Below are 72089 nucleotides of genomic sequence, written 5' to 3'. Positions count from 1 at the left end.
TTCTAGAGTGCTCCACCGTGCTCTAATTGGATAGGACTCTTCGTCTCCTTTTGGGCCTCTGGAGGCTCCGTTGAAGTTCTCCGAAAGCCGACTCAACAAATATAACCCCAGTACTAATGGTTACACGAAAATATTATTAATAAAGCAACAACAACATTCGAAGCAGAATAACACAGGTTTAATTATTCCAAAGATTTACTTCAGCTACTCAAAATATAATAACAATAGTTTTGATCAATGCAAACAACATCAGTATCCATAATTCATATACGGAAATTTTTGATATAGATGGGCTCTGATAGTGATCTTAATTAGTTAGAAGAAATTGCAGCGAGACTATAATTTATAGACAAACCAATCAGGTATAAGATAACAAGTCCCGGATTTTAGCGCGAAACCCACTCATCCATCTAGCTCAATAGCGTCATGGCATTTTAGCTGATGTCACTTCGTGATGAAAAACGATAAATTCAATTCCTAACCCTGATAATCAAATGTGAACCATAATCCTTATTCTTCAAACTGCTTTATAACACTTATTTAACCCTAGTAAGTAGGTAGACGCTCACAAGGTCACTTTGGCATCGCTCAAAGGTTCTTAAATTGTGATATCACGGAAATTGCTGTAGGTATTACAGGAGGAACTGAAAGCATTTAGCTGAATAATAAATATTTTATTCAATACTGTTAATTGCACCGCGTTTTGGATACATTTGTTTGACTCAAGTTTCGAACACGTTTGATTATAACTTCAACCTCGAAAAATTTCAGTTTCACACTGTTTTAATTTGATATTTGGGAAATTTTGCTCCGAAAATCTAAAAATCGAAGACTCTTTGTATAACTGTTATAATTATTATTACAACAATATATTTGGGTTGATTACTTGTAACCAATGAATAAACTTTTGTCACTGAACTGTAATTTGGTTCTCTTGTTAGTTGGGTCGTTAGTTCTTAGTGGATCACTCAACTGTGCTTCAATAACGGACTAAAGTGAATTTTTGACGTAACGGCAAGAGAGTCAAAAAGCATTTCATATTGCTGTTCATTTGTAGGTTAGCTACATGAGTGTTCTAAGTTAACTAACTAAGAAAAGAATGGATGGTGATTTCCGATAATAAACTAAATGCCGTAGTTTATATACTAGCAAATGCGAGTTCTTGATTATTTGAGTATATCTTTTGTAACATCCATAAGTTTAGTAACACTACTGAACCGTAATCAAATTAGTCTGTCATTCTGAAGGTATTTCAACCTCAAAAATGTGGCTGCTGAATGATGAACCGTTAGTTCATTGTTATTAAGATCGCAAATGATTGTCCATGGACAGTATGGAATAGGCACACTCGGCAGCTTTGCCATATTCTGTGTATATTAATTTTATGTAAATGTGCTCTTCCAACTATAATAAGTACCTGATAATACTTAACTTACTAGTATGTCAAACAGCCACACCCTTTGTCCAGCTGGTTATTATGAACCAGGCTATTCAATCATCGACGTCAGATGACTCGACTTAAATCCCATCGACATTTCAGTCGTCTCTAGTTCATTAAAGCTATTAGTTGTACGGCATAAGCGATCCCCTTATATCATATGTATTCTACATTTTGTAGAAGCAAGAAATAGGTACTTAGTATGCATGATTACTGAGTTACTTTCGCATTTGCTTTGAAAATTTCTCATTTCCGACTTATTGGCTTAACTGCGGCATGAAAACCCATATGAATGTTTACTATTATAGTATAAGGTTGTGGAGATTGTTGAGTTTCAAGTAATATCATGAAACGATCAATGTTAGACCACCATTGGGAACCTGGAAGGACCGGACGGTCGTTTCGTCCCAGTATTGGACACTGAGGTGCTCACCCTCGACCCCATATACGGAAACAGAACCCATGTCGGGGGTGAGGCAATTACCCACCAAAGACAATGGTAGAGAGTCATGCAATATTGTGGATTTTGAGACGTAGCGTCTATTTCAAAAACGATATTAAGGGCCGTAATATTTTTATTAGAAGTAACTTAGCTATTAACTTGACATTAAACCCAGTGACTCCTGTTACAGATAATAGCGTGCTTACATTTGCACCACTCTCATAATTGCTCGTCTCTTTATCAGATAAGTACACGTCATTAGGATTAAGAAATAGCAGCATAAATAACCTAAAATCTTTAAATACTTTAAACAAGCAACTAAATGATATGTATTCCGAAACAAAATGGCTTAAAAGTTCTCCTTCAACAAGAGAAATATAAACCACAGTGGCTTTTAGGCTATAACTGTCTAGAAACGCGGTTTCTTTTGATAAAGGGCATGTTTATAAAGACGGGTTCATCGATCTTATAACTAAAAAGTTACTATGCAAATAATCTCTGGAAACGAAATGGTTGTTAATGTGGCGGGTGGTGTCCAAAATCTGAAAGAGATACAGCATGTGCTACGCTCTACCCCCGCCAACTGAATACTTGAGCGAGAACACAAAAGTGAGAGAATTTATTGCGCTTAAGAATAAAATGCACAGATACTCGTTCATATATATACTACCCTTAGGAAATTGACCCATCTCTTAGCAAATAAGTGTGTTTTACTTTTAAGTCACTTGTTATCGATTAACCCTATCATTTGGCTACTTCTGATCGGCTTACCATATCAGTTACCTGCAATATATTTGATAAAGTCACACTTTCATCAGCTAGGAATTCATAAATGAAAGCAGCTAACCTTCTAAGTAACTCGTGACAATGAGTCTGTTCCACAAAAATACTAAAAGTAATCATGTCCTATTCTGTTTATATTACATTCGCATTAAGCTACCAAACAGCTAAAAAACGCATAAACTAGATTGTTGCATTTACTAAGTTTGAAAATCCACTTGTAGCTCTAGGTAAAATTAACAACCAGATACTATTAAAAACTGTAGTACGGACAAATATAATGTAGCGGAGACTATTACCGTTATCCTTAGCTTTTCACCAGAGCAACGGAATGAAAATGCCTTAACAGCACTTTGTTGGACAGTACTGACATTTATTTGTTTCTTCTCCCTGTCATGTAGTTTAACCTTTATTCAGATCTTTTTAACCACACTTTGTGTTCTTCAATCTTCCTTGTTTGAACTTGTATTATGTGACTTTAACTATAGAATTACATTTTGTTACTGTTGGGGACGATAGATCCCCAAAACTCATGTTTTGTAATTTTATCTTATCGACTAACTTATCGATTAAATGTTTAAATATTTGAATGGCAGTCAATTGATGAACTCATCGATTAAATATTTGAATGGTTGTCGATTGATGAACTTATTAATTAATGTTTAAAAACATTTTACCATGACAATATCGATTATAAATATTTGTATAAATACTCTTGACACGTGTGCCTGAATGACCTGACCTGGCCTGGTATCTGCTGGTTGCCTGTAGAATATACTTCTACGTCTTACCAAGACTTCTTGATCGAGTTAGCTGAGTCGGAGACAACAGACCAGAATAGCCCATTGAGTCTCTGAATCCTGAGCCTTCGTTCCGTTCCGAATAAGCTGAATCAGTAGTATCATTCAAGCGTAACGAACCTAACAGTTACCTAATTTTTCTGTTGCATGCTTCCGGACTAATGACAATGAGGTTTTGTTTGACTAAGCCCAAGGTTATGGCGTGGTTTGCGCTCATACTTCATTTCACTTTTAGAAACGCTCGGAGCCATTAGGCTCAATGACTTATTCACACCATATATGTAGCGCTACAAGTTACAACGCCTACAGAAACCCTACATTAGGTCGAATGAATTCTTTACAGTTGTACACATGACTATAGTTTCTAATCAACAAAACCCAAGGATGAAAAGCCATTAACAATTTTTCAGCGTTTAACAGTACTTAAAAATATGAAACCTGGCATCTAAGTATGCAGGTTCTCTTTAGATCTTATATAGCGGCTCGTCTGCGGACAATTATAAAACCATATCATATCTTGCAGTCGTACAACAGTGATATACCGTTGTGTGACACAGGTTCAGAAGTTGTGCACATAACGTGTCAGTTTCTTTGTGGTATGGGTTTGAGTTTATGTGTGTTTCTTATGAAATAAATAATTTTAATTTCTTCAACAAGTTTTTTGACCCTAAGATGTGGTTAGCCGAAAGTTGAAACCCAATGTGTTTGTCGTTGATAAGCGTACTTCTGATAGCTTGTTATGTTCAGCAGCGTCTAGTCGTTTTTATTTATCATAAGAGGCTATGTGGTACAATATAATGGTGATAAACAGGTACAATGAAATTTGGATTCATCGTAAAATTCGTCGTTTTTTCATCTTAGTTAGCCGTCCTGGAAGAGAAAAGGTTAAGTAAGTGCATTTCGAATTGCACTCGTAAATGTGTTTTAGGGTTGTCGGTTATTACTCGTGCTGAGGATCAGTGTCTTTTTATAGGCTGAGCACGTTTGAGGAGTTCGGTTCCTTGGAAACTGTTTGAGGGTGTTGAATGAGACAAAGCCTCTGAGACTACATTGTTCTCCCTGGAAATGTGTTGCATATCTGAAGTAAACTGCAAAATGTGGTCCAGTTGTCGAGACGTTAGAGAGGAGTACTTGTTTGGAGACGAGCTTAGAGAGAAGGTGTGAGGTTTGAGGTCGGTGATCAGAGTGAATTCTCGACCTCCAAAAGATTTTCGAAAGTACCGTACGGCACAATACATGGTTAGGAATTCTCTGCTGAAAGTGGTATACCCCGATTCAGTGTATAGCAACCGTCTCGAAAAGTATGGCAAAGGCTGACAGCTGTTATTAACACATTATTGCATAGAGGTAAATAAACCCTTAAAATTAATATTTATCCAACGTTCAGTGCTGACCTCATTAGTTTCATTGGACGCGTCTAGCCGAAGGTATTAAGTTGCGCATCTGCACCAGTTCACGAGTGGGTATACCATGATATGAATGTCCTACTACTATTATCAAGCTTAGATCAAACGCTTCTCGATAAATTGATAGTCTTTCAAATATAACTTCAAACCTCTTCACTCTTGACCTCCGATTTGGCTGGGTTGGCATACTTCAATGATAAAAGTCTTACTGATAAAGTTGTCGTCAAACTCTAAACACCTTTGATCTCTTTACATTGATTGCTTAGTTCAATATACTTGCCGGGTGTCTGTTGAACCTATGGATCAATTATGTGATTATTTGTCTTACGTTTAATCCGAAAATAAAGTTCCACAAGCAGATAATATACTAACCTCCGTTTTTTCGGTCAAGCAGTAGATAATGGTGATATAGTACATCTATACCAATGGTATAAATAGAGGCGCTTGCAATTAGATAAATTCAGTGAATAAATTTCCGTTGATCCACGTAAACATAAACATATGTTTTACCTTATTTGATGATTGGTTTTCCATTTGCCGCCTCCAAGCTGAAGATTGGACCAGGTAAACGGCCATCAATATTTGCTGGAATCCCTCCAACTTTGATATCATTGTCGAATAGATAGCGAACTCTGCCATTCCATTAGTGATGTATATTAGGCGGCTATGTCCGCTTGCTGCATTCGTTATTAACGCGTGTCGGCGAGGATGTTCCTGGAATGACTTTGTGACGGACGGTTCTGAGCCCAGGAAAATTCAAAGTTCTCTGCAGCCCCTCTGAAGCTATTGCTGGTCAAAAGGCCGGATAAAGGAGGGTTGGGCACGGGGTTAGTGCCCTCATCCCATAAAAAACTAACTCGCTAAAGACGCTTACCAGAAATAATACTTCAAACCATCTAAACTCTACCCTGGTAGTTAGGTCTTCCATTTAAAAAGTTACAACGCCTCATGGTGAAAGCTGAGTTCCTATGGAAGTCTGAATACAGAGCAACCATTAATTTAAGTAAATAGAATGCTCGTACAATGTGGGAGACTGGGAGAGTCATCCAAATTGCCGCAGGAAAAAACGAGACCAACAGGCCGGATTCCGTAAGGATCTATCGTGTACAGACCAAATCGCAACTCTATGGATCATTGTGGAACAATCAATTGAATGGAATTCATCACTCTACATCAACTTCATTGACTACGAAAAAGCATTTGATAGCGTGGACAGAACAACACTATGAAAGCTTTTTCGATACTACGGCGTGTCTCAGAAGTTAGTCGATATCATACGGAATTCCTATCATGGATTAAACTGCAAAATTGTGCATGGTGGACAGTTGACAAAGTCGTTTGAAGTGAAGACCGGTGTCATGCAAGGTTGCCTACTCTCACCCTTTCTCCTTCTCCTGGTGATCAACTGGATCATGAAGACGTCAACATCTGAAGGGAAACACGAGACATAGTGGACATCTAGGATGCAGTTGGACGATCTAGGCTTCGCAGATGATCTGGCCTTCCTATCGCAAACGCAACAACAAATGCAGGAGAAGACTACCAATGTGGCAGCAGCCTCAGCAGCAGTACGTCTCAATATACACGAAGGGCAAAGCAAGATTCTCCGATACAACACAGCATGCACCAATCCAGTCACAATTGACGGAGAAGATTTGGAAGATGTAAAAACCTTTACATATTTGGGCAGTATCATTGATGAACATGGTGCGTGTGATGCAAATGTGAGGGCACGGATCGGTAAAGCAAGAGCAGCATATTTACAACTGAAGAACATCTGGAACTCAAAGCAACTGTCAACCAACACCAAGGTCAGAATTTTCAATACAAATGTCAAGACAGTTCTACTGTATGGGTCGGAAACCTGAAGAACTACGAAAGCCATCATTCCGAAGATACAAGTGTTTATTAACAGATGTCTACGCAAAATACTTCGAATCCGTTGGCCAGACATTATCAGCAACAACCTACTGTGGGAGAGAAGAAATCGGATCTCAGCGGAGGAAGAAACCAGGAAGAAGCGCCGGAAGTGGATAGGATACACACTGAAGAAAGCACTTAGCTGTGTCACAAAACAAGCCGTCACATGGAATCATCAAGGCCAAAAGAGGAGGGGAAGACTAAAGAACACATTATGCCGAGAAATAGAGATAGACATGAGAAAAATGAACAAGAATTGGATGGAATTAGAAAGGAAGTTCCAGGACGGAGTGGGTTGGAGAATGCTGGTCGGCGGCCTATGCTCCATTAGGAGTAGCAGGCGTAAGTAAGTAAGTGTGTGGGAAGTGCATTCGAGAAGAGTGAGGATTAATAAATGTTGTCAAGGAAAACGACAATCGAAAAGGTAATATCTCTATAATTTCTTAAATGGTGAAAAATCTAATCGCTGAAGTAAAGTTCCTAAGCAAACATGTGAGGTTGGTTAACAAACGATAATAATGGTTTTTTCACCAAAACAATGGTTATTTATTCTCGAATAGTACTGTGTTACACGAACCATGCATGTATTTATTTAACATTATGGAAATGATTCTTCAATCCAAAAACGTACTTGCGCAGTATTTCATCAAGACGGAGGATTTGAAATAAAATGAATTCATCTGTGATAGAAAGTGGCGAACGCTTTACCCAAGCTATTCCACAATTTGCATTGTGTCAGTAGATGTTAAAGTTACTTTACTAGGTGAAACTTCCAAACTATGGCAGTTTGAAATGAGGAATAACTGTTTGTTGGTTTAAATACACGCTTGCGCCCAGTCAAAAACAACAAAATAGCTGACAAATTACAGTTATAAATTACACTAGACACTTAAATACACATTGTTACCTAAACAAATACTACCACCAAGTTATTCAACCAAAACGTTTCCAATCAGTAGTCAATACTAAATTACATTAAACAGATAAACTGATAAAGGATATGAGAGAATGACCATGTGTAACAATTAAATGTTCCTATCTACGCATGAATATGATCCTATTCTTTCTGAATAGATCAAGTACACATTGTTCTGAAGTTAATATTTAATTTTGTGATAACACGAAGTGTGACCAACTATGTATTTGTGTTTTATTGATTATGAATTGAAACACTCTCCTAGAAAAAGAAACACACAATGTAATCACAAAATTAGATATTATTTTTCAAACAATTTGTAAGCAATCAATCCAAAAAGGATAGGATGGCATTCCTGTTTAGTTAAAAACATTTATTTATCTCACTTGGTTTGAGTACTTATTCAACAATTATTGACTGAATTACTTAATGACAATATTTGTTTTGTTTCGTCATCTATCAATTACCTTGTTTTGCTTTTGATTGGGAGATAGCTCTTATTTAGACCTACCTGAACAGTAATTCCTTATTCCGGACTGATTTAATTTGAAAGTCATAGATTATACTTCTTATTCTTTCACATTTATTGTTGAGAACTCTGTGTAACTGTCATGATAACCTTGAGCTACAGCGGATTTGTTCAGTGATCTGAATTAAGGCCTGCTAAGACCACTAGTCAGGCTTGTTCCGTAAATCAAACAGAAATTGAATAATTTAAATGCATATCACGTTGAAAGTCTCAGACATATTTGGCCATAGCATTGAAAATTGATATCCATGGGTTCATTGAGTAACGGTTTTATGAGAGACGTCAATGTGGAAAGTCTTCATCCTGCAGAGAACCGGAGTAATTTGTGTGGGTCTTTTATGAAAATACAAATACAGGGTATTTTCAGAAAGACATCTTTATATATTGTTGATGCATGTAATGAAACGTATAGGTCTCAGGATTGCACTTTGGATATCTCTAATAGTTGTTAGTTTTGGTTTAGCTGTAACAGAGTCTTCACTAATTTTTGATGTCACTTCGTTGAAAACGGTGTTTAGGATGAAAGCTGTCATACCCCAAATAACTGTGACATCTTTAGACGTGAGCCCAACGTGAGCTGTTACATCAAACAGCAAAGAATTATTGTTTCTTGTTGTAACATTATAAATAAACATTTTGACATTTAGTGATATTGTTTATATGTTCTTGGGTTTTTCTGCCCAAATACTTTATCCATATAATGTTAGAACAGATATCCAAACTCTTAAAGATTTCGACGCTTGCTCTGCTCACTTTACAAATCATACATTTTGAGCCTGACAATATCAACTTCTCGTTTTGCTACGCAAAAGCTGACTTTAACAAGCACGGAGTCATGAAATGAAGTGCGCAATTTTCCACTGTGGTGAAGACACTACCACACGATTTTAACAGGCACGTCACATCTGGCATATTTACTAGCGATCTTTCAGAACCCACGATACTTTAAAAACGGCAATCACTAAACATGGAGTCTTGAACAGTTGACAGTCCTTTCACAAAACTGGTCTATAGCATAGCTCAGCAACAGAAATCTTGCCACACCAGCGGGAGTCCATTGGTCAACGGACCACCGAAGAGGGTCTATTGAGACAGCTCTTCTTATTTAAGCTTCCTAACAGGTTCAAGCCTTTCTTGTCTTACTAAAAATCAACGCAGTGGATGAAATGGCTGCACCTGCAGATAAGGTTCTGGAGACTATCAGAAATCTGCGCAATGAAGTTGTCTCGTCAAAGAGGAGCTTCAGATGATACGAAGTGACATTGAATGTCGTTGTAATAACCTCGCTCATAATCTTCATATTCACCATAACCGCCAACGCCCAAAACCCCATGAAGAAGCCCGCCACAAAAATGATCTGTCACTATATCGGGAAAAACGGTCACTCTGATTGCGATTTGTTCCGAGACACCAAGGGAGGGCCGTCTCGAAACTGTAGAGAACTTTGAATTTTCCTGGGCTCAGAACCGTCCGTCACAAAGTCATTCCAGGAACATCCTCGCCGACACGCGTTAATAACGAATGCAGCAAGCGGACATAGCCGCCTAATATACATCACTAATGGAATGGCAGAGTTCGCTATCTATTCGACAATGATATCAAAGTTGGAGGGATTCCAGCAAATATTGATGGCCGTTTACCTGGTCCAATCTTCAGCTTGGAGGCGGCAAATGGAAAACCAATCATCAAATAAGGTAAAACATATGTTTATGTTTACGTGGATCAACGGAAATTTATTCACTGAATTTATCTAATTGCAAGCGCCTCTATTTATACCATTGGTATAGATGTACTATATCACCATTATCTACTGCTTGACCGAAAAAACGGAGGTTAGTATATTATCTGCTTGTGGAACTTTATTTTCGGATTAAACGTAAGACAAATAATCACATAATTGATCCATAGGTTCAACAGACACCCGGCAAGTATATTGAATTAAGCAATCAATGTAAAGAGATCAAAGGTGTTTAGAGTTTGACGACAACTTTATCAGTAAGACTTTTATCATTGAAGTATGCCAACCCAGCCAAATCGGAGGTCAAGAGTGAAGAGGTTTGAAGTTATATTTGAAAGACTATCAATTTATCGAGAAGCGTTTGATCTAAGCTTGATAATAGTAGTAGGACATTCATATCATGGTATACCCACTCGTGAACTGGTGCAGATGCGCAACTTAATACCTTCGGCTAGACGCGTCCAATGAAACTAATGAGGTCAGCACTGAACGTTGGATAAATATTAATTTTAAGGGTTTATTTACCTCTATGCAATAATGTGTTAATAACAGCTGTCAGCCTTTGCCATACTTTTCGAGACGGTTGCTATACACTGAATCGGGGTATACCACTTTCAGCAGAGAATTCCTAACCATGTATTGTGCCGTACGGTACTTTCGAAAATCTTTTGGAGGTCGAGAATTCACTCTGATCACCGACCTCAAACCTCACACCTTCTCTCTAAGCTCGTCTCCAAACAAGTACTCCTCTCTAACGTCTCGACAACTGGACCACATTTTGCAGTTTACTTCAGATATGCAACACATTTCCAGGGAGAACAATGTAGTCTCAGAGGCTTTGTCTCATTCAACACCCTCAAACAGTTTCCAAGGAACCGAACTCCTCAAACGTGCTCAGCCTATAAAAAGACACTGATCCTCAGCACGAGTAATAACCGACAACCCTAAAACACATTTACGAGTGCAATTCGAAATGCACTTACTTAACCTTTTCTCTTCCAGGACGGCTAACTAAGATGAAAAAACGACGAATTTTACGATGAATCCAAATTTCATTGTACCTGTTTATCACCATTATATTGTACCACATAGCCTCTTATGATAAATAAAAACGACTAGACGCTGCTGAACATAACAAGCTATCAGAAGTACGCTTATCAACGACAAACACATTGGGTTTCAACTTTCGGCTAACCACATCTTAGGGTCAAAAAACTTGTTGAAGAAATTAAAATTATTTATTTCATAAGAAACACACATAAACTCAAACCCATACCACAAAGAAACTGACACGTTATGTGCACAACTTCTGAACCTGTGTCACACAACGGTATATCACTGTTGTACGACTGCAAGATATGATATGGTTTTATAATTGTCCGCAGACGAGCCGCTATATAAGATCTAAAGAGAACCTGCATACTTAGATGCCAGGTTTCATATTTTTAAGTACTGTTAAACGCTGAAAAATTGTTAATGGCTTTTCATCCTTGGGTTTTGTTGATTAGAAACTATAGTCATGTGTACAACTGTAAAGAATTCATTCGACCTAATGTAGGGTTTCTGTAGGCGTTGTAACTTGTAGCGCTACATATATGGTGTGAATAAGTCATTGAGCCTAATGGCTCCGAGCGTTTCTAAAAGTGAAATGAAGTATGAGCGCAAACCACGCCATGACCTTGGGCTTAGTCAAACAAAACCTCATTGTCATTAGTCCGGAAGCATGCAACAGAAAAATTAGGTAACTGTTAGGTTCGTTACGCTTGAATGATACTACTGATTCAGCTTATTCGGAACGGAACGAAGGCTCAGGATTCAGAGACTCAATGGGCTATTCTGGTCTGTTGTCTCCGACTCAGCTAACTCGATCAAGAAGTCTTGGTAAGACGTAGAAGTATATTCTACAGGCAACCAGCAGATACCAGGCCAGGTCAGGTCATTCAGGCACACGTGTCAAGAGTATTTATACAAATATTTATAATCGATATTGTCATGGTAAAATGTTTTTAAACATTAATTAATAAGTTCATCAATCGACAACCATTCAAATATTTAATCGATGAGTTCATCAATTGACTGCCATTCAAATATTTAAACATTTAATCGATAAGTTAGTCGATAAGATAAAATTACAAAACATGAGTTTTGGGGATCTATCGTCCCCAACAGTAACAAAATGTAATTCTATAGTTAAAGTCACATAATACAAGTTCAAACAAGGAAGATTGAAGAACACAAAGTGTGGTTAAAAAGATCTGAATAAAGGTTAAACTACATGACAGGGAGAAGAAACAAATAAATGTCAGTACTGTCCAACAAAGTGCTGTTAAGGCATTTTCATTCCGTTGCTCTGGTGAAAAGCTAAGGATAACGGTAATAGTCTCCGCTACATTATATTTGTCCGTACTACAGTTTTTAATAGTATCTGGTTGTTAATTTTACCTAGAGCTACAAGTGGATTTTCAAACTTAGTAAATGCAACAATCTAGTTTATGCGTTTTTTAGCTGTTTGGTAGCTTAATGCGAATGTAATATAAACAGAATAGGACATGATTACTTTTAGTATTTTTGTGGAACAGACTCATTGTCACGAGTTACTTAGAAGGTTAGCTGCTTTCATTTATGAATTCCTAGCTGATGAAAGTGTGACTTTATCAAATATATTGCAGGTAACTGATATGGTAAGCCGATCAGAAGTAGCCAAATGATAGGGTTAATCGATAACAAGTGACTTAAAAGTAAAACACACTTATTTGCTAAGAGATGGGTCAATTTCCTAAGGGTAGTATATATATGAACGAGTATCTGTGCATTTTATTCTTAAGCGCAATAAATTCTCTCACTTTTGTGTTCTCGCTCAAGTATTCAGTTGGCGGGGGTAGAGCGTAGCACATGCTGTATCTCTTTCAGATTTTGGACACCACCCGCCACATTAACAACCATTTCGTTTCCAGAGATTATTTGCATAGTAACTTTTTAGTTATAAGATCGATGAACCCGTCTTTATAAACATGCCCTTTATCAAAAGAAACCGCGTTTCTAGACAGTTATAGCCTAAAAGCCACTGTGGTTTATATTTCTCTTGTTGAAGGAGAACTTTTAAGCCATTTTGTTTCGGAATACATATCATTTAGTTGCTTGTTTAAAGTATTTAAAGATTTTAGGTTATTTATGCTGCTATTTCTTAATCCTAATGACGTGTACTTATCTGATAAAGAGACGAGCAATTATGAGAGTGGTGCAAATGTAAGCACGCTATTATCTGTAACAGGAGTCACTGGGTTTAATGTCAAGTTAATAGCTAAGTTACTTCTAATAAAAATATTACGGCCCTTAATATCGTTTTTGAAATAGACGCTACGTCTCAAAATCCACAATATTGCATGACTCTCTACCATTGTCTTTGGTGGGTAATTGCCTCACCCCCGACATGGGTTCTGTTTCCGTATATGGGGTCGAGGGTGAGCACCTCAGTGTCCAATACTGGGACGAAACGACCGTCCGGTCCTTCCAGGTTCCCAATGGTGGTCTAACATTGATCGTTTCATGATATTACTTGAAACTCAACAATCTCCACAACCTTATACTATAATAGTAAACATTCATATGGGTTTTCATGCCGCAGTTAAGCCAATAAGTCGGAAATGAGAAATTTTCAAAGCAAATGCGAAAGTAACTCAGTAATCATGCATACTAAGTACCTATTTCTTGCTTCTACAAAATGTAGAATACATATGATATAAGGGGATCGCTTATGCCGTACAACTAATAGCTTTAATGAACTAGAGACGACTGAAATGTCGATGGGATTTAAGTCGAGTCATCTGACGTCGATGATTGAATAGCCTGGTTCATAATAACCAGCTGGACAAAGGGTGTGGCTGTTTGACATACTAGTAAGTTAAGTATTATCAGGTACTTATTATAGTTGGAAGAGCACATTTACATAAAATTAATATACACAGAATATGGCAAAGCTGCCGAGTGTGCCTATTCCATACTGTCCATGGACAATCATTTGCGATCTTAATAACAATGAACTAACGGTTCATCATTCAGCAGCCACATTTTTGAGGTTGAAATACCTTCAGAATGACAGACTAATTTGATTACGGTTCAGTAGTGTTACTAAACTTATGGATGTTACAAAAGATATACTCAAATAATCAAGAACTCGCATTTGCTAGTATATAAACTACGGCATTTAGTTTATTATCGGAAATCACCATCCATTCTTTTCTTAGTTAGTTAACTTAGAACACTCATGTAGCTAACCTACAAATGAACAGCAATATGAAATGCTTTTTGACTCTCTTGCCGTTACGTCAAAAATTCACTTTAGTCCGTTATTGAAGCACAGTTGAGTGATCCACTAAGAACTAACGACCCAACTAACAAGAGAACCAAATTACAGTTCAGTGACAAAAGTTTATTCATTGGTTACAAGTAATCAACCCAAATATATTGTTGTAATAATAATTATAACAGTTATACAAAGAGTCTTCGATTTTTAGATTTTCGGAGCAAAATTTCCCAAATATCAAATTAAAACAGTGTGAAACTGAAATTTTTCGAGGTTGAAGTTATAATCAAACGTGTTCGAAACTTGAGTCAAACAAATGTATCCAAAACGCGGTGCAATTAACAGTATTGAATAAAATATTTATTATTCAGCTAAATGCTTTCAGTTCCTCCTGTAATACCTACAGCAATTTCCGTGATATCACAATTTAAGAACCTTTGAGCGATGCCAAAGTGACCTTGTGAGCGTCTACCTACTTACTAGGGTTAAATAAGTGTTATAAAGCAGTTTGAAGAATAAGGATTATGGTTCACATTTGATTATCAGGGTTAGGAATTGAATTTATCGTTTTTCATCACGAAGTGACATCAGCTAAAATGCCATGACGCTATTGAGCTAGATGGATGAGTGGGTTTCGCGCTAAAATCCGGGACTTGTTATCTTATACCTGATTGGTTTGTCTATAAATTATAGTCTCGCTGCAATTTCTTCTAACTAATTAAGATCACTATCAGAGCCCATCTATATCAAAAATTTCCGTATATGAATTATGGATACTGATGTTGTTTGCATTGATCAAAACTATTGTTATTATATTTTGAGTAGCTGAAGTAAATCTTTGGAATAATTAAACCTGTGTTATTCTGCTTCGAATGTTGTTGTTGCTTTATTAATAATATTTTCGTGTAACCATTAGTACTGGGGTTATATTTGTTGAGTCGGCTTTCGGAGAACTTCAACGGAGCCTCCAGAGGCCCAAAAGGAGACGAAGAGTCCTATCCAATTAGAGCACGGTGGAGCACTCTAGAATTCCAACGTGGCGTGCTACTATCGGTCAGTAGCATAATATGTTATTAACGGATTGGCCGAAATATGATGTTGATTTAACAAACGCTAACACCTATAAATACCCATGTTTTCTGTACAAAAACGAACCTTGTAGTAAAGTATTTCTCCCATACTTTGCGTCTTCTCTCTGATGTTCAGGTCGCTGTGTAGTTCTAGCTTGCGGGTTTCCAGAATAGCTTAGGAAATGAATATAGTATTCAATTCGCAAGACTTATCAATATTTCTACAGATTGGTTGAGGAACGTATTTCCTAATGAAAATAGCTTTTGGACTAACTAATCATCAGCATGAAACAATATAATATCGTCTAAACTTTACCTTCCAAGGCAATTCATAATCCTAGATTTTGATTGCGCAAAAGAATATACGTGTGTTCAAATACCAACACGTGTAGAAATAAAGACATACATATATAATCTATCAAAACTTCATTATTTTTCAATAGAAAATTCAATTTTTATTTTCGTGAGTCTTGTTTTGTCAAGTAACCGTTAAAAGTATGTCAAAGGTTTACGATAATGATGAGTAGATTAATTTAGTGAAATTAAATTACGAATAAGATTTTCAAAAAGAAAACTGATCATAAATTCCACATACTTTAGAAATGACCCTTATAGCTGTACAAAAAGAAAATTTATTCTAGTGACTATTCTTATTTGCAAATACTTTTTAATTGAATGATCGAAATAACTGTTACGTTTCAAAACAACAGACAAAACGGTCAGTTCTGGATAAAATAAAATAAAACTTCCCTATGATTTGGATAGTCAAACTATATCGTTTTATCTGTTGTTTGCAATCATAAGCAACAAAAAAAATTTGATGAGATAAAGTACATCTCATTGTCAACGACAAAAGTTCCTCAATATATCGGCCTTTCTTTAAAAAGAAAATTAAAAATAATACAAAACGAGCATAACTATGAAAATTATACTCTTTCTTCACAAATGTGTTTCTCTTTGTTATTCGTATAAACAATGACTTAATTGCAAGTCATAAGATTCATACAACTATGTAAAAGAGTTTAGGTATTATTAGCTCGACAAAATTTCTCAAAGTGAATATCTAGAATTAACACAGTGACAAACTTACTTACTTACACCTGTTACTCCTCGTGAAGGAGCATAGGTCGCTCACCAGCATTCTCCATCCAACCCTGTCCTGGGCAATCCTTTCCAGCTCCTTCCAGTTGTAATTCATCCTTTTCATATCTGCTTCTATTATCCGACGTAATGTGTTCTTTGGCCTTCCTCTTTTCCGCTTCCCTTCAGGATTCCAAGTTAGAGCTTGCCTCGTGATGCAGTTTGACGATTTGCGTAATGTATGTCCTATCCATTTCCATCGTCTTTTCCTAATTTCCTCTTCAGCTGGAAGTTGGTTTGTTCTCTCCCACACAAGGCTATTGCTGATGGTATCCGGCCAATGGATGTTGAGTATCTTGCGTAGACAGCTATTTATAAATACTTGTACTTTCTTGATTGTGGTTGTTGTAGTTCTCCAAGTTTCAGCTCCATACAGTAGAATTGCCTTGACGTTCGTATTGAAGATTCTCACTTTGATATTGGTTGAAAGTTGTTTTGAGTTCCATATGTTCTTCAATTGTAGGAATGCGGCCCTTGCTTTGCCAATCCTCGCCTTTACGTCTGCATCTGAACCTCCATGTCTATCGACGATGCTTCCCAGATATGTGAAGGATTCTACATCTTCCAGAGTTTCGCCATCAAGGGTGATTGGATTGCTGTTCTCCGCTTTGAATTTGAGGACCTTGGTTTTCCCTTTGTGTATGCTGAGGCCTACTGATGCAGAGACTGCTGCTACATTGGCTGTCTTTATCTGAATCTGTTCACGTGTACGTGATAGGAGGGCTAGGTCATCTGCGAAGTCCAGATCGTCTAATTGGTTCTGAGCTGTCCATTGTATTCCGTGTTTTCCTTCAGATGTCGAGGTCTTCATAATCCAGTCGACCACCAGAAGAAAGAGGAAGGGAGAGAGTAAACAGCCTTGTCTGACTCCGGTCCTTACTTGGAATGCATCTGTCAGCTGTCCTCCATGCACTACTTTGCACTGTAGTCCGTCATATGAGTTCCGGATAATATTGACAATCTTCTCAGGAACTCCGTAGTGTCGAAGAAGTTTCCATAATGTCCTCCTATCTACACTGTCGAATGCCTTTTCATAATCAATGAAGTTGATGTATAGTGACGAGTTCCACTCAACTGATTGTTCGACGATGATCCGTAGTGTTGCAATTTGGTCTGTGCACGACCGATCCTTTCGGAATCCAGCTTGTTGGTCTCGAAGTTGGGCATCTACTGCATCCACACAGTGACAAAACTTAATTAATTTTTTTATGTTTGTAGGTTTAGGTTTTTAGAGGATACATTCTGTTCGGAGAAATGTAAAAAGGTTTTGAAAGAAACATGGGAGTATTTAAATAGAATTATATTTATAAAACTCTCAGAGATTGAAATTTTAAATAAATTCAACATTTTGCCTAGGTTTCTTATTTAATCTACTTCAAGAAAATAAACTAAAGTCAATATTATCAATCACAAATAGAATTTACAAATCAACTATGAATGAAAGCATTGTTTAGTGATATTAAGATGTTGAATATGGAATTTTTAGAATGTGATTACAAGTCATGAGGTGTGAAGCGAATCGAAATAAACATAAGAAAAGAAATGATTATGTGTATATGCAGATCTGAGATGAAAAAACCATTGACCATATGTGGATCTAGACTGTGGTCAGTCACATATCAAACTTGTCAATGGGGTCCAGTATTAGCAATGAGACTGATTGAGGTCTTAGGTAGGATTTGGGAGCTGGATGTAATCCCATCTAACTGGTCTCAATCACTGATTGTTGACCACTTCACTTACCTTGGTAATCTGATCAACTCTTGTGCTCTGGTGTGTTATGAAATCACAGCACGGACACAGAAGGCTGGACTAGCCTTTGCCAAATTGCGCCATTTATGGCGTAGGCGAGATATCCGTCTACCAAACAGAGGACAAGCTTACTGCGCAGCAGTACATTCCGTCCTAATTTACCGCTGTGAAACATGGCCGGTAAGAGTAGAGGATATTCGTAGGTTACTACTGTTTGATCATAGGTATCTTCGAAACATTGCTCGTATATCCTGGGACCATCGAGTAAGTAACTCAGTTGTTAGGAAACGGGTACTAGGTAGGGATGGCAAATCCATTGATGAAGTGGTGAAACCTTATCAGTTGAAATGTCTGGGACACGTGTTACGTATGCCCAACGACCGACTGCCTCGACGTGCGGTGTTCAGTGGTATAGGAGTAGGTTAGAAGAAAGCTAGGGGCGGCCAAACTAAAACATGGCACAAATCCATGAAGTCACTGACAAGTGGACTGAGTCATGTTGGTAGGTGTAGACTACCTGATTGGGGACCGCGAGATGATAGCAACCGATGGTTAGAGACCCTGAATGACATGGCTCAAAATCGTTTGCAATGGTGCAGGTGCATCCACTCTTTGTGTTCTCCCAAATTTTGATCTCCTGATTCCTCTTTGTCTCTTTCTTTTCTCTTCCCAGATTTATTTCACTGTATTATACTCTTTGAATAACATCTCCAAACCCTAATTTTCCTGATTACTGCTTATACTCTTACTACCTCCACCACTATAGGATTTGAATCGACAACTGCATTTCTGTGCTAATGTGGCATTGCAACTCGAGCTGACGTACGAACGTACGACGGTCTACGTTGTGACTGAATGTCTGATATGAAATGAGAATTAGTAGATAAATTAACTGGTGCATTTTTGCTTTGTTTTATTAGGCAGGTTGATTGATCGAGTCAGGTCCAAATATAAGAACTGAATAAAACAGATAGATGTACATTGTTTTTATCCGCAAATTATTTGGCAAAAAGGATAAATGGACTTCACTTATATTTGTTTGAAACCACGAACCTACTTAAGTTGGACAACCACTGAAAACATGAGACTAATTAATCCACCATTTTGCACAATCATCTCCGTCTTCGGTGGGTATCTTTCGCTCATCGGTTACGCTTAAACTCAACTATGATGACTTCCTAACTCAGATTGGTTTGTGATCTCAAGAAACCTCAATAGTCTCCGCAGCCCTATGAATAATTTACTTATTAATCAATAGTTCCCATAGTTCAGCTAGTTGAAGTCCATGTCGTCTATTTAGAGTGTTCAGATATCCCCGCATTTATGTAGAGGTTCAGCTGTCGTTCTTTCGTTTGAGAGAAATAATTTACAAGGTAAATCAAATATGGCAACGACTCATATGAGTTTAGGTTGACCTCATACTTACTTAAAGGCTGTTCAGATAACGCGTGAAACAATATGTTAACTCCGCCTGTAGAGCTTCTAGGGCTACTATCCGTCCCAAGCCAGGGTAACCAAGGAGGTTAGGGCATGGTGCCAGTAACCCCATCCTGTAGAAAACAACCTTACTAAAACTCGCTAACCAGAACATACAATTTAAGCCGTTTAAACTCGGTTCTTCGAGTTGAAGGATGTTCATTCGGAAGAATTATGACGCCTCATAGTGAAAACCGAGATTCTCCTGAAGTCATGAGGTCGATCTCCCTTCAGACAACCAGAGCAACAACTAGTGTGGGTACATGGAATGTCCGGACAATGTGAGAGAACGGGAGGACCAATCTAATAGCTGTGAAAATGAGGAGATACAACTTGGCAGTTCTCAGAATCAGTGAAAACCATTGGACCGAAGCTGGACAGATAAGATTAGATTCGGTTAAGATGCTGCTGTATTTGGGACACGAGGACAGAAATGCCCCACACACTCAGGGAGTTGCTCTGATATTGTCCAAATGAAGATACTTATAGGATGGGAATCTCATGAACCCAGAATCATCAAAACAACCTTCTAAACAAAGAAGTAAGGGATCACAGTGAGTGTTACCCAATGTTATGCATCCACCAATAACAGCAATGACGATGACAAACATCAGTTTTACGACAGTCTACAATCGATCATAGCGAAACAATCAGGAAAGAAGCTGATCATACTGATGATAGACATAAACACCAGGGTCGTAATGGACAACACCGGGTATTAATATATCATGGGACGATACGGGCTGACTGGGAGAAAGGAACGAGAATGGCGAAAGATTTGCGACTACAACTATCATTTAAAAAACATATAGATATATATAAAACAGTTATCTACGCAAGATTCGCAATGTCCGTTGACAGGATACCATCAGCAACAGTCTACTGGAGGATAGAACAATCCAGCTTTCAGTTGAAGAAGATACTAGGAAAAGACACTGGAAGTGGATAGGACACACGTTACGGACATCACCAAACTGCGACACGAAGCCACCGCTAGCTTCCTGAAGGGAAATAGACAAGATTGAATTCCAATCTGAATATTTAGATGCAAACAAGGAAGTGAAGAAGAGCATTTGAGCCAAGTAGCATAAATTGATGGAGTAATCAACAACGATTGTGGAAAAGCTGCAAGCGAGGAAAATATGAAACAAATATGTGGTTATATGAAGAGACTTTCGAGAAAATATAGTAAACCTTAGAGACTGGTCAAGTACAAATAAAGTAAAGCAATTACCGAAATGCCAGAACGTAGTAACAGATGGGTGATGCACTTCGAGCATCTCTCAAATAGACCAGCTCCATTAAATACAACAGACGTCGTAGTAGCGCACACAGACCTTCCTATAGCTTCCACTCCACCAACGATCAAGAAAATCAGGATGGCCATCAGACAAATCAATAGTGAGAAAGCAGCAGCACCTGACAGTATAGCAGCTGGAGCACTGAAGTCAGACACGGAAGTAACCGCAACTATGGTTCGTGTTCCATTCAAGATGACTAGGTGGAATTCACATCGCAAAAATTGTCAAAGAGTATCACATAGTAAGCACTTACTTGCAATTGTTAAGGGAAACGGAAAAATGGGGAAGTTAAGGATACACCGCGTCGTGAGTTGGAAGGAGACGTGAAGTGAATTGAAAGCAACTGGGAACAGCTGGCAAGATTGTTCAGGATGGAGTTGGGTGGGGAATGCTAGTGTGCGGCCTATGCTCCTCCATGAGGTGTAACAGGCATAAGTATATGAGTCATTAATCTTCGATGTTGGCAATTAGTTTAAAGTAAAGCAGTAACACTCACAATAAATAGCCCAACTGCGAATGATGGAACCTTTTTGATATAAGTACCACCAAATCCAAACTGACCAGCTTGCACAGAGTAAGACCAACTCTTAGGATGACTCCTTCCACATAGAGTCACCTGGTGCTCTCCAGATATCGCAATGTGGAACTCTTCTGTGTTGTAGCAATCATCTATCAAATGGTCCCGGCATATTAATTTGGTTCATGACAGATCATGATCGAAATAATAGACTAAAGGAAGTTTCCGCAAATCACTGAGTAACTAACCAGCATGTTTGTTATTGAGGGACCCGGATTCTTCTTTCCCCTTTATCGATAGTATACCTAGGTTCCTGCCCGAAGGTATTGGTGATGCACTGCTTCTAGACACGGAAGCTCGATGAGCCAAAGCTTCTTCCATTCCGTCCAAAACCATTTGAACCATTTTGGCGCTTGTAGTTCAGATGAAGAACATGCAGCCGGCATACAGTAGAAGCAGACGTTATTGAGCCGCTTAAAAATAACCGTGGCGATTAATGAAACGCGATTTTAGCGACCACAAAATCTCCCAGACATAAGATTTTCTTGCATGATAGCCATGAGTTTCAAGGAATAACATAAAAGGCGTCCTTCAGAAGTGGTAAAACACAAGGCATTTATCACAGTGTCCCATTCGGTGATGTGAAAGCTGACATAGATCGGTTGAACAAGGCAAGTTGGCCTTCATTAATAGATTGTGATACAAGGCGCCGAGGGCTTTGTCGCACTGAGCGAACCCATCTCACGAGCAAAGCCTCTAATCGGTTAATTATCAAGAAATTAGCCAAACTGCTCCGTGCTAAAATCTGTTTGCGACCCTTCAAACAGATGGTGCTATAAAGAAATATGGATAAATGGTATAAAAATAAGTATTTAACTTTATATCAATGTAAAGCGACTGAAGTAAAATAGGAGAGCTTAGTAACATATGCTTCCGGTTTGAAATGATGATCATAATTCTATCTGAAACCGGGCTCTCCCTACTTATTAAGGATGATGAACAGAGCGTGCAAGGAATGACTTTAATAATGTGTGGCAGTGAAAGCCATAAAGGAGGTGGAATAGTGATGTACGCCAGATGTCACTCCAGGGGTATAATTTCAAATAATTTTGATAGAGTTAACTCAAAGGAGTCTAATTAGTGCTGATTCAGGTCTAACGGCACCAAGTATCTGATTGAAACAATATATCATGGCCCAAAACAAGCAGTCGTCAACACGAATAACAGATCCTTCAAGCGCTATCAATATTACTTCATCTCGAAGTCACATGCAGGATGATCTAGAATCATGCGGTTGGTTTAACAAGCAAATAATGTATACTAACCGTACTATGGGACTCATTGAACACATGGAGGACATTAAATGACTGATCAGGTTGATAGACTATTCAGACTAGACTTTTCGTTCTTGATTGACTGACTATCAGTTGCAAACGTTTCTGTCTTCTCCCCCATATACTACATTAATCACGCCGCAAACAAAGTCATCATGGTTCTCAGCTGACAGTTGATATGGAACAAGACCAATCCATAGTTCTACCACAGTTGTTAAAACCTCCCTTCGCAATGCTTTTCCGGCCTCAGAACTGTGTAGGATTATCAACTGATCAATATTGGAGCATCATGGAGACCATAAGAAATACAGGTTTGGAAGAATGTTTCAAAGGGAAAGATTTTAGGCATTATACAAATCAAGCTGAGATCCTTACTAACACTAAAGCGCCAAGCTTCTCAGAATAAAACTTGGTAAACAACTAAATGATGTACAAAGCCATGAAGGTCAAACGAATAGTTCGACGAAGACATTATTGGGGAGCACTATACAGGTAATACTGAGCCAAGTGTTACGGATGTTATTGGAACTTCGGTAAGACAAATCGTCAGGTTGCAATCACATACACCTCATCGTGTTGGGAGAAAATCCTGAAGCGTCTCTCCACTTAACATGTTGCATTTTACTACACTTCATAGAGCATAAAACGGTACTGAAGTAGCGAGAAGTCGGTAATCCACTCAAAAATTCTCAACAGTAATATGGAAAGTAAGCTGTTTTATGTCTGCAACGTTGTTTCCGTTACCCCAAACAGTGATATAGTTGAGTGGATAATCCAGTCAGGTAGCTAATCAACCTCCATAAAGCATGATACAGCCCCAGGAAGGGTATTTCATGTATCTCAAATGATATGCCCTCGTGAGACAGTTGGTAGTAGTGCTAAGATTACAAGTTGACTGAGCATGAATTATTTCTGGGACCTTATCACGGAGTTAAAAACTGTTCCATGCTCTGTTCTATTCGTGAAAATCCGGCTATTTGGATTCACAGAGGTTCCCTTTTCTTGCCTGTGGAACTGTCTGTAGGGTAGAACTGTGTGAAACCAAACTGGAAGGTATATGTGTCTGGGTTTTGTTCATGCTTTATACTACGCTTTCCAGTCTTCAATATTCACCACTGATCTTTAAGCGAACCTCGACTCTCTAGTATTCCTTGCATGAACAATGTTAAACTATATAGATCAGTCATTTGTAAGGTCGATTCATGAGAGAACTAAAACAACTACACAAGCGAACAAAAAAGAATAATTTGACATGTAATCTCCAAAACGTCTAAAGGTGTTATTCTGTGCAATAGAAATGGCTCAGGTTGACAGCCTCATGTGTGGTGACCGCCTGTTCAGAAACTCTACGGAGCATGGTCTACTTTCGTCTCCGACAGAGAACCTGGACATTAGCGGTGACTGTCGAGGAGATTCAATCAAAGCTTAGGCTGTGGTTCATTTTGTAAGGAGGTAGTCAGGTTTATTGATTCATTAGCACTTTCTAAACCCTAATGAAGACCAATATCCACATATATCTACAAACTCACAACATTGTTGCAGTCGCTGTCCACACATAAAATAGGAATTACTTAGAATAAGCATGGAGGCAAGTGAAAAGTTATGTCGTAGGATCAACGGACAGACTCTCTGAAGATTGAATTCTCCAACTGCGATTATTCTTCCTAGTTTTCAGCAACGTGCGAGACTCACATCACCCTTTGTCAACCCGCTTATCTATTCTCTATTGTGTTCGTTTTCATATTGTTTGTGTAAACACTCTCAGATTCATTCTGATTATTACCTTCTCTTCGACGCTCTTTATTCGACTTTTATAGTTTTCGTGTTGGAACAAACCATTTTCTTCCCCGGTAGCGTAATCGCTGCTGATCCCAGCAACTCCACTGCCATAAGATAAACGCACTAGTAAATGAGTAAATAAAAGCCATTGATCAACTATCAAATCTACTAGTATTAGCACAGCCGAGTAGCTATACAACCCACACTGAACAGAATCGTGGGCCTTAAACCCCACGGAAACTTCACAGTAGGGGGGAAAAGACACTGTTCGATAAATGCAAGCTCGTTGAAAATATAGTGGGTACTGAAAACAAGTTTAAAGATGGCCAGTTTGTCGAGACATGTTTATCTTAGTCAGGTAGTTGTTGCGAGGGCTCTGATTCTGATGTCCGTCAGAGTGTTTCCACCTTGAGTATATCTTGTAAAACTAATAAGGTCAAGATCAATTGAGAAGACTTAAAGACTTAATTATTTATCGGTCTAACCCTAGAAGCTTATTCCGTTATGCAGCCTCTCTTCGTCAAGCCAAAACAGGAGTTTCTCAACTGGTAGGTCTTAACGGCCCGACCAACAACGATGGCGACGCCGCTAACCTTCTGGCGGCACATTACTCTCAAACGTTTCAACCGGCTGACATCAACTTTACTGACGACAGTTTCATCTGCAATCCCACAGGACTTTCCGAAGTAGACCTAAGCGCTGACTTGGTGTTCCGGAAATTGCAGCACTTAAGATTAGACACTTCTCCTGGCCCGGATACGGTTCATCCTGCCATACTGAGAGAGGCAGCCTCAATCTTGTCAACGCCGCTTAGCGTGATGTTTTCTCACTCGCTTAGCCGAGGCAAATTACCGGAAAATTGGAAGTTGGCTCACATCACACCAATTTTCAAAGGTGGTCGACGCAATGAACCTTCAAGTTATCGGCCGGTGGCTCTTCTGTCATTACCTTCAAAACTCATGGAGTCCCTGATATGCGACGGTTTAAATGACTATCTACTGTCCTTAAATTTCTTCTCACCCCAACAGCATGGTTTCAGGAAGGGTTACTCTTGTATAACCAACCTGCTGACTGCGGTGGACAGATGGACAAGCATCCTCGATTGCAAGGGAAAGGTTGATGTCATCTACCTTGATTTCTCAAAAGCTTTTGATAAGGTTAACCACATGTGTCTTATCAACAAGCTCAAACGACTAGGTATCAAACCACCCCTAATCGATTGGCTTACTTCATACCTAAAAAATCGACACTTTAAGGTTAGGGTTAATTTCACTTTATCTCAGGCTATGGAATGTCCTAGTGGGGTCCCCCAGGGCTCAGTACTAGGGCCTCTTCTCTTCTTGATCTACATAAATGATCTTCCTCAACAGGTAACGTCAGATTTATTACTTTTTGCCGACGACGTGAAACTTTGGAGAGAGATACGCAACCAAGACGATACACAGGCACTTCAGGAGGATCTGACTCGACTTCAAAGTTGGGCAGACGATAACGGACTTACCTTTAACACTTCAAAGTGTAAAGTAGTCCATCTGCGACATGTTGCAAACTACAGTTACAACTTAGGAAACTCCTCTCTAGTAGTATCCCAAGTCGAAAAAGATTTAGGAGTTCTGGTGCCCCATGATTTGAAGTCTTACGCCAACTGTGACAAAAATGCCTTCCGAGCAAACCTTGCACTGGTAACGTTGAGGCGCATTTTTGGCCAGTTTGACGGAAGAACTTTCCACACAATCTTCAATAGTTTCATCCATCCCCATTTAGAGTACGGAAACATAGTACTCCCCCCCTCACTCCAAAAGGACAAGGTCACTTTGGAGCGTATCCAGCGGCGAGCCACGAAATCAGTTCGAGGACTCAAATCTAAGCCTTACGAAGAACGCCTCCGTTCACTAGACCTTTACCCATTAGAATATAGGCGTCTTAGAGGTGATTTATTAATGGCTTATAGCATTCTTAACACTTCTGGACATCCTCTTAAACACCTACTTAAGCTTAGTTCGAATAATAACCTAAGGGGCAACACCCAGAAACTGGAAACACAACATAGCAAGACGGAATGTAGACACAATTTCTACTCCTTAAGAGTTGTCAAAATCTGGAATTCGCTGCCAGCCGAGCTAGTCCAAGCGACTTCTCAGGAGTCCTTCAAGAGGCAACTTGACCTATTCTTAAGGACCAAGAACAGCATCACATTATGATTTACCAATCTCTTTTCCTCTTTTATTGTTAACATACCTAGGTTCCTGCCTGGAGGATTTGGTGATCCCCTGCTACTAGACACGGAAGCCTGTTAAGCGAAAGCTTCTTCTATTCCGTCCACAACCATTTGAACCATTTGAACTTTCCTTTAGTGAAGTAGTGATGACTCGAAAGTCTAGACCCTGCAAGGTTTTAGTTAGTAGATCTTTTTAATGGCTTTTAAAGACATGTAACTTTAGCTTAGTATCAATATGTTGGAACACAAGAAAAATTGATTGTCAGTGAAATATTGGAAATATGTTGTTTTAGGCGTAAGTTTCAATAATCATAAGGCGTTATCACTCTTACATTCTAGATTTCGATGGATCCAGGTGTTTCCCAGTTAGCGATTGAATGCCAACATATAAGTAATGTGACGAAAGAACTCGAGTTTCTCTCACTATTGCTCACACACGCTACATCTTACAATAGTATGGAAATCAATAATTTAAATAGCAATATGCCTGAAACAAGCGGCATGAAGACATTCTTCAGGATTTTAAGTCGTATATGCAGGGATTGTGGAGGCATTTGGACAGTAAACGAAGAGTTGGATTGGTAAGCGCTTTTAATCTTTTGCTCCTTTCAAAGGTTTACTCACGACCACTCTCTTACCAAGTAAAAGTTTTTGCATAAATGTTCTGCCCTGTAGTTATTCTTTCGAATTATATGCTTTTTCCTTCTTAAATCTATTTGCAGATTGTAATCACATCATTTTTTGAGCTTTCAATGTATTTATATATATATATATATAATCTACTATCTATTTGGCGAATATTCGGCTAAAACTTTCTCTTAGCAAAAAATTCTCTTCACTAAGCATATGCGTAAGTATTTTAGTCTCTTAATTACTTCAGTCTTCGAAGGTGATTTTCGTGAAAGCATTTTAGTGCATGAACCTATCAAACGAAATCAGAAGTTTGCTGAACACTTCACACTGTCTAGAAGTCGAAATTGTTTTGACGACTGTATCCAGATCAACCTTAAAGTAACAAAATATCCACCTTTTTGGGGATAAATAAAAAGACGTTTATGCATATCTAGTTCACAACTGGAATTTTATGACTGGATAGAATAGTTTTTGTTGCCAGCCTCATAGCATGTGCTATTCCCTGAGGTTCTTTAACTATACACCAAATTAAAATGATTTTATCCGCACTCATCACATATTACAGTCTCACCAATCTGGAAGAATTGTTTAAGTTCATCTTTGCGGCACAGTGCATTACACTGGCTTAAAAAAAGCAATATAGACTGATACTGTTAAAGACGTTTTTTGAAAATTCAATAAAGTGACCTGTATTGAGCACCGTCAAACATCTCAGTATTGGTTTTGAGCCACGAACAATCCTTAGGCGTAGTGTATACCTTTTATTCTTCACTTTACATTTAGTTGAGATGAAACCTACTTACCTGCCGCTGTTTTAACAAGAGTTGAACTGTTTTTAGGGCTGTTAACTTTCATCAGTTAGTTATTTTGGGACCGGATGTCGAATTCCTTGTTTTAATGACTTAAAGGAAAATGTCATAGAAAATATGAATAGCCTCATTAAATGATATAGGATCATACAGTTTTGTGTTTTAGTATTTTTAACACTTTGTAAATTTGTTGACGACTATTTCACTTAGACTACATTATTGAAAAGTTGAAATAGAAGATACAAATGTCCTACAATAATCGTATACTGAAATATTTCGTGTGCTAAGCAATGCCCACAACAATAATGTACAAAACGCATGAGTCGTCTGATTTTTGACCTAAATGTTGGAGTAAAAGTTGCGAAATCCCTAATAATACTTCTATATGAGTCCTTCTCACTTCTGTAGAATTCTATTTTGTACTACTTTGTGAGCGTCCGTAGTAACATTGAACTGTTTGAAAAACTCATTATTAAGACTGCTTTTAAACTATTGAATGAACAGAAACCAAGTTTTACGTTATTATACTCTATATATCTTAATTTTTGAGTGTATACCTGGTGAAATAAAAGAAACAAACGTACCCATTAGTTTATTCGGAAGGTGCAATGTAATATCAAATGATGCACTCATCTAATAAAAGAAGAAACAAATGACAACGTTTGGCTAAGATGAACGTTTTTGTTTGTAACATAAAAGTTAGACACTATGCTTATCAGTGAGACAAATACTGTACTGAATATTTATCCTAGGAAATATCTTTTTAAACATTTATGTACGGATTTCTCTAAATTTTCTAGTGCTGACCTAAAATTAGTATACAGATTTATCAGTAGCAGTAAAAGATGCACACTAAGATGGCTAAAAGTACTTACAGCGGAGTATTTTGAGTACTGAGTTAGTGTCCCAGATAGTATGCAAAATTGAAAAGAGTGTTTCAGACAATAGAAATATAAACAGACATTTGTCTCTATAGATTTACCATAAAGCTGGTTTTACCTTATTGTACTGAAAGTTGTGGTTAAATCTCATTAGGAAAATACAATTTATTTATTTAATATCTTATATCCAGAAGAACATTGTAGTATATAACTAAAAGGATGTCCTACCATGTTAGTTTCTCAAAGTCGACAGAATCTCTTATTTATTTAGTAGACAACGTAAACAACAGCTTACAACGTTTTATTGAAATTTATTAATAGTAATGATCAAATTACTGCTCATGTATAGTGGAACCACAAAGCTTGTAGTGTTGAGTTTAGACTTGAATTAATAATTGGGAATGACAAATTGATCAGTTGGAATATGTAGCTTAGCTGACTAAGAAGATGGGCAGGAGATTGTTAATAGGGGATAAAATGTGTATATCAAAGTTGATGTATGAAGTGCAGACCTCCTCATTAAGGTTTGCAAAGTAAGATAAAATAAATGGCATAGTATGAAATCTGGTTAATAACATAGACCTGTTTATTTGTCCTTCATTTCCCTCCCAAGTTTAATATTTGTCCCAATCTCTGAATAAACTGTTTCACTTGGTTTTCTTGAGCTATGCTTACTACAACTAACTCAAATATTGTGACTAGGAACGTGTCGGCAAGCATCGTTCCCCAATGTCCCCATGTTCTTTTTATAAAGTATCGCAGTTTGGTCGGGTACACATGTGTTTCCTGTTTTACGTTATTTAAAACTGGTTATAATGTTCCAAACGTTCTTTCACATATCACATTTTCTTATAAACCGTCATCTTTTTACCTACAAATCATCAAATAATACTTTAAAAGGGCTTAGCACAACTGGTGTGTTTCTTGTTGTTTTAAAATTTTATTATCATAAAAGAGGGACGATAGTTGCATGTATTATCCCGGGAAATCTGAGTAAGCATTGGAGTGATGAATGATTATAAAGTACGCTCTGAATTTAGCCTAATACTAATTTTTTCTCCTGACTGTACATTCATCATAAAAACTACAAGATATTTTCCAGTCTAGCTGCCTAATATTAATAATAAAAGTTATTATAAGTTTGACTTCAAATCATAAAAAAATTAGTATTTGAACGAGACTTCGGAATGTTTGCCTTTTAGTGGATTTAATTTGTCATAAACTATATAACGAAGATAAACGATACATTTTATTCCATCTTTAAATTATTTTTCGCGGTTTGAAGTAAAGAAAGCAGTAGCAAACCGTATCCAGCTGTCTTGTGTATCTGAAACCCCGTTTTGCTTGATCCTGTTTAGTTATCTAGTAACTGCGTAAAGAAAATCACATTTACCTTTCTCATTGTTGCAATACTAATCGATTTGCTGCACTTCATCCGATCAGCGAATAATTTGTAAGGGATGTTGTTAAGTCGTAAAATATTCAAGCAGTAAACTTGAAAAATTCAGTTCTTATTGAATGAGCAAAATGTAAATAAAAAGGTGATAGATTACTTGTCAGATGCTAATAATTTGTAGTAAAAAACCAGTTTGTTCATTCTATAGCTTAAATCACTTGCTTTTGTTAGTTTTTATCCCTTTCTGAGCTTTTATTATTGATACGTTTTTGTTCTGCACTGTGATTTCGTATTCAGAAAATATCAGCGAAATTTTCAATTGTACTCAAAGTACATGGATTTATAGCCAAAAATAAAATTCAGCAAAGAGATTGACTCATTCCAACAACTAAAATTTTATTTTCTGCAAAATTATTTATTTAAGCTGCACATTCGTCTTTAGAAGGACAGAAACGATTGCGTTGATACGGTTGTTAGAAATCGTATTGAACACGTGGACTTGAAATCAATGAAAAGTTTAAAACCGGTGGAGATCCATGGTTCTTTTCCGAAATCACCAGAAAAATCTATATTCATGCACTTTAGTATAACAGTATCAACTATCCAACTACAAGCATTATCACTTGGTTCTAAATTTTGTAGTACGTCAGCTAACATTAATGAATTCCATGCTAAGATCCAGTTTGAAAGCTTCATTTGTCAGATAAATGACCTTATCCCTGTATCTAATAAAGATTATGAGCATTTCAAACAACTTATTGACTGTTGTAATCAATATGTAAACGAAATATTCACAACTAGACGATAGCTCATAAAATAACATACACTTCAGTTATTTTATCTTCTAATAAATCAGAATTTAGTACTGTGTCACTCAGATAAGAGTGCAGGAACTGTCCTTGTGGATCTTCATAACTATATTATCAAACTATCCTCGATGTTATCTGATGCTGTTACATTCTCTAAAGAAGCCAATTGAAAAGATGCAACTAAGGAAATTGAACAAATGCTAACTAAAATCCCAAGGAAGATGAAAGAAGAGTTTATTATCAGTTGTGACCTCCACAAACATCTAAGACTATCAAATTCCTCTATATCAAGACCATATTGACTACCAAAAGTTCATTGGAAGAATGTCATCCTACTTCTTTTAATTGACATGAATAACTCTCCGTATCATTTGGTTACTAAATGGTTAGCTAAAATTTTACAACCCATCAGAAATCAAACCTACAAATACAACTCTCTTGATTCATTTGATTTTGTTGACTCAATTAGAAATATCGACGTAAATGATAAAAAAGTTTTATTAGATGTCACTTCCGCCTTTACAAATGTTCCATTCATAGAAGCTATGTTTTTATGTGACTATATCGAACATAACTGTTTTGATATTTGCATCCCAAAACTTCATCTAAAAGAGCTGCTTTTGTGATGTACTCTCAATGTGCGATTCAGATTTAATAATGATTTTTGTAGACAAACTGATGAAGTTGCAATGCGTTCACCACTAAGTCCCCTCTTGGCTGATTGTTTCATGGCCAATCTGGAAAATACATCACTTCGGCCAATACTTAGATTTCATTTATATAAGCGGTATATTGATAATACTTTCATTATTTGTGAAGTAGATATGAACGTCAATGAAATTTCAAATCTATTCAACAATTGTCATCACTTAATTCTATTCACGTTGGAAGAAGAGGCGAACGAGGAATTTCATTTTCTTGATTTCTTATTGAAATGACCAGGCGGTTCTTTACAGATCTATATATAAAAAACCCACCTAAAATGGTCAGTACACGAGTTTCTACAGCCGGATCCCATCGAGTGGAGAAAGTGAATTAATTCACTCTTTATCTTCGAGATTTGTCGATAGGAACTTAACGTCAAGTCAACATCCTGAAAAAGCACCAGCAGTTTAAAAGAAAACTATTTTTACGAATATTGAATTTAAAGGAGATACGGCTGCTGAACTCTTGAATAAATGGATTTCAAAATTCTTGAACAAAACATTCTATTCAACTGAGTTCCGTGTTTTCTTCTGAAGCCGGACTGCCATTCCGCTTTGAGCCGCATCGTTATGCATCTTCGGTGCATCAGGTCACATTGGCCGCACAAAGCGATCACTTTCCAAACGCATCTCAGAACATTACTCGGCGTGTCGTTTAGAAACAGAATGCAAAAGATACACCAGTTCAATACAGGAGCACCTAATCAACTCTGGAATAGTGTACACAATCAAAGGAACTGGGTTGAAGGGATGTTGAATCACATACCTATGCACTGCTGAGGCATTGACAATCAACCAACTCAAGCCCCAACCCTGCGTGTAAAAACGATACGTCCAAACTCTCATCTTTCTTCAGCCTTAATTCCCTTCTGTAGTATGTTTTGGCGGTTTTTTACTCTTTTTATTAGTGTTTTGTAATTTTAAACCGTAATCAGTTATTATAATCCTTCAAAATCGTTTATGATCATCAATTAGTTATTATTATGACCTTTATGTTTTTGTTTCCCTTCGTATCTGTCAAGTGGGCGATTATCTCCCATTATTCTGACCCATAAATTATTTTCATCCTTATATTCTTTTACTTATTTAGCTCCTTGATTATTTCACAACCTCAGTTGATACCTAAAGTTTCGAATCTCTTTGTGATACAATCTGTTCTATCCTTTTATAAACATATATTTACTACACAACTATAAATACGAATGTACAGCTTAAATAAGTGATTTCATCGGAAAGAAAAATTTCTTCGTTGAATTTTCTTTACTTTTACCCAATAACACAATGTGTTATTTTAGTCATCTGAGGATTTATACTTCTTGTTTCTATTTGGGAAGCTGCTAAGTTGCTACTCTACTGTCTTAATGATAATATGGGATTTATTATTATTATTATTATTATTATTATATGTAGTAACCAATACCAAAAGAACGAGAGTACAGTTCATTTTGTTTGATGAAGATAACCGAAGGTCCTGGGTTAAAATCCTGCGAGCGGGATCGTGGATGCGCACTGCTGAGGAGTACCATAATAAGACAAAACAGCCGTCACAATTGATTAATCACTGGGTGGTAATCAATGTCATGCGTGTCTAGTCCTGTGTTTCCAGGTTTTCAATTGTAGTCTGATATCGATCGATTCATGATCTCAATCAAAAACACAAGTAATAGCTATCAATCTTGAAACATTATTCAAGCACTTAAGAAAAACTGGAAATAAGTTACTTAACAGAATAAAACGAACAAAAAAGAAATTTAATTGGTGTGAGTTTGGAAAAAAAGCTAACGACCTTAAAGAAAAAGCCTAGTAAAGTGATGGTAGGATAAATTGCAAGGCTGAGAATTAAGACGAGGAAAAAAGGTTTGGTAAGCCTATTTTGAGAGTAAAAGGTTTGAATAATAAAAAACCAGGGAGACACTATACTTTACAATTATTCATCTACCTTATGGGTTACTTGGAACGCTAAGTGAGTCGCCATAGAATAACCAGTATTGATCAGATATTCCTTTAGGAGACTTCTAGTTCACTCGCTATAACCCTTTTGAAAGCATAAAGGATACTTTTCTTGAACACGTTTGGATAGATACATTCCTCATGATAATATAAAACACTTTATTTGTTGAACTACATGAGTTTTCGCAAACCAATTTTCGTTACACTTATTAGTGCACCAACACCTGTTCACGGTCAGGGTGATTGAAGCAGGTGGAATTTACAGTAATAAAATGTAAATATGACATTAATATCATTAAACTGACTAACTAAAACTCTGAACCCATAACCAGTAACAGTTTTCGATACCTTTTATGTATTTGTATTCAGCTGAAAGGGCCTTTGTTTCCAATAGTTTGAGTTCATACTAATATATCAAATCCTATTTACATAACTTAGTAGGATATTTTGTAATGTATAGATAGCTATATGAATGTATTGAACTTCCATTTTAGCATTCATTTGAACAACTCTCGAATATTTGTTTAACCGTTTGTGCCATCATTATTCAATGAATGGAAATATTTGGATTGTATTGCCTTAAATACACTATCCACTATCCATGAGAGGGAAAACACAGGAGTGAACTACGGAAATCTAAGTATTTAATTGGTTTTAGTTCTTAAATGAATTATAAAGCTAGAAGTGGATAAAATTTTTATGGCACTTGCGTTCTAAAAAGTACAAACTATTGTCACATATACCCTATATATTCGGTTGATGTTAAAGATTAGTTTAGCTGAGGATTGTCCATTTAAAGGCTGCGTTATATTAGTTATGAAGTGCAACAAGCCTTAATAAAAGAATTTTTACTGAATAATCCGGGTGATTCCTTATTGATATTTTTCTAAAGAAAATTTAGTTTCATTAGTGTTTTTGTAGTCTCAATGGGATTATTCTTCACATGAACACAATAATTTAATTTATTTTGATTAGGTTGGTATTCTATTTATTTGCTCGTTGCTATGGATGGAGCGACATTGATTTAAATGATGTGCGATCCCAGATGCTGGTACCATCAACGGGACATAGGTATAGAAACGTATCAAAAGATGAAGAGCTGAGAATGAAAGATAAAGTCATCCAAATCACCACGGAGCTAATTTATTTGTAAGTTTTATTTTGAAAATGGACTTTAAATCTCATTAAAACAACACGAACATATTGCTTTTGAAACGACAGATATAGTCAAAATTGAATGTTTTATATATTACTTCCTGAACGCGGTTTACTCAGTATATTTACTATGTTGCACTATTTATGATTAGCATTGTTGCACAAAAAGCTATGTATCTAAGTAAACTAAAGTGAGGTTGTAAATTGGATTTAATTTAGACATAAACCACTGGAGTTACATCTTAGTAAACTGAAGTGTTTTGTTCACAGTATCATAATGACGCACTTTCGACTCCTTACATATTTTAGTGACATCACATAAGTACAGTTAGATTATGTCGGAATTTCATAAGAGTGTTATATCCGCTATTCGCTTGGGATTTTTAATGCTAGTCTTGGGCCAAAATGCTTGCTAGCAAATGAATTGAAAGAGTAACATAAATCACGTCTAAATAGTTCTCACTGCTAGTTTGCTCTCATAAGCGCTTGTTTAGTTTATACAACATACACTTAAGTGTTGTTTAAAGGGTTAAAAATATTCGGGAAAATTCTATATTGTAGAACTTCATCTTATCAATTTTTGATTCCTTATGTAGTAAGCTTGTTGTTTTGTTGAATGTTTTCATAATCATTTTGTCACATTGTAATGTTGTAACAGCGTCATTCAATTCCGAGCTAAAGTTAGTGAGAATAACATTTGATGTTTTGATATTTAAAATTCACAGAAGGAAACGACCAACTGTTTGTTCTGAAGTTTACAATGAGACATTAACATCCAATAATACTTAGTTGTTTTTGCTGCCATTTATTTGATAAATTGTGCCATAGACGTTCAAATTTAGTAAGGATTATATAATACTAGACTACACGAATTGTTAACAAGATATGACATGTTCTAAAAGTATACCATAACTTCAATCAGTAACGTATTCCATATATACTGTTGATGATTTAGACATGGGGCGCAATGTTTTAACCACTCCAACTAATACAGTATACAAATATTCATTCTGTACTGTATTTACCGAGTCTTACAGAGGATTCGATTACATTGCTGTATGAAGTTTATTATATGGCTTATAGACTGACCTCATTATCTATATTCTTGAAATTGTTTCATGAAAAAAACGAGTCTGATCTCATAACTTCATACAACCAGCTCCCTTTGTAAAACTAAACGGAGCAAGTGCAACATGGTTTGCAAAATAAAACGAATTCATTTTACTTCACAGTTTCTCATCAGCTGCTTACAGACTAAAATTACAGTTGGTAATATATTTATTAAAAAATGCTTCACATACTTTACTTTGTAAAGTCTAGTTAAGTGTTCGAAACGTAACCGAAATCATACTAGTAAGAAGAGGAATAGGTTACAAAATATATGAATAAGCATAGTTAAGATCAATGTGCATTTATATTTTGGAATGGGTGTTATAGTTACTAGTAACCATAACCAAGACAAAACAGATTATGTTAAGGTAATGAAGTTAATAATTCATCGCGTAAGCTCTCACAATGATGAGGAATAAGATCAAGTATATATGAACAATAAGATTATTTAAGAGATAAATGTTAGAAGACAAAATAAGAGGGGAATGAAAAAGTTAATAAAGGTTATTTGTCAAATACTTAGCCACTATATCACATAAAGGATAGTCACAATTTGCTTCAGTATACATCGGTCAGATCAAAAAAGGTAGTTAGCAACTGTTTCTGCAGAACGAAGTAAAACCAGTATTGGTTGTCTGCTAATTATTTTTAGTTCAAGACTTATATTCATTCTAACTCTACTATCCAAAAGGTGCCTGGGAATTGCGCCTGGGAAGGCTACTCCCTTTCAGACATATATCTTTAGAAACGTGTTCAGAATATCTGGTAGAAACCCTTCTATTTGTTTTCCCTATATACACGCTGCCGCATGTGTATGTAAATTTCTGAATGCGATTGGAGGTGACGTCCAAAGAGTATTGATCTATCTTTTAATTGTATAACGAACGCTTGGAGTCGTATAGGGAGATCATTTGAACATTAGGAAAGCTTCTTTTCGACGCTACCTTGATTCTCCTATCAATTTCACTTGAAATCTAATCTCTCTCGAACGGAAGACCAATGAGAATATCTTTATAAAAAGAGCTATTTTTCTCGTATTTAGCAATAATTTTTCGCATTATTCACTTTTTGAGGTTCTGTCGTAGAATGACCAATTTCCCACTTATTTTATCGTCTGAACGCAACATTCTTATTCTATTAGAGAGCGTTTTGACTAGACATCTCTTGTAACTAACAGAAAAGATGCTGTTATAATTTAAATACTATCCTTTCTACGTTTTTCTCCTATATATCCTATATAGGGATTATGTATTCACTTGAATCTTGTAAACGCTTTAAAATATCTGATGATTTCAGCTTTAATATGAGTAGAGTGAGTGAAAGTTTGTGATTCTACCAGAAGCAGTGAAAGTTAACACTTTTTAAGTATCTCTAATTAACCTTCATTGGTTGGTAGACATCACTACGGAGATTTGACTTGGTAATTTCTAATAAACTGGTCAATCGATATATTGTTACTAGTGAAAACAAGGATATGTTTACAATCTCTGAATGAGTAAAAATAAGATCTCCGACGTTCCGTGAGTTAGTGTAAGGCACTTCTCTGCAGAATATAGGAAACTGATTTATTTATTCTCTGACGTATGTTCTGATAATGTCTATGAAGACAATGAAAGCTACAGCTCAGAGGAAATAATATTTTCAATCGATAAGAGACCACTAACCATGGTAAACAAGAATCTAAAGGATTTAACTGAAAGCATACAAACTTGAAGTGATAGTTTTTCGGACATTGAAATTCGTTTCAACATAATAATTAGAGACAAGTTGCAATTTTATTTGTTATAACATTGATTTCATTAAATTGTATACTTGTAATAATTTTGTGTTTTCCTCAAGTTTCAAAATTACGGAACTATTCACAAACAACAATAAATATATCTTTTAGGATAAGAAGTCTTCCCCTTTCTCTGGCTGGTTTAAAAATGCTCATCAGTTCTATGAATTTAGGTGAGTTTTTGTAGATCAATTTTTGGTTTTTGTCGTACAACTTTTCAAACATCCTCTTCTTGATTATAAAGCAGCCTGTAAGTAGATTGTTTATTTTGTGGCTGCTAAAGCGACTTTATTTTTTTTTATCGAAAAGTTAGTGCTTCGTGTTGATGACCAGCTAATGATCAGAATTTTATTTTATTTCGTAGTAAGATATACTTAACAGTACACTTCTAACTGAAAAGCTTTCAAAAGTTTAGTCCGTTTTTGAAGAAAAATCAGAAGTTTTGGACTGAACTTGTGTTATTTTTGATTTGGTATTTACTTTCATACATGCAAGTATAATATTGACATGAAACCTTTACCATCTGATGGGATGTAACTGAAAGTGATATGTGACGTCAAATTTAGTTTTTCAAGTTGCTATCATCAGAAGCACATCAACACCGATGTAAAACTACCTTCTTAACCAAATTGAAAAAATTCACCTATTGTTTAATAACCAATCAAAGCAGCTTCGATATTTTTCATGGTTCCTTACTGCAACTGCAAAACAGATATGTAGCATCTAGATGTTTATTATGTCGTTCTGGTATTATAAGTGGCTGTGATTTCAAATGAATAAGTTATAAGATATAAAAATATCACCAAACAATATCTTAATTTACATTTTTGTTAAAAATGTTAATTCCATTAAATAATATGTAGTGTATTGTGACTGTCTTGAGTCTCGCGCGCGATACCGAGTGGTCCTGGGTTCGAACCCCGCGATCGGGATGAGGAGTCTCATACTAGGATGAAACAGCCGTCTAATTCTTCCAGATTTTCCATGGTGGTTTAGTTTTAATTGACTTATGAATTCAATTATTAAATTAAAAGTCTGTTTGGTATTATAAAGAAGAATAATTAACTAATCTGATTAGTTGAGTTACACTTTGCGGACAAGTGATCAACTGAAGCTGATTATGAATACAGTGGGTAATGCTGGAGCAAAAATTGATGGTCATCGATGAGGAAAACTTCTATACAGATGTCCCGTTTCTAATTTTTTAAAGTCACGCCCAAGTTCAAAGTAGAGGATATGTAAATGTTGTGGTTACCTGGTCAGTATTTTGGGAGAACCTTTTAATATGCAGATGTATGGTCCAGTTATATCATTTACACTACTGAAATAGGGAATACGGTTTGAAGTCACAATGAGATTAGTCAATGAGTATATCAACAACTTGTGCGACTTCGGTATGTGACACACATGTCAAGGTTCTACTAGAATCAGTGAATATTTCATACCTGGAATAATATCACTGTGCGAAGAATCTTAGAGTTACTAAAACACGGTATACAATCAGTTTATTAATAATTTACTCCTATGTTTCTTTAAGAAAATGTGAGTTATTTGATGTAATAATAACGACGGCAAAAACTACATTTTTCGGGAGCATTGGGTCAGCAGAAGAAATGATCTCACGTTTCATCGCAATAAACGTGCTAAAATAAGTTTTTGCTTTTTGGAAATGCATCTATATCATATTTACTTACTTTTAACCTAATGTTTTAATATTGATTGATGTTTTTATAACTGTTATTTCTCTTGACACTCAAATCAGCAGAAGCGAAACAATTTTTTTAAAAATGACTTTCAACACTAGAATTATCATTATCCTTAATCATTATTATTAATTTAATACCCATTGTATAACAGCTCGTGGAATGCACCATACTCGAAAGCAAATGGCGTTACATGCTATCGATTGGTTGACGTTTGGATTACAAACGGATGGGGGAGGTGTGAAGGCAACTACAAGTCCTAGATTTACTCAGAAAATTTCTACAACACAGCCATTTCTACCAGAAGATTCAACTCCAGAAAGCATGTTTATGACGGTAAAAGTAGGTATCAAATGACCAACTGAATAAAAAAGTAGGACACTATACGTATTGATTGAAAATAAATTCATGTGGTCATCGTATTTTATGAACATTTTCAGCGTTGTTCTCCACTAAATTCCCTGACTTCTGATTCGTTTTTCATTCTAATTAATCTTTGTCACACTAACTAACCTTGGGTATATTTACTTTACTTAGAAAAACTAATGACCAATTTTTATCTATCTCCAATGTTTAGTGGATGGTGGTAATGCTGAGTGGATAGTCAAGATTATTTATCATTAATAAAATTAACAGTCCTTTGTCTAGTTTAAGTTATTATTCAGGACAATTTATAAATAGTTAGTTTTAAAATATTATGGACCACAGTCTTGACATATTCTAAAAGAATAAGAAATCAGAGGGCTGAGTATTTCGTTTAGTTCGGTTAACTATTAAAATTCAGTAGCTGTAATCTACTCATGATCATCATAATTTCAACTGACAGGTAAGAAATTTGTGTGAATTTGCCCATTAATACTATTTTTGAAATAGCAAGATGTCTGAAGGGAATAGCAAAGGGATATCAATTTACTCTAAGACCAATCATGTGTAGAAATGATTTTGCTGTGCACATTAAGATGTTTTTCTTGTTATTTTGTTAAGGTCCAAACTACGAATCTATCGCACATTCCAGATGGCAATGTGTTGTACTACACGTGGTTAAATGGGTTAGTAGATTTTCTCACGTAGCTGCATTAGTACTCTAGTGTTTTTATATTTAATAGTTTCAAATAATAAACAATCTCTATCAACAACATATTTGAATGCTCTCAAAAATTGTTATTTTCGATCACATATTCTCTATGACGTGATTCCAGGATAATATTCGTTCACACGAAATCCTCATTTGTGATTGGTTATCATAAACATCAGTTAGGCCGAAAAGTTTAGTGGTAATAAAGAAATATTTGTTATCACGACTTTAATCACTAATAATGTTGACATTTACTTATAAAACACTGTTCAGTAATTACAAAGTTATGGGTGGCATACAGTCAGGTTACACGAACCAACTATAATATATCAACTTTATTCACATAGTGAGTGTTATGAGGCTATAACTAGAATGTTTATATTCAATTGATCTATTTATTTTGTGTATTACAGCGTAGTCCGTTTACTAGTTTTCAGCGTTAATTCCGGAGAGTTTGTTCAATTTTGGTGCTACTATGAGCTACGAAACCGTTTCAGCTCAGATGATAATTCAGTTCTACTTACATAACTAAGTGAACTGAATTGGGTTTATGACTCCCAGTACCTGAAACAGATTTTGAAAGAAATCTAAAGACTATCAGAGTTTTCTTTTGAAACGAGATTTGTTTGAATAACATTTAACGCTGTAAAGTAAAAAGAAAGTCTTCAGATTTAAAGCCAGTTAATAGTGTTACAGCTGAACAGTGGTAGCTATTACTTATTATAACAAAAACTACCACTTGTTAAATGTGTAATTGGTAAAAGGAATATTTGACTAGATCATTTGTTTCACACAGCTTTTGTCTATTTTGTGAATGTTTAACCGAAAAAATTGTTATCTATTTCAGCTTGATTACTTAACTCTATTTAGGCTTCTGTAACTATAGGACAACTTGAGTTCGTGTAAAGTAATGATTACTGTTTATATATCCTATTTAATAAATGCTATACAAAATGTGAAAAGACAAGAAAACAGTTGGAAAAGACGCTCATAGATAAATATGATTCAATCCTAGTACGTATATAATAGTTTGACGTCAGGATGGTGTTCAGACAAAAACGAAATGTATGACTACTTCTGTACTAACTAGAAATATTCGACTTTTCACTAACCTTGTTTCTGTTGACTACTCTAATGGAATCTAGGATCTTATTTGGAATTGTTGTACCGATAATAATCGTAGTATCCGAATGGGGACTTTGGGACCATTATATATCCTGTTTGGGCAACTTTCGACAAATACTATTATACGATTGATCAAGCTATCAGTTGAGGTAAATTCATGTATAACGAAAACATTTTCAATGTTTTACATTTTACAATATAACCATTCATGTCAGACATAAATAAAACAATATCTTGAATTCTATGTAACTGACAGTATGTCAGGGAACATAAATGGGTGCTTATTGACAAAGATGCTGTCTGTTATTAGTAGGCTTCGTGATTCGCAAGGTATATCTGATATAATATTGTGTTTTATTGTCACAAAGAATGTGCTATTTTATAATACGTTCCAACAAATTATTTTCAGAATACAATTTACTCCTCTCAATAAGTTTTATTCATCCATTAAGTTATTTCTTTAAATTTGGAGCTCTAGTGAGATGCCATAATCACCAAGGTTCAACCATGTTGGGGAACTAGTCAGGTATCGCTAATTCCAATGGATAAAAATTGCGTAATATAGCGAACGAACTAATGCTAAAAAGTTAAACAAAATTACATGGCGTCCCGTACGATCCGCGAATTACCTGGTTCCCGCGATGCCCGAAGGTCCCAAGTTCCATCCTTGTGGGCCAGCTTGGAATGGATGTCCAGTGCCTCATGGTTTTTGGTAGTTGTGTAACAAAAGTTGACCACTGACGTATAATACAAACTGAACAATCTCGAAAAATCCCCTGTACTCATTTTAACAGGATATTACTATCCATATAGTGATGGAAAGTTTCTATTATCCGAAATGAAAACCTTGTGGATTTTTAGGTATTCTTACCACTAGTTTGAAATTAAGTATTTTCACCAGTTTAAGGAAAACATTCATACAATGTAAATAAGATTGTTTTGTCAATGTTAAACAATATCATGTCTTCAGCTTTCGTGTGGTCGATTATACCTATTTTAAAAACTTCTGTCCGTTGCAGTGTAAATTTTTGTTTCATTATTGCTTAAACAGAGTTCAATTAACTGATTTAAAAAACAAGATTAATTTACAAGGCTTTTTGTTTTTATTAATTTAAATGAATTACTTGGTTAGTTACTATTAAAAGATCATGACGTTTTGCTAAAGATTAATAAATAAATGATATCAATATTATATTGCAAGAATGAACGGAAAAGTTTAATATAACCCACAAGAAAGTTCTCTTACTTCGTTTGCCATCAAATATGATTGTTAATTTTTCTGTAAATTGTACAAATAGGGTGATCAGCCTAAGTTTCTGTCAAAGTTTATATGAATCTAAAACAATAACCTTATTTTTCTTATGGATTAATGCCTATTTTGAGGAAATACTGTATGCTAGTCTATCTAGTTCTATTATTATTGCTATCGTCATCGTGATTACTAGTTCATGTTACTATGGTGAAATATTATGTATTGTGTTGGCAGGGTACATGTTTACATTTTAACCTAAAATGAATAACAATAGATTTTCTGAGGCCTTCCAATGAATACCCTGCAAAGATATAAAATCAAAGTAATTTTAATGGAATTCATTTTGATAATGTTGATTATAATCATTCCAGTAAACCGAGACTATAATTTAATAACCTGTCCTAGTTTAATGACCATTACGAAATATATCCGATTTTATTATCATAACCAAACGTAATATAGATTTCTGGACCTTAAGTGATTCCGTACATTTGTAGTAACAGTAGTATGGTGTCATCCAGTTCACTTGGTAAAAATTGTTCTGTAAAACTTAGTCCTTAACAATTGTATAGTGATTGATCGGTTCAATATTCATATTGAAGCAACTTAGAAATACATTAAAGTAAATGGCTCAACTCTTACTTTTTATGTATTCTACGGTGTTGAAAGTCGAAGTCAGACGCAACGTAGAACCTAGTATTTATGTATATTAATCCAAGATCTGAAACCCCAAATGAAACTAATCTAATAAACGTGTGTTTATTACTGATTTATATGAATATTTGACTGATATATGCTTTTAAAGTTTATCATTTTTCTCCACCAATTGGCAAAAAGGCCAAAAAACAAAAACCTTAAAGCGTAAAAAATAACCTGGCTGAGAGTTTGCAACCGTATGTAGAAAATAAATGATTTAACAGGGAATGATACTTTTGAAACTCATGCCACGTTCACAAATTAATATACTACTAACTTCAACGTTTGATAAGCTGGAGGTAACACCTCCTTATCCAGTGCTTAGAACCAGGTTTCTCTGTCGGAAGATTTTTGAAATATTTTAAAGAAAATTGTTTACGACCACCGGCATTAGTTTATGAATGCACTCACAATGTCGTTGAAAATAAGGCGTAAAACCAACACCTTAATAGAGCACCGAATTCAACGAGAAAGTTATTTTTCACTGACGGAAAAATGAAGGGCGTCTGACGTAGGGACTTATGGTTTGAAGGAACAGAAATTTATGAAAAATAAAATAACTAAGTAATAGGTTTTTGGAGTTTTATACAAATTTAGTTCAGCTCAATGTTATTTAATTTACTGTCAAAAATTACTGGTCACTACAGTTACTGTCTTGCAACACTTAGTAACTTAAACTCGTATGCTGTTCAACTGTCAGTTTTAGTATGCTATTACAGTCATAGTCTTGATCCCAGTAAAACGGCATCTCGATTAACAACAGATATGTTCCTTTATATTACCCTCTGAAATTTACTAAGTGAATGGGTTTTTAAATCAAACGCAAATCGATTTCAATACTTTGTATACTTTTAGGTCTATTTTCAATAGAATGTTTTAAAATAGTTTTTATGTCAGAAGGTTTTCCTTTTATTTCAGGATAAAACTAATATTGTTTAAGTAGTGGGTACCTTTAAATGGAATGACAGTTGTAGTAATCATGCTAACCTTCCGAATTCTTTAGTACACTGCAGTCTGTATTAAAAATCGATGAATTGGGTACCTTTTGATTGTCGTTTAGGACAGTTTCCTGTGACAAATAATGTTCATTGTGTCAGTATACTGACAAATATAGAGATTGCAATATATTCGGATCCGCTGGATAAGATTTTTATCAAGATATACACATTATAACTGCTGAATTTAATGACATTTTCTCAACATTTTCGAGATGTAATCTAAATTGTTTGCTGCGTATCCAGTTTTGATAGTGATTATTCATCATTCTTTGTGAGTAGTGTAAGTATAATCGGTAAAGCAAGACTCATTTATCTGTGATTAATGTTTTAAGTAAGCAACTGTACACAATATAGGCAGGAATAAATTTTTATTCTTAGCATTTTATCCAATTATGTTTCTTTTCTTATGTCTAAACGCAAATGAAGATCCATTTCATTTATATTATTCACAAACAAATTAGCTTACTTTCTTGTTTTCATGCTACGTTGATTAGATTATCTGGTTTTGATAATCTGTAAACTGATTTTTACAGTGCTTTGGTAGATTACTCAGTATATACGTATATAGATAGATAAATAAAGATTTATTACTATAACATGTGTAACGCTTATCATACTATCAGTACTCGTTGGTTAGTGAGTTTAGCCTTGAAACGGTTACAATATACTTTCTGTTTTGTTATAGGTCAGTACTTTTGGCTGACGCTTATATATATATATTCTAATAGTTTCTTAAAAATCAATCTCTTCTCTCTGTCTCATTTCTTCTGTTTCTGAAATGTGTGAAAATCAAGCTGCATGAAAGATAATAACAATTAAAATAACCCAGATTATTCTAAACATATGAGAATACCTCAAATAGGTCTTATTCATTTTAAGTAGTGATAATACTATTTGTATGAGTAAATACAAAACCAATATTAATTCAGTAAACCAAGGCCTGCCATTTTCTTTTTCTTCAACTAGCATTGCTTTATTTCTAACCAATATAAATAAATCTGCCTGAATTAGGGTCATTCAAATGACAATCACTGTAATTGCAGTTACGATTATAATATTTAGTAGTGTTTATAATATGTAAATTACAGTAAATCCAAAGGAATGTAGATTATATATATATATATATATATATATATATATATATATATATATATATAAACGCACATTAACAGTAAGCGATTACTTAGAGACGTATGTAAGTGATGCATTGTATTCAAGAGCTTAGGAACAGTTGATGAAAAGAATGTTCTACAATTATGATTAGGCAGCGGGGCATAACTTCAGCCGTGTTGAGATTTATTCCATTTGTTAGGTAAATTCGACCAACGCCTATGTTAACAATATCAACACTCTAAATTATTTTTAGTGTACTGACGACTATATTTGTATAATTAATTCAAACTTCGATGACGAAATCCTCCTAAACTACTAATAAATTTCTGAGGGTGACATTTCAAACATGAACATACTATAATGCGATGAGCACTCTTTGTCTAGACGTGTGATCGCATAAATCTTTCATATTGTTTACTTCACTGACCATTTGTAAATAATATCTAGTAGATTTCAGTCAAGAAAGAAGAGAACAAGCCTTACGTTTTTGGCCTGCAATCAGTCTGTGTTGACCACATATTCAAAATACAAAGTTAATTGAATTATTTTCAGTAACGTATTTCCAATTTTACAGTTAGCACTATCTGGTATCAACTTTACGGGTATCCGTCTGAGACAACCTCACAAAGTTTCAAATGTACACCTTTACATTTCTTTTTGTTGTTTCTGTTAATATTACCTCCAGGAAAAAAGCATTACGACAATTCTATAAAGGTTTAAGTCCTATTTTAGAAAAATATTATTTCATGCCCTGATACATTTCGTTCATATCAGTGGCTTATCTTAAATTTTTCTTTCATACCTGACATCTGTTCATTTTTTGTTGATTAGCTCTTCATTGTCAATCGTTAGTTTGAATACTATGTATACAGTGTAAGAGAATTATGACAAACGAAACTACATTAGTTCACGCTTAATAGTAAACTGACTAAAATTAAACTGTTTACAGCCTATATATATCGTTTATTCGAACAGTAAAACCATTGCGGTTAAAAACAAAGTAGGTCACGATCATAAAAAATTTGGAGTGAAACATTTTAATCGTTTCCATAATTTCATTAAAATTTATTGACTAATTCATAATTTTATTCGTTCACAATTTCAGATATTGGAGAAACCAGAAGTCTGTGCTAGTGAAGTAACTGAAGGTGTCATAGATAGTAAGAAAGGTTTCTCTATATAGTGATACTAATGAAATCTACAATAACATTTCATCGTTTATTTATTGTTAACGCAATGTAACAGCCAGTTGCTAGTGTAAACGTCTCTATTGTAACTCAATAATTGAAAAAATTATTTGATTTAAATAATTAACTTACGGCATATTATTTTACATGAGGTACTATTGGTAGAAATACAAATACGTTTCCTGAGGGATGTACCAAATTCAGTTGTGTTGCTATTACTGCTTCAATTTAAGAGTTTTAAAGTGTTCACTGTAAACCTGTTACAAAGGTAATATTTGAATACCTAACATGAAGTAAACATGTTATCGCAATGAGTCATAAGCCTTGGAAAAACAATTCAAGCCCATTGAACTCAATACATAATTTCCATCCCAAAATGCTTTGAAAGATAAATTAATATAGATTTGTTGAGATTCCATAAAAACCAGGTATCATAAACAAGAATATCGTTGATTGAGGTATTACTTATGATTTTTCAACATGCTGTCCTAAAGCCTTCTTCAGATTCACCATTTAATAGGTAGTTTCAAATAATCTTTCAGTAGCTTGGTACTCATTATATTTTTGATATTTATTACAACGTCGTATTTAGACCTTACATTAACACTTAACTACATTTATTTATTCTATTTTAGTTACTAACATTTATTTCTGCTCAGACATATTTTTTTCCTTGAGGTCTATTTTCCTTTATGTGGTACATGGGAAGTTATACAGAACTAATAGGTTTTTATAGAGATATTTCATTACTGTTTTCAGTACTTAATGTTTTGCTGAGAAGGTTGGTGCCCAGCGAGCAACTATGTAATTCAAGGACATCATTATCTGGAAACACACTAATGTCAAAAACGAATCTTTCTGCCTATAAATTTTCAGAGGTAAGCAAACAAGTTAGAAACCATTTTGTTACCAACCTTATAAGCCCTCAATAAATTCTATTAATGTAATATTCTTTAAGTGAATAAACTTTTGAGACAATTAGTTCTTTTGATAAATTTCGATAGCGTTATAGGAAAACGAAGATTATCGGAACTATATGATATATTAGTGCATTACATTTTGGACAATCTGATTACACATATACTTGTTAAGGACATTTATGTATAAAAATAAAACATCAAAGAGACAAACGAAGCATTTTCTCTTCCATTATTTGAGCACAACAGCGTCTATCTCGAAGCTAAACGTTTCTGTACAGCTTGGGTCCAATGGGTTTTACTGATTCCGGGAACTGTCAAGTTGTGTCTCCTCATTCCCGCAGCTTTTCGCTAGGTCCTCCTGATCTCCATCATTATCCGAACCTTGCATGTACCTACGTTGGTTGTTGCCTCGGTTGTTAGAAGAGGAATCGTCCTCGTGAGTTTTGAAGAATCTCGGCTTTCACCATGAGGCGTCTTATGCCTTCTGTATGACGATTGTTCAACTCAAAGAACAGAGTTTCAATGGTTTAACCTATTTCTTATGGCTAGCATCTTTCCGCAAAGATGTTTCATATGGGATGGGGATGCTGACATTATGCCCAACCTTCCTGCTTTACCCGAATTTGGGACAGGTAATAACCCTAGAAAAGCTACAAGAGTGTCCTTGCTCCTTCGAAACCCAAAACAAAGTAGTTGGGCAAGTGGTGGTTCTATATATTGGTCTGGACTTAAATGTATATTCTTACATAAAAAGTATTACCACCCAGTTGTTCAACAACTAATCACTCAATAAATAATTATATATTAATTGTGTTAAATCGATAAGTTGATGAAAAAACACAAGAGAGCAGTCAAGTTTAGCAAAGAAAAGTTTCTATTATGTATTCTATTTTTTCTGGACAGATCAAGCACATATTGTTTAAAAGGTAGTACTTAATTTAATATAGATATCAAAAACAAAAGTATCAAGAATTACTCGTTATAACACTAAGTGTTTTCAATTATGGAAGTGTGCTTCACTTCACAATCAAGAAGATGTACATAAGTGCGAACATAGAAAGATTTTCTCACACAACCACAGAAATCTTCGAGAAAGTAACCTACTGTCATCGCTATTATGAGACTTGGGACAAAACTTAACAGTATTTGTGAGACACAACTTGAATACTATCGTGAATTTCAGTGCAGTAGCTACCATAGAGCCTACGTGTTGTCGCCAATTTACAAAGCGTTCAAAGGCTTTGGCGCAGAGATGTCTGATATTGTATGCCTTACTCATACCAGCCATGATATTGAATACTGAATACAGCCAGCCAAATCATGTGTCTTTAGATCTTGAAGTTGGATGTTAAATCCTACTCCAGTGGAATAGGAGCAATGCGCTTTTCTGGTTACATTAAAGTTACACCTTGGGTTTAGTACATAACCTGGCTTATCCTACAGTGGCAATCAAGTGAATCTACAACCCTGGTAACTAGCTAGGATAAATACATTTTTACCAAAGCAGTACATTTTGGAGAAATTTTAACGAGGAATGAAGTTATAACACTGACATATGACCCTTCATAGTACGCTGGTGACTAATCTACACCAGCTACCCATGACCTTGATCAGGTTTGGCGAATCGATTGGCTCTCAGCCGTACATCGCAAAAATGACTTAGTTCGATTAACATTTTGGCCAGTGCACAGAACCATCTCACTGGCCTGACATTTCTTCAAAGATGTCGACAAATTCCATATGTTAAAAGTTAGTCTGGGGAGTGATTGCTACAGCAGTCGGATATAGAACTTTTAACATAAACGGTAAAATAGTAGCCGTTTAACTGTAGCCGATATTCTTGTGTGTTTCATTCATTCATCAGTCGAAGGGGGATGGTGTGAATGCTTTACGTTAATTCAAACCATTCAATGACTCTCTGTCATGCCCAGCCCTAACCATGTTGCAAGAATAACTCTTAGAGAAATGGTAGAAGCATCCAGGAATAATGCTGTATGTTAGCCAGAATATGTTGAAGAAGTACGTAATATGATCTCACTATCACGTGATTTTATTAATGCTATTCATTGACCGACACTCGTAAGTTTTCAATGTTCTTGACCACTTTCATCAATCGATCAACGTGCAATGATCAGTATCCTACGATATGGATAAGACCAACTTGAGAGATAAGTTGACTAGAGCTCAATTTGACTCAACTGTCTCGATAATATAATATATGTATTTAGCACAATAAAAATCCAGGAATTATCTAAAAGCAATCTAGTTGCTACGAATGAATCAAGATGTGAAAACAGAAGACCATCAAGATGAGTGAGTGTATTGCATCAAAATATGCTGATTATTCGGAAAACATTTATCATTTGATTCAAACACCATGACAGTAGGGTTGTGTCGGCAGAAAAATTTAAAGCTTGTATGACCAATAAAAAATATCTGCACATTATAACACCAAAGGCTTTAGTAAAATCATAAAATGACCGAGACTGAGATCAGAACACAGAAACACCTACTACGGCTTACGACGACACCGTAAATGAGGCACCTACCCCCGCCATGTTTACATAAACGCAGACTCTGTGGGTACGATATAACTCCAGCCCACTGTACATACTTGTGACACTTGATCAAATTTACAAGCATGTAATGAGTCGACATGATAGACTGAGATTAAAAATTGTATAAACTGACACAAAACTTAATACTTATGTGGCTGTTATATGCTTCATTATAAACGTATCGGTTACACAGTAAGTATTTATCATACTTGTCAAAAGTTTCATTCATGTACAGTTATTTATGTGCGTGCTCATGTACTATAACTACTCTGATGACCGTACAACACAAACAACGTTGTTATGGAGATATATTAGTAAAAGTAGGTACAAGAAATAGAGTACGACCACGGCCCAATGAACGAGTCCTTGACGTGCAACTGATTGATACGCGTTGGTTTGCCTTGACTTTGATGAGGATTGGTAAGCTATTTAATGTTCAGTGATCTGACTGCCGGGTGATTTAGATATGGGCCCAGTGACATTTCACTGGCCCTACAATACTCCCCATTAATATATATGCTCTGTGTGGAATTCGAAGATGCCGCAACAAGGTCTGTAGGATAGATACTGTATTGAACGAGAAATTTAATGCTATTTGTTGCATTTACTATTTCATATAAATTAGTATGTAATCGCTGGGGTACACACATAAATTATTCGTGAACATCAAGTCCGTCTTTTAGTGCTTCATACTTGATCAAATCCAACTTGAACCGGTCACTGAGGTTAGATTGTCTATATGGGTTGTGGTTAATTATGACGAAGCCACTTGCTTGTGCAATGGGGTGAATTTAAATTCACTTGGTATTGTTTTGTTTATATCTTCTCATTGAGGTTTAAGACTGCTACTGATCAGTCTGTTATTGGCATATGTGCATACTGTGCGTATGCCTCGATATTGCCCTAATTCATAAGCTTTTATAAGCAAAGATGGATAGTGGCTAGCAGTGGAATTCGGGACCCGCGTTTCGTCCTGTTTGGGACTCGTCAGCTGGATGTACCTGCATCTTAGAGTTGATGTTCACTCTGGGACTCAGTACCGCTCGCCTAAAATGTCATCGCGTTATCCACTTAGCATCTGAGTCCTGGTAGGCACTTGTCCCAAATAGGACGAAACGCGCATCCTGGATTCCACTGTTAGCCACTACCCATCTTTGCTTAAATGAAGTAAATTAGTAATTAACTCACAACGAAAGAGAAAGAACGAAAGAAATAAGGAGATGGAACATTTTTCATGAAAGTTAACCAATCTATTTAAAAACGGGAAAAGGGCATTTATATATAAACAATAAAATCTTTTTTAATGTATCTATATAAGCTTTAGTTAAAATTTCATTTTGCCATATTATTATTTATGTACTGTTTATTTGATTGTCCGGTTATATATAAGTACATATATATAAACCACAAAGTTCATTCTTTTACATTCATAAAGAATAATAGATACCATAGTATCAAGTAAAAAACACACCATTAGAAAACTATTTCTTAAAAAACACCGTAGCAACAACAATGTACATAAAATGATGATTAGTTGCTATGACATCCATAACATTATAAAACTCTATTCAAGTAATCTAATTATATATATAAATGCATATATGAAAACCGATTACCTTTTTACATAGTGGAAATTTTACTAAAGAAAGGGATTAATTAATTTTTATGAATGAAATTAATGTTCTGTCAAAATCTACTGAAGTACTTAATGATAACGTAGATGTCAGTAAAGGTAAGAAAATATCGATTAATTAAAACCGAGTAATAATTTATTTTTATCGCTGAAAAACCCCCATTATATTAAAACACAATTATATGAACGAAGAATATTCTTTTCAATAATTTTTCATCAGGTTCTACAATTATAAATCCAAATTAATAATCCATAAAATTGGCCAGATTTAAGACAGAGTGCATCAGTTACGATGGTAACATATGAATCAAGGCTTGTTTCTCATATAAAATCGACTCGTTAATATTTGGGTGACAAATATAAAGTGTTAACTTGAATCAGTTTATAAGCTAAATGAAATTGTGCGACAAATGATCAGAATAAATATGGTCAACTTGAGGTGAAAGAGAAAATAATGGAATAAAAATCAGAAATTACGTAAGATGTAGATTAATATAAATTAAGTCAAAGTAGATTTAGGGGTGGATACTGAATAAATTGCTCAAAAAAGGTTATCAAGTGTAATAATAATAAATGATAAAGGGAACTGTGTGTATGTAATAATAATAACAATGATATTAATAATAATAATAATAATGATAAGATAAATTTGGGATATAAAAATGAACATTAATCAATTACATCACGTTAATTGATTAATGTTCATTTCTGAACAATTTATTCAGCATGCACCCTATTTACTATATCTGACCTAATTCATTATTAATTCGGATTTATGAATTGTAGAACCTGATAAGAAATTATTGAAACGAATATTCTTTGTTCATATAATTTATTTGTTTAAATCAAGTTGGTTAGTTAGTTGACTGAACAATAAAATTTGATCGAATAGTTTCACAATATTTGGGCGCCGAGTTAATGTGAAACATTAAAGAGGAAGGAAATATCTCCTTGAAAAAAATTTGAATCAGATTGCCCGACAAAACGTTGGATTTACTTCAAAATTCATTCGCCGAGATTTTAGAAACTATAATTATCCATTCAATAAAATCTCTTTAAATTTAGCCAATCATAATTCGGTTTTTTTAAATAAAAAAAAAATGGTTTATTATTATTATTATTTTATGAAATGAAGAATATGATAAATAAGATATAGAAAGTATTTTGTAAGCCAAGAATTCTGTTTAAGAATTTAACATTTAAAGGTTCATATGTAAACTTTTCAGGTAAAATATCAAGTCACAAAAACGGATGATGATAATAATAGTGAAATATAGAATAATCTTGACATGTATATGTCATTCAAATAGCTGTTTATTGTGATATAAAAAAGGAAGTTATATCAATTATTATACCGAATTTACAATAGTTTGATAGAAAAGATATTCTCATTTAGTAACCTGTTATAAATTAGTCATTATGATGTCGAAAGATTAGTTAGATATCATTATCTTCCTAAAGTAGTAACTGTACACTCTTTAAAACAACATAAAATGAATATAAGCAAAGATAGATGATGGCTAGCAATGGAATTCAGAATGCGCGTTCCGTACTCTGGGACTCGAATCCAGTATTTTTCACTTCAAGCACCATCATATTATCTACATGGCTACTGAGTCCTGCTAGTTACTAGCTTGCGCAATGGAGTGAAGTTTAAATTCACTTTTTATTGTTTATTTGTATCTTCCCATTGATGTTTAGGATTGCAATTGATCATCATCTATCTTTGCTTATAATGTTTGTGAGTTAAGTCAATATCGAAGTAATCCGTATAGCATACGCACATGCCAACAAGAGACTGATCAATTGTAGTCCTAAATATTAATGGGAAGATTCAAACAAACAATAAAAAATAAAAAAACCAAATATGTTTAACACTTTTCAGAAACATGAGTTGCACTAACATTAATTGATCATTGATAATGAACTAGTTTACACTTATTTAGTCTTTAAATTTGATGAAATTCTATCAACCATTTATAATGAATGATTACTTTGTCATGAATTCAGTTGACAGAAACTAATACATTTGCATACTGATGAGTTTATTAATTTCTCAAAGAGGCAATGATCATGATTAAGTATTCAATTTATTATTATAAAACATATGTAAAAGTTCAGTTGTTTTGATTTCACAGAAACCAGATGTAAATCGTTTTAGCTTGATTGTAATTTTACGCAGTACATTTGAATAAATATTTAGCACTATTACCATAAATTTATCATATTCGTACAGAAACTAAGAAACGTTTGGCGCGAATGAAAAGTACGACCAATAGAAAAACTGATCCGTTGAATACATCGAAACTACCCAATGAAGATGAAGAGCCAAAATCGTCGGAGACAGTTAAGGACGAAATCCATGGAATTGAATATAAGATAAGTCGTGAACCAGAGATTGTATTCGTAGACCAGTTGGATAATGCATATAGATGCGTGAAATGCAACCGTGTATTGCGTGTACCATTTTTATTTGAAGATTGTGGACACAGATGCTGTTCTGGTTGTGTACCGGATATATTCAGGTAGGTCAAAATTAAAAATGAACAAATTCTCCAATTCATAAAAATTACTGTCGTAGTTGATGGAGTGTTATAAGTGGAATGAAAACGAAAATGATATGGTAATCATATCTGAATTCCATTTAAACATTACGAAATAACTTTCGATCTCTCAACATCACATATTCACCATAAAGTGTTAAAGGGAAGCATTCACGTCAACGAACAGCTAAATGATTACCTATGTACAAATCATTAGACAAGAAATATTCACAGATATAAATGCATAATAATCATATGAATTCATTTAATGAATTCAAGTGTATCAGTGTATCATCATCAACATATTTGATGTTAACAGTTGGTCAAACTAAAAGGTAATACAGATTCGAAATTTCACTGTTGATCTGATGTCAACTGGATAGAAATTTTGCATACTAAACATGGTGTTTCTCTCATAACTTCCTCATCACATTCCTCTTGTTGATAACTTTTGAAAGTAGATCTCAGTCATTCAACCACGGTGCACCTACCGTTGTAGAAAGAAACCTTTCAGATATGGTAACATGTGATTGAGTTTCATCGCAAGATATATTGAAATTAATGTTGTGTTTCGATGAGAAATCACTCAGTCGGTATTGAGTTGAATCTTGTTGACAGATATCACTGTTAGTTTTAATGAAGCGTCCAACTACACGATTGATGTACGTGTTAAACCAAAGTTCAAGAAGACATCGACTTGTCTAAAGAACGGTTGTTTTATTTGAGGAGCACAAACATACATTGATCACTATCTCAACTCGTGAGAAATCTGGATCGATTAACGCGTCTGTGTGTCTGGGAAGAGAAAGGCTTCGTGTAATAATAACATATATCGTAATAATAACACACCATAGCGTAAATGACAGCCGATAATCATATCGAATGTTAAAGACAGTTAGTCAACAGCCGAAATCGGAAGTAAGACCACACAAATCTGTGAACTGTTGCGTTTAACCAAAGATCCAAGGAATATACAAAATTGAGAATAACTTTCACAGGAGTTTAGAGAAAGCAGTTGTATTAGTAAATACAGGCAATATCACAGGTCAATGAAAATGCTTTAGCATATTACACAGCAAATAAACTTGCGTTACACCATACGTCTACGAATTGTTAGCAATAGAACTGCTTACCGAATATTGACAAGTAATAGTAAAAAGCAATACACAAATTACAGGTTGGATGAGGAGAGAATGGAGACAGAAAGTGCAAACCGACTTAACGATAACACCCATCATTTCCTCACTTCTCAGTAGACTTATCAACTGACCGACTGTGGTGTCAAACACGCTTTCCAATATCAACCATCCAATCAACATCAATCATCATTTGGATCTCTGTCAATCAGTGTCATCAACTAAATTACAAATAAAATGCTTGACTGACATCAACGCTCTAATTCCAGTTCAGTCAATCCATTTACATGAAACTACGAAACTGTCAAACATTCACATGTATGTTACACAAAGTGTTCAACATACACATTATACTATCTGAGATATTGGCACTTGAGTGACGTGCTTTGTACATGTGGATTATATTATGACTGGAGATGAGTAGAAACTTGTGTGTCAACTAATGCATATGGTTCATGTGCTTAATCTATCTTATTCTGATTTGTAAATGAAGAATTTTTGATTGCGTGATTATTTAATTGGATGTTTAGTTAGACAGACTGTGAAGTATTTTGTTGTTGACCACTCTGAGTGTAATTCCGAAGAGCAAGTTATTATTGCCAGTCTAGTTTTGTTCATAATAATGAAGTTAATTGATTTATGTATCTTCCTGACATTTCGGGATTTCAAATGAAACTATTGTTGTATGTACTAAGCAAACACTTGTAAAGCTCCATTGGTTGGTTAATGAAGTTCATATTGTATGTCAGATACATGTCCTAAGGGAATATGTAAATGTATATAATGAAATAATGATAAGCATTTGTATAGCATATGGAGTGTAACCTGTTACTATCGGTATTTGTAGTCTTGTGACCGTCAAATATCTGTTTTGCATCAAGTGAAATGTGATAAGAGCAGACCAACAAAACAATTTACTTGTTTTATTTTAACCGGGAAAATTTGAAAAAATGTATTGAGCAATTTGGGAGTTTCTTAGTTACGAATACTTATGATTTTGATAGTTGTCAAAACACTATTAACTATCTGATAATTATAAACAAAGATGGATAGTGGCTAGCAGTGGAATCCAGGACGCACGTTTCGTCTCGTCAGCTGGATGTACCTGCATCTCAGAGTTGATGTTCACTCTGGGACTCGAACTCAGTACCGTTAGCTTCAAACGCCATCGCGTTATCCAAGTGAATTAAACTTTACCCTATCTGATAATTGCTTATATCCAGTTGTATAACTATCCTATTACACATGCACTAAATAGTCTTTACATCTATCTCGTCAACTTAGAAAGTATGAGAGGTGAGGTTGGAGGAATGTTTCTTCGCGATATTTACTGATTATTATAAATTTAATGTTCATTCCTGACACAACTAAAAAATTCTATAGTTGAAGCTTTTTAAGCTCTTAAGTATTTTTCCAACATGAGCTATTGTAAACAGGCGTTCATACCTCACCTACATTTCAAACAGACTTGTATGAAGCACCGCATAAAATTTAAAGAAATATATTTACAATAAACCGTTTATGATGATTGACCTAATTTTAAAATAAATCTTCTATTTATGATAGAGCAACTTCAAAATGCCCAATAGACAAGCAAAATCTGAAAAAGATCGTGTTCATTTGGACAAAGCATTTCAAGAACACATGGATGGGTTGAATGTGAAATGTTCTTATCATATTGAAGGATGCTCATGGACAGGAATTCTCAGTGAACTAGGCTATCATCTCAGTCAATGTGAATATAGAATTGTCTTATGCCCAAATGAATGTGGTACAGAATCTCAAGTTAGTTAATATGACAAAACATATGGATGTAAATATTTTAAAAAAATGCTTTAAACTGATTCTGTGTTTGGAATTATCCTGGAGACGAACCAAAAATAAATTTGTAGGATTACTTACTCACTTATGCCTGTTACTCCACGTCGAGGAGCATAGACCTCCCACCAGAACTCTCTATCCAGTCCTGTCCTGGGAAATCCTTTCCAGTTCTTTCCAGTTGCTGTTCATCTTTTTCATGTCTGTTTCCGATTCTCGACGCAGTGTGTTAGTAATAAATAAAAACATGAATTACTACTCTTATAATTATGCCTATTAGAGAAGTTTAAAAATGAGAATTAGGATAATTTAGATGTTGTATATTAGCATTCAATTGTAATTGAGGCATTTACTTAGATCTATTCATCATTTATCATTTAAGCCTTCCTTATACAGTTTGATTCAAAAGACATTAATAATTAGTTTAATTGACATAAAAGTAAGTATCTCCAACACACTATAAGTGAATGAAGTAGTCATTTATTTATATCAAAATAAAATGTGTCATTTTGTTAGCAAAATATGAGCTTTTTGATGGAGTTTTGTTCTTTGAGCCCCCAAATGCTCTGGTACGGCCGAGAGTTGGAAGAGTCCGCTCTTCCTCTCGAAATGCTCTCACATGGCCACGTCTATATAGCGTCTGCCAGGAAAGTCCTACTCACTGCCTTCAAGTGGCGGGGTTTTTTACGAAATAGAGAGGACGAAAAGCGAATGTCCGGCGCTTTAACCGGATCTCAAACCAAACCATTGGTGCACATGGGCTCCAGTATCCTGCGGGAACAAATGGCATATGAACCAATTGTTCGTCACCAGCTTCCATGGGACTGCATCTCCTGATGTTGCTCCACTGCATTGTGGATCAGACCTTCAGGTCGAAGGCTCGGGGAGTGGTTCCCTAAGAAAATCACCTGCTTCGGTTTGGGCACCCAGGCAGTATCACAGCCCTCACACATATCAAATGAAATTTGTGTGGCGCATATACATTTGGTGCCTCCTTGTACCAATATCTATGTGTTAAACTAAATAAATAATGAATAAAAATTTGTTCTTTGAGCTGGATGATTTGGTCGTGGAGCTTTCATCGTTCTTCTAAACGACATCCTCAGCACAAACTTATACCATAAAAATCATCCATCTGAGTTACAAATCTTCTTCACCATCTCAAAACATGAACTCGTATTGGAACCAATTTTTACTTTTCATTTCTATATATAATAACATTATCAGTAAATGAAATATTAATCAACAAGATTTATTTTTCCTTTTTTTTTAAATATTTTTCAATCTATCTGTAAGAGAAAATCTATTGAGAATCATATTAGAAATGATTGTTTAAAACGTATTAAACAATGCAAATTTTGTAATGTGAAATATATTGCTGAAAAAGAAATTGAACATACTAATAATTGTCGTGAATATCCAGTATCATGTCCAAATAAATGTGAAAAAATTAAAATTCCAAGAAGTTTAATTACAGAACATTTAAAAATGAATGTTCTAGACAAAATATACGTTGTCCATTCAATATTCATGGTTGTGAATTTCGTGGTCTTAAAAATAAAATTGATATACATTTAGAAAGATCACTTATAGTTCATTTAAATTTACTCAATTTATCTATACAACAAATGTCATTGTTAGTGGAAACACAAGTAAGTTAAAAAATAGATTAATGTTGCCTTGATTCTAACACTTAATAACCTCTAACCTGTTCTTGCATATATATATATAGTTATTATTGTATACCTTTGTCATTCCAATCATTTACATTCATTTATGTCAACTGTTTCACACTATTTCTTATCTCAATGTAAAATTCTATTACATAATTGGTTGTAAGCAGCTGATGAGAAACCTCGAAATATTATAAATTCATACTATTCTGCATCAATATTTGTTCTTGCTTTATTTAAAGGGAACTAATTGCATGATATAATAATATACTGTTAAGATATTTTATTTTAAATCATTTAAACTGATTTCTTTAATTAGATATTCCTATTATTTTGTAGTAATATCTTATTATAATTACATTTTTCTGAATTTGTGTAAATGAAACAATCGTTAATAGATCCGACTTGATAGTTAGTTCATATGATTATGAAACCTGTACTGAACAGATCTTTCTACGAATTGATTAACAAATATAGTTCATCAATGACCAATAATCACTATGATATGAGTCTCGAAGCAGTAATTGGCTGATATATAATGAATAGTTATAATAATGATTTTAAATTGATGTAAAGAAGTGTGCAGTTACAAGTACTTGCTAAAAGGTAGAAAATTCAAAATTAATCACTCATAATAATACAGTTTATCATCAAAGTTTCAACATTCAAAGAAGATAGTTATACTAAGTAAAGATAGTGGTTAGCAGTAGAAACCAGGACATAGGTTTCGTCCTATTTGGAACTCGTCAACTGGATGTGCCTGCGTCTCAGAGTTGTTACTGACTCCGGGAATCGAACCCAGTACCGTTCGCTTGAAACAGAATCGCGTTATGCGTTTACTTATTGAGTCCTGATAGCCACCTGCTTGTGCAATGGGGTGAAGTTTAAATTCACTTGGTGCTGGGTTTGAGTCCTGGAGCGAACATCAATTCTGAGATGCAGGTACATCCAGTCGACGAGTACCAAGTAAGAGGAAACGCGCCTCATGGATTTCACTACTAGCTACTATCCATCTTTGCTTAAAAGCTTTTGACTTCAGGCTATCGGCACAGGATTCCTATATGCCAACAAGAGACTGATCAATTGCACTCCTAAATAACACTGGGAAGATACAAGTAAAAAACAACACTAAATGAATTTAAAATAGTAATAATAGTTTTTAACTTTTAAATTTAAATACTTTTATTCACAGTGTTTACCGTCGCTATAGAAAAAGATTAATAGAATAAGTTTACTCGGCGATTTAAACCATCATATGTAATTTAGGCCACAGTAATTATCAAACATGTTTAAAAACCAATCAACTATTAACTAATATTATACTAAGATTTATTATTTAGATAATATATTTAATCAAAAGGTGACCTGTTATTCTAGAACCACACGAATACTGACATATAGATGTTTATGGTAAAACAACACTTGTTAGAATACGTTTTATACAGAATAGATGGATTATGACCAACAGTGTAATTCAAGATGTTCATCTCATTCTATTTGGGATTTGTCAGCCGAACTTACATCCATCCGAGTATTATTGTTCACACAGGGATTAGAAAATCATTTGGAAACTATGAAAAATTTCATTAATTTGAATGGTTGTGACATTCGACTTATTGTATATTTTTGTTAACTATCAATACATTACTAACTATTTTTTATAGATTTCAGATATGTTCAAGTTACTCATTAAATTGTAAGATACCATTGTTTAATTATCTCTGACGAATATAATTTATATATGCGATAACATCAGTAGAATGTATAAACTAAATTAACATTTCTGAGAAGATCACAATGCATTCATGTTACAGTACTAATCTCTTTTGATCGACATATTATGCAACAGTTAGCCATTCGCTAACAATGATGAAGAATAGTAGTAGTAGTAGTAGTAGTAGTAGTAGTAGTAGTAGCAGTATTATTATTAGTAGTAGCAGTATTATTATTATTATTATTAGTAGTAGTAGTAGTAGAAATCCAAAATTCTCCTTTTTAGTTTAAGCATTCAAATATCTTTCACTAGGTGTCTAGTAATTGATGAACTACATATTTGTAACCGTATTTAAAACTCTGGGTTCAATAAACATCAAAGAACGGTATATGTAGAATACTTTTATGTAGCTGTAGTTTAATAATATTTCTGTCTACTTGTTTTTAGACGAAGTCATATGCAGAAGTCCGTAATTCATTAGAGTCTCAGATAAAGCGTGTCACAGCATTAGAACAATGTTCGGAGCCCCTTTTCTTTGGAAAATCGATTCATATGCTGAAAAATTAAACAATGCTAAATCTGGTAAACAAACTGCTCTATTCAGCTCTCCATTTATACTCATCGATATGGATATCGAATGGCTTTGTCTGTTTCATTATATGGAAATGGAGATGCAAGAGGAAAGTATATGTCAGTATACGTTTGTCTCTTTTCGTGGAGATCACGATTCATTATTACAGTGGCCATTCTCGCATCAGGTAAATAAATGGAAAATGTGTTTTGCAATATTTTTGGTTAGCGTTTTTAGCGAGTTAGTTTTCTGGGATGGGGACGCTAACCCCATGCCCAACCCGGGCTTGGAACCGGCAGTAACTCTAGAAGAGCTACAGGCGGAGAACATATGGAACTCAAAACAACTTCCAACCAATATCAAAGTGAGAATCTTCAATACCAAAGTCAAGGCAGTTCTACTGTACGAAGCTGAAACTTGGAAAACTACAACTACCACCACCAAGAAGGTACAAGTATTTATAAATGGTTGCCTACGCAAGATACTCAACATCTATTGGCCGGATACCATCAGCAACAGCCTTTAGTGGGAGATAACAAATCAGCTTCCAGCTGAAGAAGAAACTAGGAAAAGACGATGGAAATGGATAGGACATACATTACGCAAATCGTCAAACTGCATCACGAGACAAGCCCTAACTTGGAATCCTGAAGGAAGGCGGAAAAGAGGAAGGCCAAAGAACACATTACGTCGGGAAATAAAAGAAGATATGAAAAGGTTGAACAACAATTGGAAAGAGCTAGAAAGGATTGCCCAGGACAGGGTTGGATGGCGAATGCTGGTGGGCGGCCTATAATCCTTCACACGGAGTAACAGACGTAAGTAAGTAATATACTTTTGCAAGCGTTTAATTACAATGAATAATCTAGGCTTTGATTTAGTCTTATACTCTGAATAAATAAAAAATTTAACAATGTCCAATATTTTTCTAAGTTCAGCCATTAAGAAAGTATACACCACATTCAATACCAGTTAGTACTAAATGCTTTAGCAAGAACAGGAAGTGAAAAACCTTAATCATCAATAGAAAAACATATGATTGAAACATAATACATATAATTGATATTAAGACAGTTTTTAAATGGTGTATAAGAGTTCCTAAGGATGAATGCTTAAGTTAATAGGAGTCATAGCTATCAAACTGTTTTTGCATGTACAGAAACAACTGGACGTAATCCTGAATCTATCCCGTTAATCCTTGATCTATTTTACTACTTAAGGCGGTGTGATAACTTCTCATTTTATTTTAACATATTTTCTGTGCTTATTTTTACGATTATCACTTTATATTTATTTGTAATTCCATTAAATTAATTTTTATGATCAATGTAGGATTGTGAAGATTGTTGAATTTGATTAAGTGGCTTGTCAAGTATATATACAATTAGATTGTTTGGAATATCTAGCACAAATATATCACTATTATCAAATCGAATTCGACTTCTCATTGTTCTGTTGAAATGTATAAAAGGGACTAATTACTTTGAATAATAATAATTCCAGTTAAAGAAAGTATTTTTTCAATCATCTTAACAGTTTATTCACATCGAAATCTGTTGGATTGACAAAAGAACAAGAATACTAAAGAAGTGTAAATGAAATACATCCTACTATATTACGTAAAGATAATAATAATAATATCCAATGAAATATAATCATATTTAAAAATACTGAAGGGTTTTGAACTAATATACGAAAATTAGTTAGGTAGTAGTGTAGTGAAGGAGAACATACAAGTGCGGGACAATTGAATGTATTTGAACACAAAATTATTGAATCTCTTGGTGAAATCTGAGAACCATACAGTAAATAATTCATTTGTAAAATATCATCCAATTGTGTCAGACTTCATTGTTCCTTAATTTCCACATCAACCATTCTTTGTTATCTTTCTCTTTTCTTCAATCTTCTTGACCTTTTGCCTTTAGGTATTTCACTTTCAATCGGTGATACATACTACTTATATCTATTGATATCATTAGCACACACCATAGTAGGTTTTTAACATTTTAATGTAATGCATTCAATAAGACTTTTTATAAATGATTTTATCCTATTCAATTTTAGTTAACATTTACATTGATTGACCAAAATCCAGAGATCAATGCTCGTAAACCAATTGTTTATACAATTAATCCTAGTTTAACTGGTGATTATAATCAATTTTTGGGTAAACCAATGAATGAACGAAATTCATGTTTTGGTGCTCCACGTTTTGTTAAATTAGAGTTGATGGAAATGTCAACTTATATCTTGAATGATGAAATTTATTTAAAAGTAACAATGAATATGGATCAAGTAGTATCGGTTTAATTAAAGATTTTGATCATTTGAATGTTTATATTACTTAAATGACTTTAATTAATAATTGAATATTGTAACTTGTTGTTGTTGTTATTGTTGTTGCGTGATTCAGTTTGATTTTAGAAAAATAAAATTTTTGTTTCGTCATGAATTATAATAAAAGTTTTGTAGTAATTTAAATTGTTTGTTATCAGTAAATTGAAACGATTGAGGAGTCCCACAATAGAAAGAAACAACCGTCTAGTGCTTTCAGGTTTTCAATGGTTCTCTAACACCACTCGATTCATGATCTCAATTAAAGGTTGTTTAAGTAGTTTCAAACGTTCTAATATGTGCGATGAATCAATAAATGAACCGATTAAGTATATATTATAATTTTTTAAGATGATCACGAATATTATCAATTTGTTTTTAATTGTATTTAATGAACGAGAAAATATAGAGATCAAGATGTATAGATGATTAAATTGTTAGTTTAAATAAGCTCAAATAAATAATATATGATCTAATAGTTGAATTTATGAGTCAATTTAAACTAGACCACCATGAAAAACCTGAAAGCACTGGACGGTCGTTTCGTCCTAGTATAGGACTCCTTAGCCGTATGCATCCACGATCTCGCCTCGCTGGATTCAGAATCAGAACTTATCGGTCTCGCGCGCGAACGCTTAACCTCTAGACCGCTGAGTCGGTGTCTAATGGTGTTAATATTTTACTTCAACCAATCATGTAATCGTCAATTCAGCGTTAAGTTAAACTCGTTACAGTACTGTTTTCTCTGGTCCTAACCAAAGAGAAGACAAGAATTCGGGGTTACAGTAGTATTGTATATGAATTCGTGTATTTTCAACAGGTTGAACGCTAGTTGTTGTAAAGTTATATTTTCGCGCATTTTGCCACTTTTATAGAGTGAAAGTCATTCATAATATCATTAGAAAATTCAATTCTTTCTTTTTAAAATAATTCTTCAGATCTGTTTTATAATTAGATTTGTCAACTTTACAGTTTGCTATAAAAGTGGACTTTTTCAAATAGTTTAACATGGTGAAGTAAACAAACTGAATCACATGTAATCTAATATTATAAGATACTGAACAACTGATGGCTAAACGGATTTCTCTGAACTGTAAATTTGTAGTGAACGAAAACGCAGTGACTTTGTAAAGTATGAAAATCATACATTAATTACATCATTTGAATAGCTTCCTTCAATTGTCCTTTATATACTCCGTTATTATTCTAGTTCTGTTATTATTCTGATTGTTCTCCGTTTTCCTTCTCTTTCTCTTTATTTCAATCTTCTTTTGGTGAGTATTTCAATTCATTTTCCTACTACATACTACTTATGTCTATCCGTATCAGTAGCAAACACCATAAATTGATCTTCTGTTTCCTAATCGTTAGCTATTACATTCAAAGACTAGTTGGAAAGCTTTAATAACAAGAAGACCGTGTTTAAATGCATTCAATTTTTGTCATACATATTCATATCATAAACATCATAACTAATCGCTAATATCTATGAGTCGGTGAAAATAGAAGAAAATGATTGATAACTCATAATACTCAATATTCTTTAAACCAAAAAAACAACTTAATATCATTATCATTGTCATGTTCAATGGCACTTTGAAAGATTGATCGTATATTCCAAAAATATTTTTCTAAAACAATATCATTCATTATAAGTAAAGATAGATAGTGGCTGGCAATGAAAACCAGGACGCCGCTTTCGTCCTATTTAGGACTTATCAACTAGATATGTCTTCATCTCATAGTTGATGTTCACTCTGGGATTCAAACCCAGTATGGTATGTGCTACTTGTATCGACATAAGTAGTATATAATGTTAGTCGTGAACAGAAGGTCTGGCAGCAGAGAGACAAGAAAATCGATCAGTAAAGAATCGGAACAGAATGCAATTTGTATGTAAATACAAGAACAATGAAGTCTGAGTCATTTTGAGACAATTGATGGACATTTTGCAAATTAAGCATTTACTTTATGATTGTTAGATTTTATTATTATTTTGTGTTAAATACATTCGATTTTCCCCACTGATGTTCTTGTTCACTGCATCAGTATCATTCGCTTCAAACACTATCGCGCTATCTACTTAGCTACTGAGTTCAGATAGCCACTTGTTTGTACATTCATTCACTGTACAACTAATCAATTTATACAACTGATATATTATTTAAACATGAAAGTAGGATATTCAACACGGATTTTTTATTTATTTATAATATTCATAAGGAAATCTTAGGTTTTATGTCTATATTTTTTTCTTTGTTTTAATTGACAGAATGTAATTTAGTTTGTTTACATATATATATATATATATATATATATATATATATATATATATATAGTTTTTTTCTTTTTGTCAGTGTATATTACTCAAATGGTTATGTTTACTATTGAAAGTCATAATACATGAGTAGTATACTTAGTTTAGAATATGAGCTTATTGTATTATACTTCCCTATATACAAAATAAATTGACATAAAGAAATGAAAATTAAAAAAAATTTGTTTTGAGTCTATTAAATAGTTTAGAAAAATTAAAATGTGTCGATTAAATTTATATAGGCAAAATAAACTAGTATTTATACTACTGAAAATACTGAATTGAAGAAAATATGAATGATTAATGAACATATTAACAATTCTTTATAATTTAGTGAGTTATCAGTAATATAAATTTCAATGATGGATTATTTAATAAATTAGACCATCACTGAAAACTTAGAAGCATTGAATGTCTGTTTTGTTCTATTGTGGAACTTCTCAGCAGTGCGTATACACAATAGGACGAAATGACTATTCAGTACTTCAAGGTTTTTAATGATGGTCTAACTTCAATTGGTTCATGATCTCAATCAAACATTTAATAATCTTCACAACTGATACTTAATACATATTTTGAAATTTGTAATTCATTAGTAATGTTATCCATTTTTTGTTTTTGATACTTCATTAGTGATTGTAATAAGGACAATATCAGTAATTTGGTTTTAATATTGATATAAATACAGATATATTCAGTGGTTATATTTGCTTTTATAAGTGACAGTTATTATAGAGATTAGAAAAGAAAAGAACTTCACTTTACAAAAGTTGTTTTACATTATCGTTGTAGAGTCTAGATAATCAATGAGTACTTTAGTATTAGTATATTATTAATTGGATTGAAGATGATTACTGTGGGTTTGCTTCTTTATTTTAACTTATCTTGTTGATGTTAAGCTTTAAAATGACTACTTACTATATGAGTGATCAAATCGAATTTAATTTAATTTTTGTCTAAGTTACATCTCATTGTATTCTGAGAATGAAAGCTAAACTTTTCTATTAACTGTGTACAATCAATCAAATTGATACATAGAATTGATAAGTTATTTAGATATAAAGGTATTCAGTAAAGTCACATTGCCAATTTTCTGTTACGTAATATTTTAGCGTTAGAGTTAAACATTAACAGATGATCTAAGTTATATTAAAACGCCTCATTATAAAAACTAGATGTATAAAGACAGAATATTACCCTTTTTTATTGTAGTAAACAGCAGTTATACAGTCAGTTTTTAAATACCTAAGGATAATGAATTTCCAGTCATATTTCTAGAAGATGTCTGGTCTTGGCTCTTGTAAGTATAGTCAACACACAAATAGTGAAGAAGTACCGAAGATTAATATTTGACATGGGTGATGACTGATTTTATCAACTAAATCGTAGTTTAAAATATGAATTTCACAACACAGTTATTGCTGAATTATATAAGATTAAAGAAACAACCAATAATTGAGAATAATGTTTTAGGATGTTCTGAAGGCCTAACCCATGTATTCGTATCATGAATAGCATAATGAATTGACAATATCTAATTGTGAACAGATGGAAAGTCAAGAAGAGAGTCAGTAACCCGTAGCATTCTATAAAGTTCAGATTTAAGATTATTATCCTCACTAATACGATATGTTTTAATTCGAATGATTGATTTCTTATTTAATTTGTTCATTTTTTTAATTAGCTGTGCCAATAATTATCTGTAAACATTCCTTATTAAGAGACTAAATGATCAAAATAATGATACTTTACAGTGATGATAGATTTCCTTAAGATGCTGAACATTTCTTATAATAATAGGTATAAATCAATATAAAATTGAGGTGAAATCTCATTCTAATTCTTTCTAAAACTATTTTATCAAATCTTTGTGTTATATACATTTATTTACTAATATATACTTCTAGACCACTGAGCCAGTATCCGACAGTGTTAATGTCTAAATTCAACTAATCCACAAAATTGAGCGATAAATCCACCATTGTCTTCAGTCAGTTACTATCTCACAACAGACGCGGCTTGGTGCCGGCTCAGTGATCTAGAAGTTAAGCGCTCGCGCGCGAGACGGATATGTCCTGGGTCCGAATCTCGCTAGGAGGGATCGTGGATACGCGCTGCTGAGGAGTCCCATACTAGGACGAAACGGCCATCCAGTGCTTCTAGGTTTTCCATGGTGGTCTAGCTTTAATTGGCTTTTGATCTCAACTATTGAATTTACTATAATATCCACAAAAATCCTCTTCTGATATTATATACTTGTTACATACAATTACTTACTCACACCTTTGACCGCCGGTGGAACATAGGCCACCGACCAGTATTCTCTAACCCATTATGTCTTGAGCCTTCCTTTCTAGTTCATGTAACACATGATAAACGGAGAGAGACTCAAATGAAATAATATTATTTAACTGTTGTAAAATTCAACTTATTATGACTTAATTATAAAGTAGTTCTTTCAATAGATTTATTACTTTTCAGAAAAAACAACAACTTTGTCTTCAGTTTATCACTTTAATTTATATCAAACATTAAAAAGAAATGATTTATCATTTACTGATTTTAAAATGGGCATTTATGAGCATAGTGAACTCTCTTCCAATGGATGTAACGGATACAGGTATGTAATTCGAATTCACATAAATTAATATATTATTCATATTACTGATGATAAAATATAATTATTGTCTATAATAATAATAATATTCACTAAGCAAAGATGGATAGTGGCTAACATTGGGTTCCAGGACGCCCGTTTCTTCCTATTTGGGACTCGTCAGCTGGATGTACATGCATCTCAGAGTTGATGTTCACTTTGAGACCAATTGCACAAGCAAGTGGCCATCTAGACTCGGTAGCTAAGTGGATAACGCGATGGTGTTTGAATCGGGTGGTACTGGGTCCGAGTCCCAGAGTGAACATCAACTCTGAGATGCAGACATATCGAGCTGACGAGTCCCAAATAGAACGAAACGCGCTTCCTGGATTCGACTACTGACCATTACCCGTCTTCGCTTATAAAACTTGTGACTTAATATTATATTGAGGCGATCGGCACAGGATTCCTATATGCCAACAAGAGACTGATCAATTGCAGTTCTAAATAACAATGGGAAGATACAAGTAAAAAACCAACACCAAGTGAATAATGTTACTTGTTTAATATTTCATTGAATAGAAATTTGTGTTTCTAACTTTTCATGAGTTCAGTATAAGTAGTATCTTCATAGAATCAATAAATAATCAAACTGAATTAATATAAATTCATTTTTCAAACAACAATCTATTCAATGTCCAATTTATTTGAAATGATCAAATCAGAGATTGTTAATGGTGATATTTACTATTGGTGTCTATTAATTATTGTAATTATTTTATGTATGATAAATTGAAAATTTCTTATAATGAATAAATAAACTAAAGAATAATAATAGTTACAAGGAAGAATAACTAAGATGTAATCTGGTACTATTCTTAATTATTATTATGAATAAATACCTATATAATCTATCAAGTCAGATTATTGTAAACTGATTAACAAATATTTTATAGTCATTTCAATAGTTGAGATCATGAGTCAACTGAAGCTAGATCATAATGGAAAACTTGGAAGCACTGGATGGCCTTTTCCTTTTATTATGGGACTCATCAGCAGTGCACATCCACGATTCCGCTTCTCGAGATTCATGTGAATAATTTTTTCAGCATTTGCAGTAATGAATTTGGACTAATAATCTTACTGATATATTAACAGTATTTGTGAAAGTATAAACATAAGGAAAACATTATACGGAGTAGTATTGTTAAAATCTAGTAGTCAATATATTGATAAATGGAATATGAATCGATATGAATTAGAAGTATATAGGATCACGGCGGACCAGTAGGCAATGTAATAATGATAGAAATAAAAGCAAAAACAGAAGGAATAGGAATTTAATTTCACTGTCAGTTGAATTGAATTAGTATTAGCCTGATCTGGTCTGGTATGAATTGAATAGAACTTAAACATACTGAACTGCATTGAATATATATTAATTTTGATATATATAATTATGAGCCACAAATAAATCTAGTCAAAGGAATTAATGCATGATAATCCACCTGGAGCCATTTTCAGGTTACTTTGGGTCTCAGGATCGAATTAACATGGACAGTTGGGCATCGGGTTAGGAAGCTCATCTCGTAGAAAAATCTTGATAAATAAATACCAACCAATCTCAAGTATCTGAAATCTTCCCTGTGAGTTGAAAGGTCTTCATTTAGAAGACTATGATGGAACATAATGAGAGCTAAGATTCTTTGGAAATCATAAAGTCGATGCCCATACTGCTAAACAAAGCGACAATTATTGTAGGTGCAATCGAATGTCTGAACAATGTGACAGACCTGGACAGCCATTCAAATGGCTGTGGAAATGGAAAGATATAACCTTGGAATAGATGAAACTTATTCGATGCATGCTAGACAAAAAGATTTAACTTCAGGAGAGGTTCTGTGGTATTCTGATCACGAAAAAGATAACTCTTGACACACACCTGGAGTTGCACTGATACTCTCCAAAGAAGCGCGAGGAGAGCAACAAATTTTAAATTTTACAAGATCTACCAAAAGAGGAGGAAACCACTGTGGAAAGCAATTAGACAGAGATTACAGAAACGATAATTTTAACATTCTGAAAGATTCTGAACCCTAAAAACACCATCATAAAGAATGGAGTCCTGTGGCAAGTCTGGGCAGGATTATAGAAAGGAAACACAAGACAGTAATCACTAACAGACAAACATAAGCAGAGAAAGTCGAAGCATAGGCTGAATGTACCGAAGCAAACAAATGAGGGCAAAAGAGTATTTGAGCTGACAAGGGAAATATGTAGAACACTTGACAACAACACCAGAAAAAGTTACAAGTGAGGGAAATATGGGTGAACTATGTAAAGCAACCAACAAGTTTGGAGGGAAATATAGTAAACCAGAGCGACCAGTCAAGGACAAAGATGGCAAGACAATCACTGAGATTAAAGAACGGAGGAACAGGTGGGTAGGTTGCTTTGGAGAACTCTTGAATAGACCAGCTCCATTTAACCCACCGTATATGAAGACCTCTACATCTCAGGAGAAGCATAACATACAATGGACACGTTGGATACAATTCGACTATTTTAATTTCACAGATGATCTAGTCTTTCTATTCTACACAGAGCAAACAATGCAGACAAAGCCAAACAACGTAGTAGACGCCTCTTCACCTGTATGTCTCAAGATTCATAAGGAAAACAGAAAGACCAAGAAATACTACAATCTGCGCAGCGAATATACAGAACCTGATGACAAAGATCTAGAACACATAGAAGCTTCTAAGTATACAGCAGTATCACAACGAAACAAGAATGACCAGATGCAAATATAAGATATGGATTGGGGAATCAAGGGTAACATTCCTGCAATTAAAGTATAAATGTAACTCGAAACATCTGTCAGCCAACACCGAAGTCAGAATTTTCAGTATAAACGGTAAGACAGCTCAATTGCATGGAGCTGAAACTTGGAGTACTACTTCAGCCATCACCAAAAATGTACAGTCATTTATAAACCTCTGTCTCCTCAACATACTACAGATCCATTTCCAAGATGCCAT

General features: G+C 34.6%; 2 protein-coding genes across 3 annotated transcripts; both read left to right on the top strand.

Moving 5' to 3' along the window:
• Positions 1 to 27158: 27158 nt before the first annotated feature.
• MS3_00003474 (uncharacterized protein) lies at positions 27159 to 48110 on the top strand (the record flags this gene model as incomplete). Of its 2 annotated transcripts, XM_051211284.1 has the most annotated exons (7): positions 27159 to 27440; positions 35017 to 35190; positions 38195 to 38256; positions 39941 to 40128; positions 42007 to 42135; positions 47151 to 47205; positions 47992 to 48110. In XM_051211284.1, coding segments are annotated over exons 1-7 (963 nt in total), but the record flags the coding sequence as incomplete, so codon positions are not given. The 2 variants fall into 2 exon arrangements, with proteins under 2 accessions (XP_051071324.1, XP_051071325.1); XM_051211285.1 differs by lacking the exons at positions 47151 to 47205; positions 47992 to 48110 and having other exon boundaries at positions 39941 to 43077.
• A 4176-nt stretch (positions 48111 to 52286) lies between these two features.
• Positions 52287 to 57783, top strand: TRAF4_1 (TNF receptor-associated factor 4). Its single transcript, XM_051208648.1, has 3 exons — positions 52287 to 52442; positions 54580 to 54868; positions 57589 to 57783. Exons 1-3 carry the CDS (start codon positions 52376 to 52378, stop codon positions 57677 to 57679), a joined length of 447 nt encoding a protein of 148 aa, XP_051071323.1. The 5' UTR covers positions 52287 to 52375; the 3' UTR covers positions 57680 to 57783.
• Positions 57784 to 72089: the final 14306 nt, after the last annotated feature.

The sequence above is a fragment of the Schistosoma haematobium genome, chromosome ZW (genome assembly GCF_000699445.3).
Source record: "Schistosoma haematobium chromosome ZW, whole genome shotgun sequence".
In the NCBI taxonomy this organism is placed as follows: Eukaryota; Metazoa; Platyhelminthes; class Trematoda; order Strigeidida; family Schistosomatidae; genus Schistosoma; species Schistosoma haematobium.
Note: the sequence above shows the minus strand (reverse complement) of the source record. Positions and strands in the feature narration are given on the sequence as shown.

Excerpts from the sequence above, each read along its gene's own strand:
- TRAF4_1 (XM_051208648.1), top strand. The coding sequence starts at position 52,376 with ATGAATGAAATTAATGTTCTGTCAAAATCTACTGAAGTACTTAATGAT. Across the intron at positions 52,443-54,579 it reads TAACGTAGATGTCAGTAAAG|AAACTAAGAAACGTTTGGCG; the intron begins GTAAGAAAATAT and ends ATATTCGTACAG. Across the intron at positions 54,869-57,588 it reads TGTGTACCGGATATATTCAG|AGCAACTTCAAAATGCCCAA; the intron begins GTAGGTCAAAAT and ends TATTTATGATAG.